We start from the raw sequence: 72,089 nt of genomic DNA, 5'->3' as shown, positions 1-72,089 counted from the left end.
GGACATGTGGGATCCATGCATGCTTTTGACATTTTGGGCACCCTTTGGAAAATTATATTTAGTCTTTCAAGATGGTGGGCAAGTATACCCCCTTTGTCGAAATAACAACCATTTAATTTTGTGGCTTGTCTGATGGACGCCACATGATCCATTATGCACACTAAATATTGCCAGGCAGGCTTCATTTTTGCTAAGGCACTTAAGTAAAACTCTTTCAGGGGGCTTTTTGAACAACTTGTTGCTAATGATGACATAGCTTAATGAAGGAAAATTGCAATCCAAAATGCAACGGAAACTAAAATTTTTCCATTAGTGATCCTTACGAATGAGCATGATCAGTGATAGAAACTGTTACCTCTTGTGACGATTGAAACCTTTGGTGCAGATTTAAGGAGTGATTACAAGCGTTGAATGATGACAACGCTTCTACTCGGTCCATACAAATGGATTCCTTTGGTCTCAGTGCTAGCTGCTACGAATGAAGGCTTTGAGTGTGTGTGTATGTGTGTGTGTATGTGTGTGTGTGTGTGTGTGTGTGTGTGTGTGTGTGTGAGAGAGAGAGAGAGAGAGAGAGAGAGAGAGAGAGAGAGAGAGAGAGACAAAGAGAGAGAGAGAAACAAAATTTCAACAAGTCAAATGCTTCTGCACAAGGATTCTATTTATAGAACCACTTGTGTGGGCTTCAAGCTAAAAATACCACTTAAGTGTATGTGACCCATATCTTATGGTATACCAAAAATCACTTAAGCGTGTGGTACCTTACCACATTTCGTATTCTACTTAAGTGCACCGTACCTTACGATGTTCTATAATTCACTTAAGTGCACTGTACCTTACGATGTTCTTTATTTACTCTGTCTCTCATCAATCCGTTCTTTTGTGTGTGACCCTCTAGGTTTTCACAACATTGACAATTATATTAAATCACGTATTTAACATAATAAACAGTGATTGGTATCTAGAAACACATCACTGCTACCTAAGACACAAAAATGTCATGTGATATGACAAATCCCTTTTTATGATAATACTTGTGTGTACAATTACCCTTTTTCCCTTATGTCTATATTGAACATAAGGCATAGACTGTGTCATCCTTGTCCAGTTCAATATTGGGCCCTTAGACATTTATCCTATTATGCAGGACGGGAAAATTCCATCTAGGTCACTCATGTCCCTCAGCATGCTTCGTGGAGTACACATCAACTATCTTTATGGTCATCCAGTTACGGACAATGTTTGATCAACAATAAAGCAATCAACTATACATCTAGGATACATAGTGGTTTCAGGTCGAAGGATGGTATACACCACTATCACCATGAGAATAACTTATGACACTTTGCATAACATTCTATGTAGTATTCTCATAGCGGGTCAATCCAGTATAAATATTACTCTTAATATTCATACCTATGTTTAAGACTTGATAACTCCTTATCCCTGATCCATGAGATGTGATCATCAGTCTATATACATAATAATATTAGTGCTTTAATGTTATCCCACTTAACAACAAAGTTCAACTACAGATACTTTAAGAATATTGTCTTTATGTTTAATGGGATCTCATGATCAAGTCACACTTGATACATTAAACGGACTAGCTATTCTATGGACTTTATTAAACAAACATAATAAAGAAAAACCCTTTTATTATTAATAAATAATTCTATACAAGTACCAAAAGTATTGGCCTCTAGGGCTTACACCAACAATCTCCCACTAGCACTAGAGCCAATCAGGCATACCCCTAATACCCATAGATCTAGTATGGCCGACATACTTCTACTATGCAAAAGGCTTTGTCAGTGGGTCAACAATATTGTCAAGTGTAGGTACTCTCCATATTTTCACATCTCCTCTATCTATTATCTCTCAAATAAGGTGATAATCCCTAAGTATTTGTTTGGATCGTTGGTGAGATCTAGGCTCCTTAGCTTGTGCGACAACACCATTGTTATCACAATAGAGATCAATGTGATCCACAATGCTAGGAACTATGCCAAGTTCACTAATGAACCTTTTGATCCAAACAACTTCCTTTATTGCATTTGAGGCAGCAATATACTCAGCCTTAGTTGTAGAATCAACAATTATATCTTGCTTTGAACTTTTCTAGCTCACAGCGCCACAGTTTAAGCAGAACACATAACCAGATTACGGTCTAAAGTCATCCTTATCTGTCTGGAAGCTAACATCAGTGTATCCAATTAGAACAATCTCTTTCTGACCTCCATATATCAAGAATGAGTCCTTAGTCCTTCTCAAATACTTAAGTATATTCTTGACAACTACCCAATGAGCATCACCGAGATCAAATTGGTACTTACTTGTTGCACTTAAAGCATACGAGACATCTGGTCGAGTACATAACATGGCATACATAATATATCCTATTGCAGATGCATATGGAATCTTATTCATGTGATCCCTTTCTTCCTTAGTTGAAGGGGATTGTGTTTTTGATAGACACATGCCATGTTGCATAGGTATGAATCCTTTCTTGGAATCATGCATATTAAAGCATCTTAGCACTTTGCCTATGTATGTACTCTGACTTAGGCCAAGCAGTTTTTGTGATCTATATCTATAGATCCTGATTCCTAGTATATAGGCTGATTCACCTAGGTCCTTCATAGAAAAGCATTTCCCCAACCAAGTATTTACTTATTGCAGGGTAGAGACATCGTTTCCAATGAGTAATATGTCATATACATATAATACCAGGAGGACGATCATGCTACCACTAACCTTCTTGTAAACACAAGGCTCATCTTCATTCTCGATGAATCCATATTGTTTTACTATTTCACTAAAATAAAGATTCCAACTTCTAGAAGCTTACTTCAATCCATAGGTTTATCTCTGTAACTTATATATCTTTTGAGCTTCTTCTGGTATGCCGAATCCTTTAGGTTGTGTCATGTACACATCCTTAAGAAGATTCCCATTAAGAAAAGCAGTTTTGACATCCATCTGCCATATTTCATAATCATGATATGAAACGATAGCAAGTAATCCGACAGATTTAAGCATTGCAACGGGTGAAAAGGTTTCATCATAGTCAAACCCATGAATTTGTTTATATCATTTTGCAATCAGTCTTGCCTTATAGGTATGTACCTTACCATGCATGTCAGTCTTCTTTTTGAAGACCCACTTGCGTCCTATGGGGTTAACTCCTACAGGAGGTTATATCAAGGTCCAAACCTGGTTTGTGTACATTGAATCCATTTCAGATTTCATGGCTTATAGCCATTTCTCAGACTCAGGACCAGTTATGGCCTCTTGGTAGGTCATATGCCCATATTGATCCATGAGTAATACATCAACTTGATCAGTTATGAGATATTTGTATCTCTCAGGTAGGTGACGTATCCTATTTGACCTATGTTGGTCTTGTTCTACTTGAGCAGGTTACTCTTCCACAACTACTTGTGTTTCCCGCTCTAATTCCTCCATAGGTGTATAAATGCTTTGTGATTATTGAATTTATTCAAGCTCTACTTTCCTCCCAATGATTCCTATGGAAATAAATCTGTTACTATGAAGACTCCAGTTTGAGCGACAAACATTTTGCCCTCAGAAGGATTGTAGAAGTAATACCCTCTTATTTCTTTAGGATACCCCACAAATAAACATTTGTCAGATTTTGGCTCAAGCTTAGTTGAAGTTTTTCATTTCACATAAACTTCTCAACCCCAAATCTTCATGTAAGACATATGTGGTTTCTTACCACTCTATATCTCAAACGGTGTCTTTTCAACCTTTTTGAATGGAATGTGGTTAAGTGTATAAGCTGCTATTAATAGTGCATGTCCCCAAAAGGAGTTTGGAAGATCGACGTGACTCATCATGGATCGGACCATGTCTAACAAGGTTCAATTTCTTCTTTCAGATACACCGTTCCATTGGGGTGTTCCAGGAGGAATAATTTGGGATAAAATTCCACACTCTTTCAGATGGTCATCAAACTCTAGGCTTAAATATTCATCACCTCGATCTGATCGAAGAGTTTTAATATTCTTACCTAGTTGGTTTTGTACTTCATTCTTGAATTCCTTGAATTTTCAAAGTACTATAATTTATGTTTCATTAAATACACATAACCATATCTACTAAAATCATTAGTAAATGTGATGAATTACTGAAAACCTCCTCTGGTTGGTATGTTCAGTGGTCCACATGCATCAGTATGTATGAGGGCCAAAAGATCATTAACTATTTCACCTTTTCCTGTGAATGGAGACTTTGTCATCTTTCCAATTAAACAATATCTGCATATCTTATATGATTCATAATCAAAAGAGTCCAAGAGTTCATCTCTATGGAGTTTGGAAATGCGTTTCTCATTTATGTGGCCTAATCGACAATGTCAAAGGTAAGTTGGATTTAACTCATTAAGTTTCATCATTTTAGTATTAGTGTTATAAATAGGCATTTCAAGATCAAGGATATATAATCCATTGTTCATTTGTGCAGTAGCATAGAATATATCATTCAAATAAATGGAGCAACAATTGTTCTTTATTATGAATGAAAAACCAAAGTTGTCCAAACAAGAAACATAAATAATATTCCTGCTAATTACAGGTACATAATAACAGTTCTCTAACTCAATTATTAAACTACTAGGTAAAGTCAATACATAAGTTCCTACGGCTAAAGCAACAACCTTTGATCCATTGCCAACTCGTAGGTCAACTTCATCTTTTGCCAAATCTCCATTCCTTTTTAGCCCCTGCACATTGGTACAAATGTGAGAACCGCATCGGGCATCTAATACCCATGATGCAGAAGTAGATATATTAATTTCAATAACAAAAATACCTGAAGTTGAAGTCTCTACTCCATTCTTCTTATCTTCCAGGTACTTTGGCCAGTTTCTCTTCTAGTGTCTGGTCTTACCGCAATGGAAGCAGGTGTCATCCTTTGTTATGCCTTCACTAAGCTTCAAAGTAGAAGCATTGGGTTTGGGTTTGGTAACTTCATTGCCTTTCCCTTTACCACCCTACTTGGTGGGCCTTTTGTTTTGTTTCTTTCCATTTCTGATCATCATAATGGACTTCCCTTTTGACTTCAGATTTTGCTCAGCAGTTCTTAACATGCCTAGCAATTCAGGAAGAGTTTTGTCCATATCATTCATGTTAAAATTAAGGACAAATTGATCGAAGCTCTCTGGCAACGGCTGCAAGATCAAATGAGTCGCAAGTTCCTTTCCGAGGGGAAAACTCAACCTCTAAAGATTCTCCACATACCCAATCATCTTGAGCACATGGGGAACTCCAGGGGCTCCCCCAGCTAACTTGTCTTGAAAAAAGTCTTTTGAAACTTCAAACCTTGCATGCCTTTCCTGCTCTTGATAGAGCATCTTCAGGTGTCCGATCATATTGAAAGCTCTCATGTTCTCATGTTGCTTTTGTAACTCCGAGTTCATGGTAGCCAGCATGAGGTAAGCAGCTTCATTGGCATCATCAACATGCTTCTTATAAGCATCTATTTCTGCCTTAGGTGCAGAACTAGGAGGTTCCTCTTTAGGAACAAGTTCCTCCAAGACATACAACCATTTATCATGCTTGAGGATAATCCTCAAACTTCAGTACCAATCCAGAAAGTTTGTCCCAGACAATTTTTCTTTATCAAGGATTGATCGTAAAATGTTGTTAGAGGTGTTTGTTGTCATGTTAATCTACATGAAAAATATGAAAATATAAGTATCATTAAAATAACATATTTAATTAGGCATTTAATTAAATATGCTCCCACTATTTTACTCAAAATAAATGACCTTCACCATTTGATTCGGAAAATCCCGTTGGAAGATTTTCTAGTGGGCCGAGATCCACATTTCACATTGTTTTAAGTCCGCATAGGCGGATTACACAAAACTAGGTTATTTAGGTAGGAACTCCTTCCAATTGTATCTAATACAACTCTCGATTATTTTAGTTGGGTGAATAACTCCTTATTCCAATCCATCATATAGATCATTTCCAACTCTTACTTCTAAACATATATAATCTTATTATAATTTGTTTAGTTAAGTTTGACCCATTGTTTTGGCAATTGGATACTACAATTATCCCATTGCACCTTACTAATAGAGAACATGCACCTCACGTAGGCGAAACCTACATTATTCAATACTAGTCTTGATGAGTGTTAAAACTTGGAAAGCATAAACTTAATATTTAATTTGAGGGAATTTGCAATTATTTTGATCTCACCGACTTATTTATCATATAAATCGTCTCTCACATGCATCAGCATACATTCACATGCATCAACATACATACAAAATGAAACAATTATGGCCCCTAGCGCAATTGTTCTCCCAAGCCAATGAGAGAACCTAAGCTAACCTAATAACGATATAAGCTTCTTCAAGCAAGATCTTTAAGGTTGTCCTCCTTTGATATTGTATTCTTCTCTTTATTCATAACATCACATTACATAAAAGAAACTCGTTTTGCATATGAGGGAGTGAGATGAGAAAAGAAGTTACATTAAGAGATTAAAAGAGAGGGACGACACGCAGGTTGTATTTTAAAATCCCAAAAACAAAATAAAGGAAAACTAAGGCCATAACTAATCACCACAAGACAATAATAATAAACACATTATTATTATTAATTTAAATTCGATTAATTAAATAAACCAAATTAAATTTCAGGGATTAATCACACTATGCAGGGTTAGTCAGACGGTGGTTTTACTGACCGTTCAGAGGACGAAGGTCAAGGGGGAAGCGCCTCGAGGCAAAATTTTAATGAACAATTCATTTGAAATCAACATCGTTTTTCGCATCAACACTTGATACTTTAAAGCACAAGTCTTATGCAGTCACAACCCTAATCACATAAGTCTTTGACAGCACAACCATTGTACTGTCATGAACCATAAAAGCAGCAATTTCGTACCGTCAAACACACCTCCATTGATGATTCAGTATGATTGATTAACATGTCATTGTTTCACCATACTAATGTTGGATTCCGAAGCAAATGACCATTGATCGCTCAAAGGAATGACAATCATTAAGTGTTTGAATGAACCAAATAGAAACAATATATCATATATACCATATTTTGCATCAGAATTACTTATGTCATATATATAAATTGATCGATCTCATTTGTGTAACCTATGGACGACCGATGTATCGCTGCTTTACCATACTAACATCGGGTTTCGAAGCATAATCAACATCAATCATCCAAATCATACACACATGATGCCAAATTTAATTACTCGTTTATTATTTAATTCATTTTGTCATTTAATCGCATTAATACAGAAAATACAGAAAATAACCAGTTATCAGATGCATGGTTTCGTAAGTGGCTCTGATACCACTGAAGGAAAATTGCGATGCAAAACACATCAGAAATTAAAAAATTTTCTTTGGTGATCCTTACGAATGGGCACGATCAGTTATAGAAACTGTTACCTCTTGTGGCGATTGAAATCTTTGATGCAGATCTAAGGAGTGATCACGAGCGTTGAATGGTGACAACGCCTCTACTCATACCACACGAACGAATTCTTTCAGTCTCAGTGCTAGCTGCTACGAATGAAGGCTTTGAGTGAGAGAGAAAAAGAGAAATGCAATTTCATCAAGTCAAATGCTTTTGCACAATGGTTCTATTTATAGAACCACTTTTGTGGGTTGCAAGCTAAAAAGCCCACTTAAGTGTATGTGGCCCATATCTTATGGTATACCGAAAATCACTTAAGCGCGTGGTACCTTACCACATTTCGTAGTCTACTTAAGTTCACTATATCTTACGATGTTCTACAATTCACTTAAGTGCAACATACCTTACGATGTTCCTTATTTACTTTGTCTCTCGTCAATCTGTTTGTTTGTGTGTGACCCTCTAGGTTTTCGCGACATTGACAATTATATTAAATCACGTATTTAACATAATAAACAGTGAGTGGTATCTAGCAACACATCACTGCTACCCAAGACACGGAAATGTCATGTGATATGACAAATCCCTTTTTGTGATAATACTTGTATGTATAATTACTATTTTACCCTTATGTCTATATTGAACACAAGGCATAGACCTTGTCATCCTTGTCCAGTTCAATATTGGGCCCTTATACATTTATCCTATTACGCAGGATGTGCAAATTCTATCTAGGTCACTCATGTCCCTCATCATGCTTCGTGGAGTATCCATCAATTGTCTTTATGGCCATCCAGTTACGGACAATGTTTGATCAACAATAAAGCATTCGACTTTACATCTAGGATACATAGTGGTTTCAGGTCGAAGGATGGTATACACAACTATCACCATGAGAATAACTTATGACACTTTGCTTAACATTCTATGTAGTATTCTCATAGCGGGTCAATCCAGTATAAATATTACTCTTAATATTCATACCTATGTTTAAGACTTGATAACTCATTATCCATGATCCATGAGATGTGATCATCAGTCTATATATATAATAATCTTAATGCTTTAATATTATCTCACTTCATAATAAAGCTCGACTACAGATACTTTGAGAATAATGTCCTTATGTTTAATGGGATCTCATGATCAAGTCACACTTGATACATTAAACGGACTAGGTATTCTAGGGACTTTATTAAACAAACATAATAAAGAAAAAGAATTTTATTATTAATAAATAATTTGATACAAGTACCAAAAGTATTGGCCTATAGGGCTTACACCAATACTTAATGCCTTATACCAGATCTTTCGATATGTTGTTCCTGTTGGGTTCTTCATGAAATCTATGATTGCTTTCCTCCAATCATCTTTTGACAAATTGTCAATGGTGAAATTTTTGAAATTTTTGGGATTTAGGTCTCCCAATTCTTCTACTCTCACCAGCTTCGTCTTTGACAAATCTAGAGCTAGTACATTGGTCGAGAAAAATTTATATTTGACCTCAATCAGTTCTTCCAATTTTTGTTTAGAGACTCGATACCCTAAGGCAATCTGGGTTAAATCATTGACCTTTTGATTCTCAATCCATGGCACGTGTTTAATGTCAACCATGTAGAACTTCCTCAATAGTGAATTTTCTTTGACAAAATACATTACTAAATTATCGTTAATGCATTTGTATTCTTTTGTTAATTTTCCTACCACTAATTTTGAGTTTCCCTTAATCTCGACTCTTATTTTCCCCCAGGTCTAATAAGACAAAAATATACAGTTTCATACTCTTATTTCTCATAGGAGGTAATAACACAAGAGTCCTCGACAAATATTCTTTGATATCATCAAATGCCTTTTGATGTTTTGGTTCCCATCTGAAACCTCCCCCTTCTTTAAATGTAGAGACAATTAAAATATCTTTGTCTTGCCACTTAAATTCAAAATAAACCTTCTCAAGTAGTTTATTTTCCCAAGTAAAGACTAAAGCTTCTTCTTGTTTGTCAGAGGCTATGTATTGAGTATAACCTTTATTTTGTTCTTATTTATCTCGATACCCTTCTTATGGACCATGAGTCCTAAGAAATCAGTTGTACTGACACAAAAAGCACATTTTAATGGATTCATCTTCAATCCATATTTCCTAATCCTTTCGAAAGACTATCGAAGGTGATCTAAATGACCAATTTATGATTAGGATTTGATGATTATGTCATATATGTAAACTTGCATAAATGTCTCTATGAATTCATGGAACATAGAATTCATTACCCTTTGATAGGTTGCACCAACATTTTTTAGTCCAAAAGGCATCAGTACCCCACTCTTATGTGCCCAAGGTTACAGGGCATCTAAAATCCTTCTTAGCCATGTCTTCCTCTACAATAAAATTTTGGTTATAACCCGAATAACCATCTAAAAGACTTAAATACTCAAAACCAGCTGCCGAATTGACTATCATTTATGCCACTGGCATTGGATATTCGTCTTTTGGAGTGGCAACATTTAAATCTCTAAAGTCGATACAAACCCTGAGAGTGCCATTCTTTTTAATTACTAAAAAGATATTGGCTAACCACTCGATGTTTCACATCAGTCTTTCGATTTCTGCCTTGATTTTTAACATGACCTCTGGCATAAATCTCCTTGGGGTTTGCTTTACATGCCTCTTGTCAGGCTTGATTGGAAGTTTCAACTCTACCAAATTTCGATTAAGACTTGCCATCTCATGGTAATCTCATGCGAAGAAGTTCTTGAACTCCCTAAGCATCTCAATTACTCTTGCTTTTAAAGTTAGGTCAAGTTTGGCACTTATGTAAGTTGGACTTTTAGTCAACTCATCCCCCATATATACTTCTTCCAAAGGATCTTGAGCTTGCATCTTTTTAGTTGAGGTGGACAAGTCTTTCTCAAACCCCAAAGACTTTTCATCATAGATACAGTCGGTCCTACAATTTTCTAAAGTTGTTTCTTGGCTATTCTGACCAATTTCTTTATTAACTTTAAACTCAATGGCTTTGGCAACCATCATTTCTTGTGATTCATCTTATAAGGCCGTTATTAATTTGTTTTCGGCCATCCCATATTCCTCTTCAATTACCTCAGTAATTGTATCATACACAAATGGCAACACTAATATCATATTGCATATGATATCTAACTCGTCCTCCGACCCATAATCAATGTTGTTGCTTGCCATCTCCTTGTCTAATCTGATGGAAACCTTAGGTTCATTTTCCACCACTGGTAGTAGTTGAGAAAACAACCTTTATTTGATGGGTTTCTTCGCCTTCTGTCCATCATCCATAACTTGAACAATATTATTCTTGCTCTGGAGGCAACCTTTTTGTTTCTTTGGTGCCCTCTCCACTGAGTGTGCATCATGGGGTTCTTCCCCATGTAGCTTTTTGAAACATAAGAATATTTCTTGGAAGTTTAGGAATTGTGAAGGTAGGAAGATCCTCCACCTATTTTGATCCGCTTCCATTTTCCTTTTTCATCGACTGACCTCCCTATAGGTCCAGACCACTCCTTAATAGGAACACCAGCAGGCGGGATGTAAGTCATAGGAATGTGAGTCCTTTGAGGGACTCCCCTCTTGTTAAAAAACAATTCTCTGTGTTGGTCTTGACGACCAACTTTCTTTGATTGACCAGGGTAGGTCTTTTCCAACTCTTTTGCCTCTTCCTTGTCGAATACGGCGTTGCAATATGGACATACCATAACCTCAACATCCCTAAGTTTACATCTAGTAAAAAAATCTATGAGTTCTTACTCAACCTTGGGAAAAACCACTTTCATATGCTCTTCATAGTCAGGTTCAACCCCTTTTGTGCTCTTAGTTATGTCGAGCATGAACACATCTACAAGCTCGATAAATATAGGCTCCTCAACTTTAGGATCAGACTCACCCTTTAGTAGAGCTTTTTGCTTCTCAGCAAACTTGAGTCTTCCGTCCTTCAACGCATTCTGAACCAGGTCCTTGAAAAGTACATATTGTGAGGTTTTATGCCCAATAAAATTGTAAAATTGACAAAAACCTTTTTTCTTTCTCCGCTTTAACGTTGGTGTTTTTAACCCTTTAAGGATTACTATTTGGCCATCAGAAACTAGAAGGTCAAAAATTTCGTCACATTTAGTTACATCGAACATATAAGTTTTTGTAACAAAATTATCATTTTTAGGTTTAATGGGATTTTCCCATATGAAGGTTTCATTAATTTACACACACAAGGAGGTCCTCGCTTCAGTTCTGCCATATTGACCTTATTTTCTTCGACAAAGTCCTTGTATGTGTCACATAAGTTATTTATTTCGTCTATCTCGACATAAGCTACTTTTTACTTTTTATGGTACTTACTCGACCTGGACTTTTCGGCCTTCAAGCGTTCGACCTGTCGAACCCTATCTTCCAATTGGGCCATATCCCTTAGATACCGAGTGTCTAACTTTTTACTAATGGAATAGTCTAAACCACCAGCGACCATTCAACCAACTTATGTTCAAGGACTTGTGTAAAACACCTTGCCTTAAGAAGTCTAAACTTGTCCAAGTAGTCATCAATCGACTCTGGCATTTTACGCCTAATGCTGGCCAGTTCCTTAAGGCTAATGTTTTACTAACCCGTGTAGAACTATTCATGAAACACTCTCTCTAGTTGACTCCAACTATGTATGGAATGAGGAGGGAGTGTGTTGAATCATGTAAAAACATTTTTTGTCAGAGCATTTGGAAAGTATTTCATCTTCAAATTCTCATTATTAGCTATATCCCTTACCTCAATCTAGTATCTAGCGACATGCTCGACTATGGACTCATTGGTCTCACTGGAAAACTTGGTGAATTTGAGGAATTTCCACCCCATGGGGGAGTTGAGTCTGTAGAACGTATTCCGAAAAAAGGGACACATAATTAGGCCTACGAAGTTCAACATTGAGGCCATTTTGGGCCAAATCTGTTCGACCACGTTAGTTATGTTATTCTGCCTCCAAAGTTGTTATGTTGGACATTCCTAAGTACTTGGTCGGCATCCTGGTCTCTTGGAACCATAATTATACCTGGACCATTATGGGCTTGGTTCCCTTCGACTATCCTCGATGAAGGTTGTTCGACAGGAACTTGGTTAATAGGTAATGGCACAACTGGCGCTGGAGGCGCCCCAGAAAAGTCAGCAATCCTGCCCATCTGATAGGCTAACTACTATAACTTTGGGTGGTGTTATGAATCAGGGGATGAAACACCGTACCTATTTTTTGTGTCAACATATTCACCATTTCATGATTAATTTCATTCATTTGTTGGCTAATGGTCGCTAGGGAATCAGTAGTCAATGTGGCATTGTAGGAGGACCATATTGAAACTCCAATTGTTGTTGCCGCATCCGACCAAGGTTGCATGTGGGAGATCCTGGCGCCAAATATGGATTGAGGGGTGACTATATTATTGTAGCATTATCCGTAAACGTCGAAGCGTGACTTTGTAGCCCCGTCATAATGGTAGTTGACATGCCATATGGGTAATCCCTCGTAACTAAAGGCAAAGTAAAACTTGGGACATATGGGAGACTATGGTCCCCCACAACTGTCGAAGTAGGCTTGGGAGAGGTTGTTACACTTGTTACCGATGGTAAAGTAGCCACCCCTCATGGCATCAATGTAGAAGTTACTATTGAAGATAGGACGGGGCCTGTGACTCTGACAATGTTAGTTGTCCCTATTGTACCAACCGTCGTAGTAACCGTTGGTTCAAAGTCTAAAGCATCATTTCAGATATGAGAAGCGCTCTTTGGGTTAACCACTTATGCTAAGATACTACCACTCCTCAAACTCATATGACCTCGGATATTGAAAATATTTCAATGATAAAATGAAGTCAATAATACGACAATTTATTGAAAAAAAAGTAATTGTTTGCACAAAACACGTACCACTGGGCGTGCCAATTTGTTCGTGTGTTTTTTAGCGAACAATCACAAGTTTGAAAGTCTTTGACATTAACTCGAAAAATACCGGGTATATCTTTGTGCAAAGACGTTTACATGAAAGTATGTGTATGACGTGACTATGAATATTTGTGTGCAGATAGTGTAAAAGTAAACTTTAAAAACAATAAATATTGAATTAAAGTAAAAGAAGTTTAAAGTAAACAACATTAAATAAATATAGTAAATGACAAAAGAAAAGGGTGTTTCAATTAATGAAACATAAGAAAGTACAAAGAAAAAGGACGCAAACTCACATATTACTCATAAACTATTTCATACTTTGGCTTGGGTACTCTAGTTCTATAAACAAAGTATATGAAATTTGCGACATCGATTACAACATATGAGCTTGTTATATATATTAAACTACGAATAACTGTCTCCGACAGTCTGCTCCTAAAAAATTTACACGTATTCAAATGCATGCACCTTATCTTCTAATGTACTACCACATCGCCAGTACTTCGAAACTGCTGAAAACCATTATCCTATGTTCCCTAACCGCTCTTAGTGGCCAGTAGCTTCATGTTTGTCGAAGGTATTTGTTGATAATGCTAAGTCCCTTCTGTCTTTGGTTTTCTTAATTTTCTAAGTCTTTGGAGCCTGTCGAGAGTCTCATCCTCGACCTGGTGTCAAATGGTTACCCATGTCTATTCTTGAGACTCCTCCAAACCAAATCTTAAGATCTGCTCTTGGAGATTATTCCAAGCCACATCTCAAGATATTAGTCTGGAAGCCTTAATCGACGTGTCATTATTGTCGACTCCTACCCCTTCACGAGGCACAAGGTAAAAAGTGTGTCCCTATAAAACAACTCGTCCTTACAAACGTTAGAGAAATAATACTTGTCTGATTATAAATAACGACAACAAAATAAACAAATAATGATAACGTAAAAATGCATCAGAGGGGCCTCCCCACTCAGGCGTCAATCTCATATTCTCGTTCTTCTAGGGGGAGATTCCCTACCTTGGAGAGCTGTTTTTAGAGGCTTGATTCCCAAACTAACTTTTCTGGTACTCACGCCTAAACTTTAGACTCTTTTCATATTAAGACTCTCCACATAACATTTCCTACCAATTTTTTGGTCTCCTTGGATGACTCTACCCCGTTTGTTAGAGGGCGAGTATTCCATGCATAAATGTAAAATAGACAAGGTGGTGCCCAACTGATTAAAAGTTAGTCCTCCTATAATCATATTATAAGAATAGTGGGCATCTATAACAAGATACATGTACATCATGGGAGGATTACCAAAGACGAGACACTCGAGATGATGGTAGACTATTTGAGGACTGACCCATAGGAGGCAAATGAGGAGTTGCATATGACTAGGGGGATCATGCTAGATTTGAATACCTGAAAAAGGTATATACAGAGGAGCTCCAGAGAGCACATCAGGCTACAAGTGATAACCAACAGGTGGCACTCCACAAAGCGAATGTTATGAGAGCATACTTGCTATATTTGGTTGACACTGCAGTTTTTATGGACAAGAGTGCCACTTATACAAATTTCGTCTACCTACGGTACTACCAGGATTTCAAGCGGATCCATGAGTACAACCGGGAGTCGCTTGTTTGATCTAACTGTACTTGAAGTTGAGAGATGGTTGTATGTGGAAGATGAAACAGGCCACATGCAACATCACACTATCGACGATAACAATTATTGGTCTTTTAATGTTTCTTTATAATTTTCATTTCATCTTTGTAAAACCATTACCGATAGTTTGTGTGTTCCAAACTTTTCATTTCAGGCTTGAATCATCCAACACTTCCCGTGCATCTCTGGTTGAACGAATGTTGATACTTACACTAAGGATATCCTGCGTGCTACTGCTTTTTCCTTGCTCAGAGAGAACTAGACGTATGAGCCTTTAAGAGTGTATCTTGACCGTTTGGTTGCCGAGGACATGCACTTCAACAACTATGTCGATCACCATCAGACGCGCCCTTTTGTCGAGATAGTTCTATACTCTGGATGATTGACATGCAAATTGTGTCTCACTGCTCCTCATCTGCCTGAATGCGTCATGCGACAATTTGGCTACACTTAGACCATTCCCAAACACCGGGTTGTCTCTGCTCCTTATGCTTTAACACATAAACATATATATGACATGTTTGATGGTTATGAGAGTCATCTGGTATCGGAAGAGACACAAAGTATCATAGTCGTGAGTGATTGGAGCTACGTCAAAAAGGGTATATCAGATGGTTCTTCAGGGTGTCATATCCATACATGGTGCATGTTGCTCAAAGAGATCCGTCGAGACTATCTCATCAGGAGATATTAGAGGAAGAGCAAGCACAATTATATCATGCTGAAGATGTCTTGCCTATATGTTGTCGCATTGTGGAGATTGCGCAGGCATGCCGACATTGACAGAGGTATCTCCCCTGATGGGTCTGATGTGAGGCATATAATAGATGTCATCATAACGAAGGCACGTGGGACATTGATGTATCAGAGACAATGCTAGAGGATAAGGGAGATTGATGGTAGAGGAGGCAAAACAATTAGTTCGACATGCACAATAGTATATTAATATATAGTAGTATTATGTATTATATTATATTTTGACATCATACTACTTTATTATTGTTCTCGACTTTTGCCATCTATTGGTTATATATATATATATATATATATATATATATATATATATATATATATATATATATATATATATATACACGACATTTTTCCATAATATTCTAATATTCCATCAAAATTAGATGCTTCGGAAAATCTTTGAAGTTAGGATATTTTAAAATTTTAAGAGGATATATAAGATGCATTAAGAAATTTCTCCTGATGTTTGATAAATACTAAAAGACCCAACAAGTCACGCGCCCGAATTCATCGTCGCACTAAACTCGCTCGGTTAGCCCCCATTCGTGTAGCTCTGGTGCCACCAAAAACGGTAGACATGGCCGCGGAAAATGCCATTTCTAATCTCGGCGCCATCTCCGGTGCCACCAAGAAATCACGGGAAAGCGAGCGCCGTCGCCGTCGCCGAAAGCAAAAGAAGATCAATAAGAGTTCTAAGGAACCAGATGCAAAGGCCTCCGAAGACGTTGACGACACGAATGAAACCACTGAAGCACATCAGGTTATCATCTTTCTTCTTGTTCTCCGCCAGCATTTTGGTTAGGTTAGGTTTATAATCGAAAATTGCCCTATCACTATTAATTATATTGTTCACATTTTTATAGTAAAATTGTTGGTGTTTGAACTTGAACTGAGCCCGTAATTTAGCATATCATAGTTTTAGTATTGGTTGAAGGATAAGTGAATGCGAAGTAGGGGAACACCAAATTTTTGTTTGATGAATGATAATTGAAAAAGAAAAGAAATGAGAGTGATATGTTACTAAGCATACACGGGAAGGCAAACACACACGACACTTATACTTCGACACCGGTAATAATTTGAAAAAATGAATAAGTTAAATATAATCACAAATGTCGGTCATAGACACTTTTTCTCAGAGGTTGGGAATTGGCATTACAAAGTGATGAAAATATTTCTATGATTATTAGTTATTAGTTTAAGACATCTTCACCTGTCAACATTGCCCATTCTCTTTGATTTCAGCGGTTAAATTTATCCATTTTTGTAACCATTCCATCCAAATTTCAGTCAATGATTTCGTCGATTCTCGATATAGAGGCAACACCATTAAAACTCAAATTGGAAATGATGCCTATTTAATGCTGTCTTCTGTCTTAAATTTTAGGTTGTCCAACAAGTTGAAATTGAGTATATCCCGGAAAAGGTAGATGAAGGCTTGGATGAGGAATATAAAAAAATCTTTGAGAAATTTAGTTTAAACGAGGTTACTGGTACAGAGGTAAGTAGTTTGTGTGAATTGTTTATTTTTAAATGTGTCTTCATTTATTGTTTGATAAATTGTTTACATGAATGGATCTAGGATAATGATAAGAAGGATGAGTCAGCAGAAAATTCAATTACTAATAAAAAGGCAAACTCTGATTCTGATTCTGAAGAGGAAGAAAATGATAACGAGAACAAAGAGAAAGGTGTCTCAAACAAGAAGAAAAAGGTTTACCATTTTATAACATTTATTTATTTTTTGCTTATTCAATTTAGCTATTTGTGTTTGCTTCCCTAATTATGCTAAAAGTTTTATCTTGTGTTCAGCTTCAACGCAGGATGAAGATTGCCGAGCTAAAGCAGATAAGCTCAAGGCCAGATGTTGTTGAGGTTGGTATACGTTATGTTGTGGTATCCCCAATTATAAACTTTGAGTTCTCATTCTTAATTTAGTCTGGTTTAACATGGCCATCATGCAATTTTAATGCGACCGTATTTTTTCTTCTCTTTTTCATTTTAAGGTGTGGGATGCTACTTCAGCAGATCCAAAGTTGTTGGTGTTCTTGAAGTCTCATAGAAATACTGTACCTGTACCTAGGCACTGGTGTCAAAAGAGAAAATTTCTGCAGGTTAAGCAGCATTCTTAATTGATAGTTATGGTTTAGAGATGCAAATATTTATGAGGGTTATGGTCTACTTATATGTGGGGTGTATGGATAGAGTTAGGAAGATGACATCGATACAGTTTCTCTTATATGTATGTATGTGGTACTTGCAGGGGAGCAGTTGTGGCAATCACCAAACCTGGAATTGTAGGTGTTTGGCACTGAGTAGCCTGAATCATTTATCTTTTACTTCTTTGTTAAGATTGCTTGGGAATATGGGTGTTGTATAACATGGGCTTATAATCATTTATCCTTTTTTTTTTTGTAATTCCATTGAACATTTATTTATAAATAAAGTGCTAATAGTTATGCTTTGAATTTTCAGATACCTTTCACCGTTCTTAATGCTCGGGCTGAATTCCTCTTGTCCACATAATTTCATAGTCATGTACACGTGAATTATTTGCATCTCATAATTTTTATTCATTTTGCAGGGTAAAAGAGGTATTGAGAAACAGCCCTTTCAGCTTCCTGATTTTATTGCTGCCACAGGAATTGAGAAAATCAGACAGGTAATGCAATCTCATTTGTTTGCATATGTTATGATTCTTTGTCTGGGTTATTACCCGCAAAAAAGGGTAATATTCCAAGAAAACATGGTTTGTGTAATTTACTTACAAAATTAATATGATGTGTGTATTGGAATGTCACACTTATATACTCTTCTGACCTGGCTTTCTACACTCTTCTGAACTGGCTTTCATGGTTACACATTGTTTATTAGTTTGACAACCAGATGTTACTACCGTATCATCAAAATCTCGCAGTCATAAGACAGATGGTGGTCTTCTGATTTTTAATTGTTATATGGGGGGAAATTTGTTTACGTTGAAGAAATATTGCACATAATTTGAGTTTTAGATGTTTCAAATAAGCTACAGTAATGGAACACACTTTTTGTTTATATTGGGAATGATGATGTGTTTTGTCTTCCAACTGGTGTTTTATATACTTGTCGGCTGTCGATCTACATCAGTTGTTCATTTTCTTGTTTTTTCAACTTAATACGAAACTTTCTCTTTGCGATACATATGTTCATGTCTTTTTATTTATATTCATTACATTGCTGTTGTAGCTACTTGCCAGGTTATCTTACACTTTCTCACGCAGGCTTATATTGAAAAAGAGGACAGCAAAAAGTTGAAACAGAAGCAACGGGAACGCATGCAACCAAAAATGGGGAAAATGGATATTGATTATCAGGTTTCTTTTTTCTAATTTTGCACCATTTTCCTAGCTTGCATGCTTTTATGTTGTGATCAGAAGTCAAATATTTCAACCCTTTCTCAAGTGGCTTTGTTTCTTGGTTGCCAGGTTCTTCATGATGCATTCTTTAAATATCAGACAAAGCCAAAGCTGTCATCTCTTGGGGACCTGTATCATGAAGGAAAAGAGTTTGAGGTATAATTCATTTTAAAATGTTAATGCTAGATTTAAAATGTTGCATACATTCATACATGCTTCATAGGGTTTTCTAAAACCCAAGATCTTAAAGGCTATATTTAGCTTAAAAAATGCTTATGTTTTCACATCCTGTATTCACTTTTAATTACAAAATACCAACTTTTTTCAAATATTTGTATAGGAAATAGTGGAAAGCGAATACAATAAGTTACTTTCTCTTTTTCCATACAAATATTTGAAAACATTAAGTAAAATGAAAACTGTATCAATTTTTTAGTTAAAAACCAAAATAATATGAAAACGAACACAGTTTCTCAAACTAATTAAGCCCTCAGCTTTTCTTATCTCATCTCCTTCTTGAGTAGTGATAGTTCATGTGAAACTCTTCACCTTTGTCAAATGCAAAAAAATATTTGTGAGGCTTGGTTTTAGATTTCATTATGTTAACTCTTCACCTTCTGGTATGATTTATTCATTGATCTGTGTAAGTGTCAAGATTATATGACATTGTTATACTGCTTGCTGTGCAGGTAAAGTTGAGGGAGATGAAACCTGGCATGTTATCACACGAGTTGAAAGAATCTCTTGGCATGCCTGAGGGTTCTCCTCCTCCATGGCTTATCAACATGCAGGTAAAATCAGTATCTTGGAATGTATATGTGATATTATTCTGTTCACGGCTCTTTATGACATGAAACTTTATCTTTTTTTCTTTTCCAGCGATATGGTCCTCCACCATCATACCCTCATCTAAAGATCCCTGGCTTGAATGCTCCGATTCCCCCAGGAGCTAGTTTTGGTTATCATCCTGGTGGCTGGGGCAAGCCTCCTGTTGACGAAGTACAGTTTTTATATTCACTCATCTCTGTTTAAAATAATAATGATGGGTTTCTGAATTTTCGTTTCCATTAAAGGGATTTCAACACCCCTTCATCCCCTTTTTCACTTCACTGACTTCATTACTTGACTGTGTCTGAGCAGTTTGGGCGCCCACTTTATGGAGATGTTTTTGGTGTTCATCAGCAAGATCAGCCTAATTATGAGGTTGGTTTACATAAAAGAAACGCTTTGCAATTAGAGGGGTAACTACTGCCCATAATCGTCCATTGTTTCCCTTTTATGATTTTCGATATCAAAATCAAGTACCCTTTAAGATTGATATTTGAAACTAAATTATGTTTTCATAATGCATTTGAAAGTTTAAAAGAATATAAAGTTCTAAGAAATTTGATTACTTCAATTAAATTTCCTTCAAGTTTATATCTTGTTCTGGTAAAGTATTTAAATTTTTTTCATTTGCAAAATTTTTTGTTTCGTCTAAGTGATCAGATTTCTTTTATTGGGAAATTTCTTTATTTAGATGATGAAAGTATGAAGTGTTATTATCATCTAAAATAAAATAAAATCAAATACCCTCACTCAATTATAAAATTAGGAAAAAGAAAAAAAAGGTCTTGTTCCTATATTTCAATAATGGAAACCTCACAATTGTGATTCGGTGTGAGTACTTGTTGTCGATGCTGTCGACTTTGAGATATTACTGGCAGTATCAATAAGCAAGAGTTATAATCATCATAGCAGTTGTTGCTTTTGTTGATGGCATTTTATATGGCTGTTAATATTCCAACATCGATGGTACTTGGATCAAGAAGTATTCTATTGCCTCACATGACACGTCTCCAGTGAAAAGAGGTGAATTTGAGAAGTCCCTAAAGCCTGTTTGACAGTACTGATGTCCCTCCCCATGCTGGCCATCATTGCTGTCAACGGCTTATTGAGATATTGCTGGAAATCAGTGATGGCAACTATTGTAGTGAACCTCGCCCTGCTGCTTCCGGCGCTACTTTGTTGCTGTGATGAGGGTAAAGAGATCAGGACAGATCTTCAGTGGCACTGTGTTGCTAGGCGGTGTGAAGGTCACTAAAGTAGAGAAGATGAAGATAGGCATCATATGAGCAAATGATGGGAAGTGAGACCCAGGGAGTGGATTTTTGTAATTCCACCTATTTTGCTAGGGTTTAATTTCCTTGGTTTTGGGTGTTAAAAGTACCCAATCTAATTGCTTCAAAAGCTGTTTTGATGTGAAGTATTTTAAATGCCTCCAAAATCACATTCACTTTAAATATTTTATCAAGACACATTTATAAATGTTGAAAGAAATTAGGATACTTAGATTTAAAGCCCGACAATATCCTAATGCTCTATGTTTTGGATATCAAGAGGATGGGTGGCACTGGAGGGGGATCATCGTTTTTTGAAGTTTGGGTGTGGCCGTTGCCCCTGGGCAAAGGAATCTGCTTATTGGTTGTATTTTTCTTTCTGTCAATAATTCTTGTTATCAGACTCTGTTTTCTGAATTTTGGGTTTATTAACACATACCATGTGAAAGCTTCAGTTTCTATCATATTCCTAGTTACATTTTACATAAATGTTCTCTCAATGCAGGAAGAGCCGATTGATAAAACCAAACACTGGGGTGACTTGGAAGAGGAGGAGGAAGAAGAAGAGGAAGAAGAGGAGGAGGAAGAGGAAGAAGAAATGGAGGAGGAAGAACTTGAAGACGGTATTCAATCTGTTGATAGCCTGTCAAGGTATTGTTATCTTTTTTGGATTAGCATAGTAAATGATCAATTGAGGTGAAATAAAGAAACCCATCATGTGGCTAATTTAGTTAAGGAGTGGTTAATAGTTAATAGTTTATAGTTCTCTTCATATTGGTGGTTAGTTTGTGTATATTTTGTTTGTGGAGCTCATTTTTTTTTGCATTTTTGTCTTCAGCACACCCACTGGGGTGGAGACACCTGATGTTATTGACCTTCGTAAGCAGCAGAGAAAGGAACCTGAAAGGCCTCTTTATCAAGTGAGTCTGTTTACTTCTGTTCTTCCATCAGCTTTAGCTTCTGTTGACCAGTTAGTTGATGTCATTAATCATGTTTTCTGTTAAGGTCCTTGAAGAAAAGGAGGAAAAACTTGCTCCTGGAACTTTGCTTGGAACTACGCACACGTATGCTAAATTTGTTTTATTTTTTATATATTTTTTTCCTTTTCTCCCATCACAATTGTTTGTATCATAATAAATCCGGATATCCATTTCTCTCCAGTTATGTGGTTGGCACTGGCACTCAGGACAAGTCAGGGGCTAAAAGGGTAAGAATGCATAGTTTTCTCACTCTTTTTTTGGGTGTGTGTGTGCCATATTTTCTTGTGGCATAACATGTTTTATGGTTCCAGGTTGATTTGCTTAAAGGTCAAAAGACAGATAAAGTGGATGTCACTTTACTGCCAGAGGAGTTGGATGCCATGGAGAACGTTTTACCTGCAAAGTATGACTTATGTTTTATAGGTTTTGTTACCCGTTAGTGATTTTACACCGTCTATCTAGTTTATTACATCTTCTGGAACTATTCCAGGTATGAAGAAGCAAGGGAGGAAGAGAAATTGCGGAGTCAGCGTGAGGATTTCAGTGACATGGTTGCCGAGGTATGTTGTATTCAATTCTCAAATCATACAGATCTATACCTTTTTTCTCAAAAAAGATTGGTCTCAGATTTGTATGTTTAACTATCTCTTCACCTGGTGCAGAATGAGAAGAAGAGGAAGAGAAAGATGCAAGAAAAAGATGGCAAGTCCAAGAAGAAAGACTTCAAGTTTTAAGGTTGTTTGGCTCCTCTTTATTTTGCAGGTAAATGGAAGACCTGGAAGTTATCTACTCATCAAATTGTCATTTTCCATTAGCAACAGAGGATTTGAATTTAGCGGTGTTTTATCGCATCTGTATAATGCTATTGTCTGCAAGTTGTTGTTTTGGATAGGAATATTCTACTCATGTAATATTACGATGAAAACCTTATACAGAATTTGGAATTTGTTAATAAGACAGATACTTAAGTGATTCACATCTCATTTGGGATTTTTTGCTGAAAGGGATGCATGTAGGGTTCTCTATCATATTCTTGTCACATTGCCAACCTCAAATGGAAGTTTCTAATTGGTTTTGGTTTTTGATAGTACAAATTGATATGCATGTAGTTAAATAAATTTATGGTCCTTTGGCGGATAAGCAGTACTTTTCATTTGGCAACAAAATGTTGAATCTGAAATCAGAAATAGGAGTCCATTATCCATGGCTTGTATTTGATAGCTTTTCCCCACCATCTATGGTACTTATCAAATGGAAGATTCGGCTACTAAGATTGTGATGCTTGTGTGGGCACGATTAACATGCAACCTCTCCTCATAGACCCCATTACATTTGAGTGCTACACAGTAAATAAGGTGGACCATTGTTACCGAGTTAGCAATTTCAACAAGAAATATCTTAAGTGGATTTAGATTGAAAAGGACATAAGATTTGTTATTTAATGATTAAAGTTTTGTGAGATTGTAGAGAATTTATAAAAATTGTTTGAACATTGTTTATAAACCTTTTTGTCAGTTTATTTTCATAAATTTTTTAGATGGTTAATAAAACAATTTATAATTTGTGTAAAAATAATCCAATTTAATTGTCTTTTGTTTTAGAAATAGTTTATACTAGTACATAGTTTAAGGATGTTGTTTATAGTAGGCTTACTTAAATTTTTAATCAATTAATTGTTTGTTTTATCTTGGTTTTCTAATTAATAAATGTTATTTTTTAATCAAGTTAATTATCTTTGATAAATTCTAAATAAAAATGTTAAATTTATACATGTGGCATATGACATAAAAATTGATGTCTCACATGACATCAAATAACTCACTGTTGATTTGACATTAAGCATTAATATTTTTTTAAAATTTTGTATTTCTTTTTTTTTCCCTGAGCTTCATCACATCTTCATATTCAAAAAAATCTCACATGAAGAAGACATTGCCTGCCCACGAATTTGATAGAGAATACCCTACTAAAAGTGACTAGTTATCAAGAAAGTCTTTGACAATAGCAAAACAACAACACAATCCGAAGGATTAACATTCGTGAAGGATGGAAGCCACCACCATTGAGGTGGATGAGACTCAATACAGATAGTGTAGTTAACAAGATCAAGAAGGCTAGTTTTGATGGATTGATTAGAGACTCAACAGAAGGGTGACTAGGAGGTTTTTAAAAAAACATAGGCACTTGTGAAGCTACTGTGGCAGAGTTATGGGGAGTCTTCGTAGGCATGAAGCTAGTATGTGAAAAGGGTTATACGAAAGTGGAACTCTAAGTTGATGGTCAATAAGTCAACAATACTCTAAAAGGAGGGAACTCGAAATTAGGATCTGGATGGGAAATGCTTCAGAGGATTAAATCCCTGCTCGGACAGGACTAGGAGATTTGTATTAGCCACATCTATCGAGAGGCAAATGTTTGCACAAATATCATGGTTAAATTATGATTAAATCTAGGGGAAATATCATTTTTGGTCCTTTAACTATAGTTCGGTCAGTTAGAAAATCAAATCCTTTATATTTGCCCCGTTAGTCAAAGTCAAAATAGGATACTACTTGGCATTAGGCATGACAACATAACCCGTATCCGCAGGTATCCATCTGAACCCGCCCCGAAGTTGACGGGGAAAACCCGCTTTGATTGGGTTTGGATTTTTCCCGACTAAAAAATATGGGGACGAGTCGGGTAATGGGGACACTAGTACCCACCTCGAGCTCGTCCCGTTTATTTCATTATGTACGTTACTATTATTTAACTTTGATAATTTGAAATATTAAATATATTTGTATTAATTATTTAAAATATTTGAAATGTATGTATGGAACTTTTTGAGATTGTTTTATTTTATTATTTGTAATGTAATTTAATTTTAAATAAATAAATATTTTTATTAAAAAAATTGATTTTACTAAATGGTTGGTGGCTGAACCCAACCCAAACCCATTTGGGCCGAGTTTGGGTTTTAATTCTCCATTTTCGTATGGGTTTGGGACGAGGAACGAGGATTGTTTGGGGATTCGGTTTGGATTTTAATTCTCCATCCTCGTTTGGATTTGGGGCGGGGAACGAGGATTGTTTAGGGATTCGGGTTTGAGTTTTAATTCTCCATCCTCGTTTGGGTTTGGGGCGGGGAACGATGATTGTTTAGGGATTCAGGTTTGAGTTTAGGAGAGGTAAAAACCGTCCCCGACCCGTCCGTTGCCATGCCTACTTGGCATACACCTGACGCTGATGTGGCATATGCTATCCACCAAAATAATCAAAATTCAACAAAAAAATTGCTTTTTCGAACCATACACGCATTGTTTACCATACACACATTTGGTTAGCAAATAATAGTAGCCATCAAAATTCATGGGATTGATTAATATCAAGATTCATAAAACAAGCGTAACCGAAGGAAGTCGATTTGCTACTTTGGTTAGGAGTGCCTTTGCTGTTGGGAGAGTGTCGTTACTTAGTTTTGACTCATTCAAGTTTAGAGTTATTTGTTTGTTTATGAATAAACCTATTCTTTAGGAATATGATTCTTTGTTGATTTGTTCTTCTTAGAAATAATCATGATATAGTCATGTAAAACATGAGCCCTTATTTTACTCGTTTTAGTTTTTGTATTGGCTATATATAAATCCGTTCATTTTCATTTAATAAATTAAGCTTAAGAGCTACAATCTAGTTTCAACAGAGGTATCAGAGCTCACACAAGGTCTTTAGAAAGAACAGAGAGAGAAATTGAGTGAAACACAAAAAGAGAGGAAACAACAACAAGCCATGTCTGACGATAATAACCTTCTCAGTATTCTGAAGTTTGACGAAGACTATGATCACTGGTCCATGCTAATGAAAAACTTGCTGAGATCAAAGGAGTACTGGAGCTTGGTGGAGCAAGGCTATGAAAAGCCTAAAACACTAGAGTCACTCACAGGAGCGACACATCGAACATTGGAGGAGAAAAATCTAAAGGACTTGAAGGCAAAGAATTATTTATTTCAATATATTGACAAGAATATTTTGAAAACAATCACCAACAAAGCCACCTCCAAAGCACTATGGGATTCAATGAAGCAAAAATATCAGGGGAATGCTCGAGTTCAACAAGCTCAACTCCAAAGGCTACGCCAGGATTTCGAAATTATGGAAATGAAAAATGGTGAGTGCTTGAATGATTATATTTCTAGAGTCCTGTTAACTGCAAATGACATGAGAGGAGCAGGAGAGACCATGGAGGATAGACATATTGTTGAGAAGATTTTGCGCATAGTGTCAGATAAATACAATTATATTGTATGCTCAATCAAAGAATCCAAGGATATCAATAAGATGGCAGTAGATGAACTGCACAATTCATTGCTTGTACATGAATACAAGATAAAACAGAAGGATGTGACGAAACAAGCATTGAAGGTTACAGAAGACAATTCTAATTTACGATTTGAGGAACGATTCAGAGGCAGAGGGTGTGGAGGACTCAGAGGTAGAGGCAGAGGAAGATCATTCAATAAATCCACAGTTGAGTGTTATCGATGTCACAAGATGGGACATTTCCAGTACGAATGTCCCACTTATGCCAATTATGCAGAAAACATAGAGCTGGATGAAAGAGAAGATATGCTTCTTATGTCATATGTGGAAATGCAAGGAGCCACACAAGATGAAGTATGGTTTATGGACTCCGGATGCAGTAATCACAAGTGGAAATAGAAAATGGTTCACTGAACTTGATCAATCATTCAGACACAGTGTTAAGTTGAGAAACGACTCCAAATTAGTTGTCATGGGAAAAGGCAAAGTTCGGATGAAAATAGATGGACGAGTTATGGTCATCACAAAGGTATTTTACATTCCTGATCTCAAATCAAATCTCCTTAGCATTGATCAGCTTCAAGAGTGAAATTTATCCATATTGATTAAGAATGGTTGATGTAGAATCTATCATGATGTTAGAGGTCTGATCATACGAATTGTGGTATCCGCAAATCGTATGTTTGTGCTTTTGGCATCTATTCCCTCTATCTCTAATAATGTATCAAAAGAAGCCTATTTCAATGTAACCTCTAAAAAATGTCACAAATTTGTGGCATCAAAGGTTCATACATCTTAACATGAAAGGAATGCGAACTCTTGCCTATAGGAAGATGGTACAAGGACTATCAATATTGAAGAATCAATACAAGGTGTGCACCATATGTATGAAAGGAAAGCAACAACGTGATGCTTTTCCAAAAGTAAGCACTTGGAGAGCATCCAGACCTCTATAACTAATTCACTCAGACATATGAGGAGCAATTACTCCTGAATCTCACAGTCATAGAAAGTATATTATTACTTTTATAGATAATTATAGCCGAAAAGTATGGTCCTACTTGAAGGAGAATTGCCATCCAAGGCGCAGCGGAATTTAAAAATTTCTCCTTTAATGATCCTTACGAATGGGCATGATCAGTGATAGAATCGTTACCTCTTGTGGCGATTCAAACCTTTGGTGCAGATCTCTGATAATGATCAAAACCGTTGATACAGATCCACAAAGTGATCACGAACGTTGAATGATGACAACGTCTCTACTCAGTCCACGCGAACGGATTCCTTCAATTGCAGTGCTAGCTGTTATGAATGAAGGCTTTGAGTGAGAGAGAGAGGGAAACCAAACTCCAAGTGTTCACTTGAGTTTGAGTTTGAGTGGAGTGACAATGCTTCTACCCAAGGGGTTCTATTTATAGAACCACTTGTGTGGGCTTCAAGCTAAAAAACCCACTTAAGTGTATTTTGGCCCATATCTCATAATATGCCAAAATCACTTAAGTATTTGGTACCTTACCATATTTCGTCTCCCACTTAAGTGCACCGTACCTTACAGTGTTCCTTAGTTACTCTATTTCTCATCAATCCGTCCTTTGTGTGTGACCCTGTAGGTTTTCGCGACGTTGACAATTATATTAAATCACGCATTTAACATAAGAAACAGTGAGCGGTATCTAGCAACACATCACTGCTACCCAAGACACGAAAATGTCATGTGATCTGACAAAACCTCATGTGATAATAATTATGTGTATAATTACCCCTTTGCCCTTATGTCTATATTGAACACAAGGTATAGACAGTGTCACCCTTGTCCAGTTCAATATTGGGCCCATAGACATTTATCCTGTTACGCAGGATGGGCAAATTCCATCTAGGACACTCATGTCCCTCAGCATGCTTTGTGGAGTACCCATCAACTGTCTTTATGGTTATCCAGTTACGGACAATGTTGGATCAGCAATAAAGCACTCGACTCTACATCTAGGATCCATAATGGTTTCAGGTCGAAGAGTGGTATACACTATTATCACCATGAGAATAACTAATGAACTTTTGCATAACTTTCTATATAGTATTCTCATAGCGGGTCAATCCAGTATAAATATTACTCCTAATATTCATACCTATGTTTAAGACTTGATAACTCTTTATCCATGATCCATGAGATGTGATCATCAGTCTATAAACATAATAGTCTTAATGCTTTAATGTTATCCCACTTCACACTAAAGCTCGACTATGGATACTTTAAGAATAGTGTGCTTATGTTTAATGTGTTCTCATGATTAAGTCACACTTAATACATTAAACGGACTATCTATTTCGGGGACTTTATTAATCAACCATAATAAAGAAAAAGCCTTTTATTATTTATTAATAGATAATTCGATACAAGTACCAAAAGTATTGGCCTCTAGGGCTTACACCAACAATCTCCCACTAGAACTAGAGCCAATCAGGCATTACCCCTAATGCCCATTGATCTAGTATGGCCATCATGCTTCTGCTGTGCAAGAGGCTTTGTTAGTGGGTCAGCAATATTGTCAAGTGTTGGTACTTTACATATTTTCATATCTCCTCTATCTATTACCTCTCGAATGAGGTGATAGCGCCTGAGTATGTGTTTGGATCGTTGGTGAGATCTAGGCTCCTTAGCTTGTGCGATAGCACCATTGTTATCATAATAGAGACCAATGGGATCCACAATGCTAGGGACTATGCCAAGTTCACTAATGAACTTTTTGATCCAAACAGCTTCCTTTGCTGCACTTGAGGCAGCAATATACTCGACCTCGATTGTAGAATCAATAACTGTATCTTGCTTTGAACTTTTCAAGCTCACAGTGCCACCATTTAAGCAAAACACATAACCATTGGAACCATTCATATTAAAGCGTCTCAGCACTTTGTCTATGTACTCTGACTTAGGCCAAGCATTTTGTGATCTATCTCTATAGATTATGATTCCTAATATATAGGCTGCTTCTCCTAGGTCCTTCATAGAAAAGCATTTCCCCAACCAAGACTTTACTTGTTGCAGGGTAGGGACATCGTTTCCAATGAGTAATATGTCATCTACATATAATATAAGGAAAACGATCATGCTCCCACTAACCTTCTTGTAGACACAAGGGTAATCTTCGTTCCTGATGAATCCATATTGTTTTACTGTTTCATCCAAACGAAGATTCCATGAGTAGGTCACAGGCTCATCTTGATCCATGAGTAATACATCACCTTGATCTGTTATGAGATATCCATATCTCTCAGGTAGGTGACGTATCCTGCTTGACCTACGCTGGTCTTGTTCTACTTGAGCAGGTTGCTCTTACACAACTACTTGTGTTTCCTGCTCCAATTCCTCCATAGGTGTATATATGCTTTGTGATTCTTGAATTTCTTCAAGCTCTACTTTCCTTCCCACTGATTCCTTTGGAAATAAAATCCTTTTCTAGGAATACTCCAGTTCGAGCGACAAACACTTTGCCCTCAGAAGGATTGTAGAAGTAATACCCTCTTGTTTCTTTAGGATACCCCACAAATAAGCATTTGTCAGATTTGGGCTCAAGCTTGGTTGAAATTTGTCGTTTCACATAAACTTCGCAACCCCAAATCTTCATGTAAGACATATGTGGTTTCTTACCACTCCATATCTCATATGGTGTCTTTTCAACCTTTTGGATGGAACACTGTTAAGTGTATAAGCTGATGTCAATAGTGCATGTCCTCAAAAGGAGTTTGGAAGATCGGTGTGACTCATCATGGATCGGACCATGTCTAACAGGGTTCGATTTCTTCTCTCAGATACACCATTCCATTGGGGTGTTCTAGGAGGAGTGAGTTGGGATAGGATCCCACACTCTTTCAGATGGTCATTAAACTCTAGGCTTAAATACTCACCACCTCGATCTGATAGAAGAGTTTTAATATTCTTACCTAGTTGGTTTTGTACTTCATTCTTGAATTCCTTGAACTCTTCAAAGGACTATGATTTGTGTTTCATTAAATACACATAACCATATCTACTGAAATCATAAGTAAATGTGATGAAGTACTAAAAACCTCCTCTGGCTGGCATGTTCAGTGGTCCACATACATCAATATGTATGAGGGTCAAAAGATCACTATCTCTTTCACCTTTTCCTATGAATAGAGACTTTGTCATCTTTCCAATTAAACAAGATCTGCATGTCTCATATGATTCATAATCAAAAGAGTCCAACAATCCATCTTTATGGAGTTTGGAAATGCGCTTCTCATTTATGTGGCCTAATCGACAATGCCAAAGGTAAGTTGGATTTAACTAATTAGATTTCATCCTTTTAGTATTAATGTTATAAATAGGCATTTCAAGATCAAGGACATATAGTCCATTGTTCATTTGTGCAGTAGCATAGAATATATCATTCAAATAAATTGAACAACAATTGTTCTTTATTATGAATGAAAAACCAAACTTGTCCAAACAAGAAACGGAAATAATATTCGTGCTAATTGCAGGTACATAATAACAGTTCTCTAACTGAATTATTAAACCACTAGGTAAAGTCAATACATAATTCCCTACGGCTAAAGCAGCAACCTTTGCTCCATTGCCAACTCGTAGGTCAACTTTACCTTTTGCCAATTTTCTACTCCTTTTTAGTCCCTGCACATTTGTATCAATGTGAGAACCGCATCCAGTATCTAATACCCATGATGCAAAAGTAGATAAATTTATAACAAAAATACCTGAAGTTGAAGTCTCTACTCCATTCTTCTTATCTTCCAGGTATTTTGGGCAGTTTCTCTTCCAGTGTCCGGTCTTACCGCAATGGAAGAAGGTGCCTTCTTTTGCTATGCCTCCACTAGGCCTTAAAGCAGCAACGGTGGGTTTGGGTTTGGCAACTTCCTTGCCTTTCCCTTTATCACCCTGCTTAGTGGGCCTTTTGTTCTGTCTCTTTCCATTTCCGATCATCAGAATGGACTTCCCTTTTGACTTCAGATTCTGCTCGGCAGTTCTTAACATGGCGAGCAGTTCAGGGAGCGATTTGTCCATATCAATCATATTGAAATTTAGGACAAATTGACTGAAACTATCTGACAACGATTGCAAGATCAAATCAGTCGCAAGTTCCTTTTCGAGGGGAAAACCCAATCTCTCAAGGTTTCCACATACCCAATCATCTTGAGCACATGGGGACCTACAGGGGCTCCCTCAGCTAACTTTCCTTGAAAAAGGACTTTTGAAACTTCAAACCTCTCATGCCTTGCTTGCTCTTGATAAAGCATTTTCAGGTGTTCGATCATATCGAACGCTGTCATGTTCTCATGTTGCTTTTGCAATTCTGAGTTCATGGTAGCTAGCATGAGACAAGCAGTTTCATTGGCATCATCGACATGCTTCTTATAAGCATCTCTTTCTGCCTTAGGCGCAGAACTAGAAGGTTCCTCTTCAGGAACAGGTGTCTCCAAGACTTACAGCTTTTTATCATGTTTGAGGACAATCCTTAGATTTCGGTGCCAATCCAGAAAATTTGTCCCAGACAATTTTTCTTTATCAAGGATTGATCGCAGGATGTTGTTAGAGGTGTTTGCTGTCATGGTAATCTACATAAGGATTAATGAAAATATAAGTATCATTGACATATTTAATTAGGCCTTTAATTAAATATGCTCCCACTATTTTATTCAAAACAAATGACCCTCATCATTTGATTCGTAAAATCCCGTTGGAAGATTTTCTAGTGGGTCGAGATCCATATTTCACTTAGTTCTAAGTCCGCGTAGGTGGATTACACAAAACTAGGTTATTTAGGTAGGAACTCCTTCCAATTGTATCTCATACAACTCTCGAAAATTTCAGTTGGGTGAATAACTCCTTATTCCAATCCATCATATGGATCATTCCCAACTCTTGCTTCTAAACATATATATAATCTTATTATAATTTGTTTAGTTAAGTTTGACCCATTGTTTTAACAGTTGGATATTACAATTATCCCATCGCACCTTACTAATATAGAACATGCACCTCGCGTAGGCGAAACCTACATTATTCGATACTAGTCTTGATGAGTGTTAAAACTTGAAAAGCATAAACTTAATATTTAATTTGAGGGAATTGCAATTTTTCTGATTTCACCGGCTTGTTTATCATATAAACCGTCTCTCACATGCATCAACATACATTCACATGCATCAACATACATATAATTAAAATGAAACAGTTATGGCCCCTAGCGCAATTGTTCTCCCAAGCCAATGAGAGAACCTAAGCTAACCTACAACGATCTAAGCTTCTCCAAGCAAGATCTTCAAGGTTGTCCTCCTTTGGCACTGACTTCTTTGCTTTCTTCATATCATTACATTACAAAAAAAACTTGTTTTACATACGAGGGAGTGAGATGAGAAAAGAAGTTACATTTGGGAGATTAAGAGAGAGGCACGACACGCAGGTCGTATTTTAAAACCCAAAACAAAATAAAGAAAGACTAAGGCCATAACCGATCACCACAAGACAATAATAAACACTTTATTATTTTAATTAATTAAAATCAAATTAAATCTCGACGACCGATCACCACATTTTAATGAACAATTCATTTAAAAACAATGTCGCTTTTCGCATCAACACTTGATACTTTTAAAGCACTGAGCTAGCCGAACGGGTGAATTTTGCCTTGCGTTAACCGGTTAACCATATGCGTTAACCGGTTAACACTGTTTGAAATCTGTTCAAAAAATTCTTTTCTGCCTTGTGTTAACCGGTTAACCAAATGCGTTAACCGGTTAACACTGTTTGAAAATGTCTTGGAAAACTGTTTTCTGCCTCGCGTTAACCGGTTAACCAAAAGCTTTAACCGGTTAACACTGTTTGAAAAACTCAAAAATTTTATTTCGGATTGCGTTAACCGGTTAACCATATGTGTTAACCGGTTAACACTGTTCCAAAAAATGTTTAGAAAGCACAACTCTTGTGCAGTCAAACCCCAATCGCATAACTCTCTGACAACACAACCCTTGTGCCGTCACTAACCCTGATGCATCAATTTCATACCGTCAAACACATCTCGATTGTTAATTCAGTATGATTGATCAACACGTCATTGCTTCACCATACTAATGTCGGATCAAGAAGCAAACGACCATTGATCGCTCAAAGGAAAACAATCATTGAGTGTTTGAATGAACGAAACGAGAACACTATATCATATATAATGTATTTTGCATCAGGATTACATATATCATATATATGTAACTTGATTGATCTCAATTTAATTTTTGATTCATTCTGTCTTTAATCATATTAATACAGAACAAAATAGTTATCAAATTCATGGTTTCGTAAGTGGCTCTGATACCACTGAAGGAGAATTACCATCCAAGGCGCAACGGAATTTAAAAACTTCTCCTTTAATGATCCTTACAAATGGGCATGATCAGTGATAGAATCGTTACCTCTTGTGGCGATTCAAACCTTTGGTGCAGATCTCTGATAATGATCAAAACCTTTGATACAGATCCACAGAGTGATCACGAACGTTGAACGATGACAACGTCTCTACTCAGTCCACACGAACGGATTCCTTCAATCACAGTGCTAGCTGTTATGAATGAAGGCTTTGAGTGAGAGAGAGGGAAACCAAACTCCAAGTCTTTACTTGAGTTTGAGTTTGAGTGGAGTGACAATGCTTCTACCCAAGGGGTTCTATTTATAGAACCACTTGTGTGAGCTTCAAGCTAAAAAGCCCACTTAAGTGTATTTTGGCCCATATCTCATAATATGCCAAAATCACTTAAGTATTTGGTACCTTACCATATTTCGTCTCCCACTTAAGTGCACCTTACCTTACGGTGTTCCTTAGTTACTCTATTTCTCATCAATCCGTCCTTTGTGTGTGACCCTGTAGGTTTTCGCGACGTTGGCAATTATATTAAATCACGCATTTAACATAATAAACAGTGAGCGGTATCTAGCAACACATCACTGCTACCCAAGACACGAAAATGTCATGTGATATGACAAAACCTCCTGTGATAATAATTATGTGTATAATTACCCCTTTGCCCTTATGTCTATATTGAACACAAGGTATAGACAGTGTCACCCTTGTCCAATTCAATATTGGGCCCATAGACATTTATCCTGTTACGCAGGATGGGCAAATTCCATCTAGGACACTCATGTCCCTCAGCATGCTTTGTGGAGTACCCATCAACTGTCTTTATGGTTATCCAGTTACGGACAATGTTGGATCAACAATAAAGCACTCGACTCTACATCTAGGATCCATAGTGGTTTCAGGTCGAAGAGTGGTATACATTATTATCACCATGAGAATAACTTATGACACTTTGCATAACTTTCTATATATTATTCTCATAGCGGGTCAATTCGGTATAAATAGTACTCCTAATATTCATACCTATGTTTAAGACTTGATAACTCTTTATCCATGATCCATGAGATGTGATCATCAGTCTACAAACATAATAGTCTTAATGCTTTAATGTTATCCCACTTCACACTAAAGCTCGACTACGGATACTTTAAGAATAATGTCCTTATGTTTAATGTGTTCTTATGATTAAGTCACACTTAATACATTAAACGGACTATCTATTCCAGGGACTTTATTAATCAACCATAATAAAGAAAAAGCCTTTTATTATTTATTAATAGATAATTCGATACAAGTACCAAAAGTATTGGCCTCTAGGGCTTACACCAACACTACTTTCTACATGCCAAGTTTGAAGCTTTTGGTACATTCAAAAGGTTCAAATAATCAGGTGAGAAGACAACATGATACAACATAATTTGTTTACGCATCGACAGAGATGGAGAATTCACTTCATCAGAGTTCAATGACTATTGTAACACGAATGGGATCATAAGACAACTCACTGCTGCCTACTCACCACAACAGAACAAAGTTGCAGAAAGAAGAAACCAAACCTTGATAAATATGGTGCGATGTATGCTTGCAGCACGAGATCTTCCAAAGGAGTATTGGTCAGAAGCAGCAAACCTGGCCACTCATGTTTTGAATAGATGTCCAACCTAGGCCTTGCCAAACATGACACCTGAAAAAGCTTGGAAAGAAAAGAAACCATCAGTGGTACACCTCAAGGTGTTTGGATGCATAAGACATGTTCATATTCCTGATGTCACAAGGAAGAAGCTGGATGAGAAGAGCATTAAGTGCATGTATATGAGAGTTAGTGACGAGTCCACAGATTTTTGAATGTATGATCCAGAAACAAAGAAGATCATCATTAACCGAGATATAGTTTTTGATGAAATGGAAAAGTGGGATTGGAAGAAGACAGGAAAAACTAACTCTTTTGATCTTATGTGCGAAGAAAATGAAGAGAATAAGGAGAATGAAGATTCAAAAGATGAATATGAAGATGAAGATAATAAGGAGAATAAAGATTCAGAAGATGAAAGAATCAATGCTCCTGAAAAAAGAGAAAGAAGAGAGCCAATATGGATGAGAGACTATGCGTCTGGAGCTGGATTGTCAGAAGAGGAAAATGAATGAGTGGAACATCTTACCCATGAGATGCAACAACTTGCTATGTTTATTTCAAATGATCCCGCCACCTTTGAAGTAGCAGCCAAAAGTCAGGTATTGAGGGATGCAATGGAGTATGAGATTGCAACAATTAAGAAGAATGGAACATGTGAATTAACAGACCCGTCAACAAGAGCAAATAAAATTGGTGTTAAGTGGGTGTTTAAGACCAAAATAAATGAGAAAGGAGAAGTAGAAAAATGCAAAGCGCATCTTGTTGCAAAAGGATATGTCCAACAAGTTGGATTCGATTACACTGAGGTATTTGCACCTGTGACAAGATGGGATACATTTTGAATAACTTTGTCCATTGTCGCTAGTCGAGGATGGAAAATTTATCAACTCGATGTCAAAAGTGAATTCCTACATGGAGAGATATCAGAGGAAGTATATGTGGAACAACCGAAGGGATATGAGGTGATATGTGAAAAAGAAAAAGTGTATAAACTAAAGAAAATTCTCTATGGACTTAAACAAGCCTCTCGAGTATGATTCAACAAAATAGAATCATACTTTGTCAAGGAAGGCTTTGAACGAAGCACGAGCAATCAAAATTTGTTTATAAATAAGGAAGGAGGATGACACATTCTCATTGTGAATTTCTATGTGGATGACCCCATCTTTACAGGAAGTAGTGAGAAAATGTTCAAAGAATTCAAAAGCTCAATGAAAAAGAAATTTTAGATGACTGATATGAGATGCATGAGATATTTTCTTGGCGTGGAAGTCACACAAACTTCAAATGACATTTTTATCTGTCAAAGGAAGTATGATAATGAAGTACTTGAAAGGTTTCGTTTACGAAATTGCTCATTTGTCAATAATCCAATTTTTCCAGGGTGCAAACTCACAAAGGATGTTAGAGGGTTGAAGGTTGATGCTACCATATACAAGCAAATGGTGGAAAGTCTTATGTATTTAACTGCCACTAGGTCGTATCTGATATATGTTGTAAGTCTGGTGACTCGTTTCATGGAAGCTCCAACGACTATGCATCAACAAGTTGTGAAAAGGATTCAGCGCTACTCAAGAGGAACCACTGAATTGGGGTTGCTTTACAAAAGAGAAGAAGAAGAGAATTTGTTAGCTTCCTGGGACAATTACTATGCCAGAGATCTTGAAGACCGAAAGAGCACCTCAGAGTATGTTTTTAAGATGTCGAATGGATTAGTTGTTTGGAGTTCTAAGAAGCAGTATGTGGTCTCGTTGTCCACCACTGAGGCCGAATTTATTTCTGCAGCAGCCTGTGCTGCTCAACGCATTTGGATGATGCATGTACTTGAGAGGTTGGGGATTAAGCAAAGTAAGTGCATTATCTTATGTGATAATAGTTCAACGATTAAACTTTCGAAGAATCCTGTTATGCATGGTAAGAGTAAGCATATTCATGTTCGATTTCACTTTCTTCGTGAGTTGACAAATCAATGAGAAGTTAAACTAGTGCACTGTGGAACTAAAGATCAGTTAGCCGACATCCTGGCCAAAGCCTTGAACCGTGAAGTATTCGTGAAGATGAGAGAAAGACTTGGAATGTGCAGCATTAAAGAGATAAACTGAATGTATTTCTTAAATAACAATTCAGTTTATGGGAGGGTATGTTGGGAGAGAGTTGTTACTTAGTTTTCACTCATTCAAATTTAGGATTATTTGTTTGTTTATGAATAAACCTATTCTTTAGGAATAAGATTCTTTATTGATTTGTTCTCCTTAAAAATAGCCATGATATTGTCATATAAATCATGCATCCTTATTTTACTCATTTCAATTTCTGAATTGGCTATATATAAAACCATTCATTTTCATTCAATAAATTAATCTTAAGAGCTACAATCTACATTTGCTACCTTTAGTGTATTTAAAAGACAAATAAATAATTATAATAATATATTTTGTTGAGAGAAAAAATGATTAAAAAGAGATAGAGAGAAAGGCACAAAGGCATCAATAGAACTTGTTCAAAAGTGAAACTTTACTTTTTTATTACAAATGTAATATCTTTTAATTTTTTATTGTTATAAAATTCATTCTTTTACTAAATATCATAAAAAAAAACTTTAAACCTTTATGGATGCCCAATATTAAACAAACCCGTCAATGGGAACTAAACCATGGACAATGGCGTGGGCCAGTGCCAAAACTGACGGCGAACAGGAAATGCTTAACTTAAATTTGAAAGTAAAGCTCGTAGAAGCTAGTTTTTCTTTATTTCCAATTCAATTCTAGAAACAGCCAAACACACGCTAAGTACAACTTCATAGATGTCGGGACATGACATACCCTTTGCAGTTTGCTTGCACATTATAATCATGCTATTTCAAACTCATAGGGTAAGAGCCCAACCAAGAATAGGCCACATAATGCAGACAATACATGTCCTAATGAAAGATGTAACGATGATACAGATAAGCTACACACTCTTGGTAGTTGAATTAACTTTGCAAAATATAAAATTCAACAATCTAGATTATTTCACGAAGCAATATTAAATCAGAATGCCAATTAACCAGCTCAGTTTGTGCCAGGCTCCAAATTCATCTCCTGAAGATTCAGCAAAAGATCATCTGAATTCAGGTAAACCTTGTTTGCTGCATTTGCTATGATGTGTCCAATCTCTCTTGCAGCTTCAATCTTCCTCAGTGCGATGAAAGCTGGATTGTTGGCAATGGCTTGTCCGATCAGTTCGGCACTTTTAGCCTCACCCTGTTGTCAGAGGCAACTAATATTTAGGAAACAAAATAGGTCTCACATGCAATGAAGATCAATAATGGTCTGAAAGATTTTTATGAACAAAGACACTTGTTAGTCATTACCAAAGTCGAATCCAATATCATGCTCAAGAGAACAAATAAGACAGTATGAACTTTGGGGCTAGATAGAATAATAAGCAACACATTCTAATTGTAATATGCATTGAAAATGCAAAATAGCAAAAACTTCACGCATCACAGCAGCAACTGTATATGTATTAATAGTTTCATCTTACCTGTGCTCTGATGATAGCACTTCTCTTGTCTTGCTCAGCTTTTTCCACAACAAATTTGGCCCTCTCAGCTTCTTGTGCAGCCACCTGCTTGGCTTCAATTGCAGCAGTAAACTCCTTGCCAAAGGTCAGACTAGTAATTGACACATCATCAAGAGCAATATTAAAGTTGGCTGCCCTCTCAGTCAGGATCTTTCGGATTTCACGACTAACAGCCTACAAAGAATAGGTCAGTTAAAAGTAAAACAGATACTTCTTTTTTGACAATTGAAATTTACGGAGATGTAAATAAAACAAACAAAATAATAGTACTTCCCCACTTCACATGAGATTTGATTTTAATTTTATAAAACTAACTGCATTATCCTTACCTCTCGTTGGGTAATAAGCTGGCTGGCATTGTATTGGGCAACCACAGCTTTCAAACTTTCATGTATGATTGAAGGTAAAACCCTTTCATTATAATTCTCGCCAAGGGTTCGATAAACTGTAGGTAACTGGTTTGGCAAAGGACGGGTAAGAACTCGAAGCCCAATTTTCACCTGTAAAGTGAATATGAAATTTAAAGTAAATATCAATATTTCACATGTTTAAATTTACAAAACATCTACAGTGTACTAGTCTATAAACATGAAGTCCTGGGAATTGGTTTCATGAAACCAAACATCTTTTCAATCTATAAAGTACTATTAATTAAAACTTCTAACATTGTCATCCAAATAAATTATAAGAGATATAAATAAGGCATCAAACAACCCTGGGAAAGTGGGAGAAAGTACAGTTAGCAGATATTATGTGAGAAAGTATGGATGCCAATACAGAGGCTAAACATGAAAAGCAAACCAGTTGTTCAGAATATGAGATTTTGATGAGGCATTTAAGTTCCGATGCCTAGAGCACAGGATTGAAATTTCTACAATCGATGAGAAAAATCAAAATAACACAGGATTCAATTATATCATTAATCATTAAAATCTTACCATTTGAATTCGGTATATCCAAAATGGCCATTTAATGCAAAAACTCCCCTAGCAGTTGACCGAAAACTTTAACAAAGCTTTTGCAAATAGGAATCAGCTAAGCAAGTATAAACATTCCTAAATATAAAGGGATGCAGCGATAGAAACTCTACTAAATGTTTATTCAATAAACAGTTGTCATAATTAGGAGTTTATGTAAAAACTATTTCTACAACTAGTAAACCATCACAAAATAAGGAGGGAAAAAGGGGAAAAGCAAATGTTAAAAATTCCTCCTAAGAAAACTTATTCTGTCAATCAAGATGAATTAAACAATAAATATAAAGAGTCAATGATATGAAATTTCAATTCCAAGAGTGTTTCTAAGAATTCAATATCAAAACCAAATCCACATTACAACATGCAAGTATAAGTAAAACTAGATTAATTATTTACCATCTGGAGATCACGACTCCCGGAAGTACTCTCGACTAAATGGGGATGCGCACGGACATCATAGATTACCGGCCTCTCAAACCATGGAACTACAAAATGTGTTCCTTCAGGATAAACCTGCATATCAAACAAGATACAAATTTAATTTCCAGCAAGAAACCCTAATTTGGAGTAACAAAATCAGTCCAACCATTCTTTGAATTAATCATCTAAGCTAAAAAAAACAATCATATAGCAAAAAAAAGAAGACCTTGTCTTTGACACCAACAAGCCGGTTGAAAACAATAGCTCGGTGACCTCCTTCAACATTGTAAAGACTATTACCAGCAACATACAAGCCAATTCCACCAATAACTCCCAATTTCCTCAGTGCAGAGGCAGCACGACGGCGGGGAACGTTCGGAACTTTCATGTTTATCTTTCTTCACTGAACACAAATTAGAAATCAAACGATTACATTATCTCAGCAAAAGATCGCAACAGCAAACAGCATCGATTACAGTATCAGTTTTCGCGCGCAAACACGCACACTATCAAGAATCAAAGAGCTTAAAACAAGAAAGAAATTGACTATGGGAAGTTTCACACAAACAAAATATGAGTTGAGCTAGTTTGATTGAAACCCTAGAATATTGTAGAAGTGGAAATTGAAGAAATGAAGAGAATGTACCTTGGGAAATTTCGATCAATCGCTGATGAGAGGAAAGAAATGCAGTTACCGGGGGTTTAAGGTTTAAACTTTTCCAACAAGAAATGCAGCATTTATTTTATATATGAAAAATTACTAAGATATTCCTACTTTAGAAAGAAAAGAAAAATTTAAAATAAAAAAAGCGGGTTGGTAAATAAATATGAAAAATGAAATAAGTGAGCCAGTTACTTTTTAATTTAATATAAAGATATGTTTATAAAAAAGAAAAAAATAGTAGAATTTTTGTTAAAAAGTGGATAAGTTATTTGGCTATATAATAGTTTTACATCATCATCTATAAAAATGTGTCATTCAATTATATTATATTATTATTTTAAAAATAAAAGATATACGTCTCTTATTATTAGTGTGTATTTTATATCTCATAAAAATTAAAAAAAATTAAAATTAGAAACAAAATATTCTTAAAAATGATTAATTAATGGGAAAAAGTTAGCGTTAGTAAGAGAATTTTTTATTTTTTTAAAAGATATAATATTTTACTAAACAAACTTATTTAAGGGAACTTTTACAAAAATAACCCTGATTTTCAAGAAAATTCTCAAAATAACCATGTTTTCAAAAAAATTCTCAAAGTACCCCACTTTTAGGAGGAGACGCCAATCCAATTGGCGACTCCTCTTAAAAATTCAATGGAAGCGCCAATTGGATTGGCTAGGGCAGATGGTGCAGTCAATCCAATTGGCGCCCATGTGTATCACTTGAGAGGAGGCGCCAATTGGATTGACACCTCAGTGTAAAATGCAATTTTTTTTGTTAAACAATCTACGTGATACATACTTTTGAAATAAGACCAATTGATATTAATAAAAATTCTCGTTTACACAAAAAAGCCTAATGGTGATGACCGAGATCGCCTAATTGACCTCCGGTCCCACATCCCCTAGCTACCATAACCCGTTACCCTAACCCATGTTGATGATTCACCACTGGTGTTTGAGCATCTGAGGGGCTAGAAGCGTCACCACCAACTACAGGAGATGGCCTATTGAGGTAGTCAGACAAATTGGCATAGTCTTCAATATGCATCGAGGGTGTACCGCCGTAGCTAAGTTCATGAACCATGCCATAATAGATGGGCCGTGTTTGACTCATTGATGGGCGACCGAGACGGTTGAAGGGAGACATGGGTGTGAATGATGCGTTGAGGAAAGGTTGGAAAAATTGTTGGGGTGTTTGGTAGAGATAGGGTTGTTCGAGGTTTTTGTTTTGTGAGGTTTGGGCTTCTTGGCTATGTTAGGAGGATGGGCGGTTGGTGTTGAATGATCGTTGGGTGTTCTGGCTAAGGCGACTTTGATAGGGTGATGTGTTGGGTGCGAAGCGATGTTGGGTCTCAGGTTGATGATCAATTTGTTGGTGGTGGTATGGGGTATGCTCTTGGTATTGGGGTTGGGTGTATGACATATTTTGGTTGTATGTTTGTGTGTTGGTGGAATGGAAAGTTTGACGGATAGGGGGTTGTGTGTATCCGGTCTGACAATGTTGTTGGGGGTTAGATGTTGAGGTGTATGGTGTGTAAGTTTGTTGGCATGGGTCGTACAAGTACATATCCTCGGCGATGAACTGAAAACCAACCGATCTGTACCAAGCCATATAAGTACGACTTGGTTTTTCTTCATTTGGCATGACTGTGTCAATTAAGACATGGTCATGGCGGTGCTTTCATTTGCGACACTCAGATCTTGCGAAGCTTTGCCATGGATTGAAGTTCCATTGGTCGTTAACTTTACACAGATTCCATTTCCCTAGGCTTGCTGGGGGATCTGGGATGTTTTGGGGCATACCGAACTGCAACTTCACACGATCACTGTTGTGCATCTCCACAATTGTGAATCTTATTATCGGTGTGCATGCAGTCCATACGGCCGCGTCTACAACGTTGACCTCATGGTTGTTATCCAAATTTAGGTAGGGACGCCAAATAAACTGAAATGTGAAAGTAACTTGGATTATAATCTTGGTAGAAGAAGTTAATAAATTATAACTAAATAATGAGGTTATTATCCTTACGTCTGTCGGTCGAAGGTGATCCAACAGATTGCGATACTGAGTAATACAATGTCTAGGACATCTATTATAACTCATACCACATGCCGACCATCTACACCAAAAAGGTAAAAATATTAGTTAGAGATAATAATCGTTAAAGAAGTAAGTAAATATATAGCAATTTAAACAACTTAATTTTATGCATACGGGAATGTGAAAGGGTTGTTGTTGACGGGTGTTAGGGACGGTAGTCTTGACCAACCCCATGGTTGGAGAAAAATAACGCATCTAGAAAAGGTAGATGTGTCTTTGTGTGAGTTTTTACAGAAAGAGCTATAGAGATATGTCAGACAAGCAGATCCCCAACTATAACTTCCTATTCTATCTACATGTCTTAGTAAAGGTAAATACATAATATGCATACTAGAACCACTACCTTCGGGAAATAAAAAAGAACCAATTAAAAGCATAATGTAACACCTAGTTTTTATTATTCAAGCATCCTCGGTAGAATACTCATCTAAGTATAAACTGTTATAGTATAACTTAAGGCGTGAAAGGAGTATACCTTGACCTCTTGAGTTATCATCTAACAAATCAGTCTCCAAGAGGTCCATGTAAATTGAATTTGAATAGTTGGTTTTACCATTTACAACCTTACCTTTAATGGGCAGTCCCAAAATCATGTAGACGTCTTCTAACGTCATGATACACTCACCGGTTGGGAACCAAAATGTGTGTGTGTCGGGACGCCATCTTTCGCATAAAGCAAGAATGAATTTGTTATCCATCGACCAAGACATAATTTTGCTTATATGTCCAAAACCGGTGAGTTCAACATAAGGTTGAATCATCGGGTCCATGTGGACATATTCGTGGACCCGAGTACGGAACCTTGAAACATCCTATAAAAGAAAGAATAATTTTTTTTACTAAGTTGATATGTTATAAAAAGGTACTCTATTAAAACAAATAGCAAAACAATAAAACGCTAACATAAGTTGCTATATTTGCAACCATTCCTCTGTGCGATTCGTCCATTGTGAGGATATACATTTTGTCGGAGATGAAAGTGGTTGGTGCAGATGAAACTATAAGAAGTTATTGCAGATGAAATTCTAGAAGAAGTAGTGAGTGATGGTGTGGAATAAGTGTTGATGGTGTGGATGAATTTATAGGCAAATGAATTGGAGCATGGAAAATTATGTTTGCATGTGGTAGCCAAATGAACTGGCGCCCATGTGCATTTTGTACATGGTGTCGCCATTCAAATTGGCGCCTCCATAGGGACATGCGTGACACACCTAGGTCTGATTGCTTGGACATGTCACTTCTGACTAGCTTGCATGGTTGACACATTATTTCGGACTAGCTTGCATGTGTGACACATCACTTCGAACTAGCTTGCGTGTGCGACAAATCACTCACCTATTTAAGTGTCTTACTACCAACACCCAAGACTCAACCCATATTCATCTGCAACAAGAAAATAGTTTTCATCTGCACAATGTCATCTTCATCGAAATATAGTGTCAACATTCACTGCAATGGTGAAACATGCGAGTCTGAGTTATACGGTTTTTGTTTGTGAAACACCGATACCATTCGACTTACGATCAAGAGAAATGCAACCTTCTTGCATTTGAAAAAAAGAATACAATCCTGTATAGGATCGGGTATTGTGTCAAAGATGACGTATCAAAATCCAATATTTTTTTAGAACAGTCAATGCAAGTTTTTACCGCTTAAGGTACGGGGTGATGAAGATGTTAAATACATGTTTGTTAGTCATGAACATTCAGGCTGCAATTGTATTGAGTTGTATATTACTATTCAACCATGTATACCATCTCAACAGTCTCAAATAACCAGTTAGGATGAATCTGGTGAATTTGATCCACAATGCTCAGATGACGTCAACCCAGAAGCAGATGCAGAAGTGAACATCGTTGATGAAGAAGAAGAGGAGACCGAGATACAGGTCGATCACATGCTGAACAACGACATTGAAGATGATGATCAACCACCGCCAATACCTCCTAGTCATGTCTATAATCCTCCTCAACATATGACAAACATGCATCTGCATGACGATGAAACATCCAACAGTGTTTTCTATAACCCGTATCCACGATCAGAAGGAGAATTAAAGGTGGGAGACATGTTTCGTACCAAAGAAGAATGTGTGCAAGCTATCAAAAAATTCCACATGAACAACTCTGCTGATTTTACAGTGAAACACACTGATTCGAGAAGGTATGTCATCGAATGTCGTAACATCCTTTATAAGTTTTGGTTGGCTGCGTCTTACAGAAAGAAAAACGACTCTTGGGAGATAACTTCAATAGACCCATCTCACAATTGCATTGCAACTAACGTTGAACAAGATCACCGTACATTAAGTGATGCATTGATATGTCAAGACATTCTGCCGTTGGTTAATAAAGACCCATCAGTGAAGGTGAGTATAATTATATCCCATATTAGAACAAGATATAATTATACTCCATCTTACAAGAAAGCATGGATTGCAAGGACAAAGGATGTTGAACAACTATTCGGCAACCAGGAGGATTCATACAAAGAATTGTCACGGTTTTTATGGGGACTAAAAACATATGTCCCAGGAATTGTGGAAATTATGGAGACATTGCCAGCAATGATGCCAGACGGAACCTGTGTTATAGGTAATAGAATCTTTCACTGTCTCTTTTGGGCGTTTGACCCATGCACCAAAGGTTTCGCATTCTGCAAACCTATTATTCAAATTGATCGCACTTGGTTATATGGCAAATACAAGGGTACTTTGCTTATGGCGGTTGCACAAGACGGCAACAACAATGTCTTTTCCATTGCCTTTGCTCTAGTTGAAGGTGAAACGACAGGTGGATGTGGTTTCTTTCTTCGACATCTAAGAACGCACGTGGCTCTATAAGCCAATCTCTGTTTGATTTTTGATAGACATGCTGCCATTGAGAGTGCATACAACAACCATGACAACGGATGGCATGATCCTACTTCTACCCATGTCTATTGCATTAGACATATTGCACAAAACTTCATGCGTGCAATAAAGGATAAGAATCTTCACAAGAAGGTGGTGAATGCTGGGTATGCTCTAACTCAACCGTCATTTCAATATTATCGTGATGAAATTAGACTGTGTAATGAAGACGCTGGAAGATGGCTGAATAATATACCAGTAGAGCAGTGGACAAGGGCATTTGGCGGATGTTGTCGATGGGGCCACATGACAACAAACCTTGTGGAATGCATGAACAGGGTATTCAAAGGAATTAGAAATTTGCCAATAACCGCCTTGGTAAGGTCGACCTATTATATGTTGGCTTCTACGTTCGCAACCAGAGGTGAAAGATGGAGTGCAATGTTAATGTCTGGGAAAGTATTTAGTGAGTGTTGCATGAAAGTCATGAAAGAGGAGAGCATCAAAGCTAGCACACACGCTGTAACATTCTTTGACCATCATAGGCAAAATTTCAGCGTCTAGGAAACAACGGACCACAATGAGGGGAGGAGACCAAATTTAGCCTATGCTGTTAGACTAAACAGAAGTTGGTGCGACTGTGGAAAATTCCAAGCCTTCCGCATTCCTTGCTGCCATATCATTGCAGCATGCGCATATACTCGTCAAGACGCTTACAGCCATTTACCTGATGTGTACAAGGCCGTCACCGTTATGAATGTATATAATAAAAGCTTCTCGGTGCTACCAATGAAGGAATACTGGTCTTCATACGAAGGTGATATAGTTTGGCACAATGACGAGATGCGTAGAAAGAAAAAAAGGAAGACCAAATAGCACACGTATCGGGACAGAAATGGATTTGACAGATAAAATGATAAGATTATGTAGTATTTATCGTCAACCAGGACACAACAAGAACAACTGTCCCAATCGAGGAGTATCATCTAGGTCATAAGCTTTTTATAACATTGTATTTCTGTAACATTCAATCATTATATATCATAAATTTTTTGTTACAATGAGGTTCACAACAAACATTAGTACAAAATAAACTAACTAAAAACATAAATATTTCTAATTGATTACAACAATCAAATTGATGTCATCTCGATCGAACATCATTTCCCTAGCATCCTTATCAGTTTTCATTCGAAAAAGTTATTTAACTGACTTAATAATTTGTATATATAAAATTATATTATTTATTTTATAAATTTTTTATTTTATATTATCATATTATACTAAATTATAATTTTAAAGTATCTTAATTTTTTTAAATAAGTTAATAATTTGGATGTATACAAAATAATTAATAATTTTTTAAATTATATTCTATCTTAAAGTTGGCATATTTTATTCTCAAGAAAATTTAAAAATAAAAATAATAAAGTTTTCAAAAATTTTATTTTTGTTTGTTTACTAAATTTTTAGAATTTTCAAAGTTTTTAGAAAGTGCCAATTATTTTTAAAATAAAAATGCCCAAAATTTATAAATAACATTTTTTAGGGATTAAAACTTTAATTTTAAACTTCTTTTTATATTCAATTAAAGATTTAAAATTATATTTAAAATCCTACAAATTTTAGAGTTGGAATTAGGCATGCAACATAACCCGTACCCGCAGGTACCCACTCGAACCCGCTCCGAAGTTGACGGAGAAAACCCACTTTGACTGGATTTGGGCTCGGGTTTGGGTTTTCCTTGATTATAAAATATGGGGACGGATCGGATAATGGGGACACTAGTACCCACCCCGAACCCGCTCCGTTTATTTCATTACGTACATTATTATTTATTTTTGATCATTTAGAATATTAAATATGTGGTCAATGTTTTTATATTTTAATTTTAATTTATTATTTAAAATATTTGAAATATATGTATGGAATTTTTTTAGATTGTTTAATTTTATTATTTGTAATGTAATTTTACTTTGCAAAAAAATAAATATTTCTATTAAAAATATTGATTTCACTAAATGAATGGTGGATGGGAGAGGATACCCGAACCCAACCCGAACCCATTTGGGATGAGTTTGGGTTTTGATTCTCCATCTCCGTTTGAGTTTGGGGCGGGGAACGAATACTGTTTGGGGATTTGGGTTTGGGTTTGGGGGAGGTAAAAACCGTCCCAGACCCACCCTATTGCCATGCCTAGTTGGAATATCTTTGATCGAATTTTTCGAGTATGTGTTTGGTCCAATGAACTCAATAATCGATTAGTTTCCCTATGAGAACTTCCTTTTAATAGAATGGGTTACGAGAATAAAAGTGTGACTATTTAGATTCTCTATTACACAATTACATTGTTTCCTTATAAAGTATGTGTGGTTGTTTATAATTCAATTTCTCGTATTGGAATTTCTAAGTATGTGTTTAACCCGAGGAATACAATTATATTGATGGTCATGCTTCTGAAAAGCATAATATAATGGATCACACGATAATGTATTGTGTGAAACCGCTTTATTTGCCGATATCTCTAAAAGTTAACCGATCCCCTTCCAACCCTAGGGGTCTGGATATTTATTGCGATCCATGAGCCAGAGTGTGGGCGAAGAACCATTCCAAATCTAACTACTTGGAGATGGCGAAGGAATATGAAGACCCGCTCTCCACCAAAACAGGATGAGCAATTTTCTTAGAATCTTTGACCAAATTCCTCCCTTTCAAGAACAACTCACTAACCACACATTGAGGCGGTTGGCTTGTGATGGACATAGGCTTGGGTCAGGAAACTCGAGTTCCATTTGGGCGACCCATTACCCGCCTTATCATGCCCACTTTTTCATCTTTTGGCCATCTCGTAACACCTTTGATCTTATTGAGTTATATATCACTAACTTTTAAGGCCCAATCAAGATTTTTCAATCCATAGTCCCTCAAGCACGAGGCCTGAGAAAGGTGAAGTGATTAAACAAAGTAGATGGTAATCTTTTTTGAGCAAAATTTAGGAAATCGAGTCCCTCCGGTGAGACTTACCAATTTGAGTCCCTCAAGCGAAACTTAGATAGTTAAGCCCCTTAGGTGAGATTTGAAAAGGCGAATCCTCCAGGAAATTCTTAGATAGTCGGGTCCCTTAATTGAGACTTAAAAAGGCGAGTACCTAGAGCGAGACTTAGATAGTCGAATCCCTTATGCGAGATATGAAAAGGAGAGTCCATCGGACAATACATAGATAGTCGAGTCCCTTAAGTAAGATTTGAAAAGACGAGTCCCTCGACGAGACTTAGATAGTTGAATCCATCATGTGAGACTTAACAAGATGGGTCCCTCGAGCGAGACTTAGATAGTCGAGTCCCTCATGCGAGACTTGAAAAGAAAAGTCTCTCGGGAGAGGCTTAGATAGTCAAGTCCCTAAGACGAGACTTGAAAATTTGAGCCCCTTAACAAATCTTAGGTCGTTGCACAAACAAGGCGACAAGGATCCCTTTGTAAGGGTCCAACAATATTTCTTGATAAGGTGACAAGGATCCATTTGTAAGGGTCCAAAAATATTTTTTGATAAGGAAGAAAGGATCACTTTGTAAGAGTCTACCAGTATATTTCCTGATATGGAGGCAACCCTACATAAGTTATGAAGAATAGTTCATGGCCGAAGAAGGATAGACATGTCAAGGATATGTGAACAACAGACACAACCAGGCACTAGAAAGAGAAAAGCAGTCGTCATAAAGAAGAAATGCATCTCAGACCCCGATCAAGTTCAACGCTTACATTCCCTTGGACACTTCAAGGGAAAAATATAAAAAGAATGTGTGGACTTTGAGTTCAAGGAAGTCGGGATCAGAAATCCCTGCCCAGTCAAAGAATCATTCAGAGCAGATAAGTCCAAATACTTTTGTTTCCACAAGAGTCACGTTCACAACTAAAATGAGGGGGACACTTTGATAGGGAAACTAGAAAGACCTACCATAGGATTTTGTGATAGTGAAAAGATAGCAGGTGTAACAACCCAATTTTTTTGAGTATTTTATTTAATTATTGGTGTGTTCTATTTGTTATACTTGATTTTTTGGTGTTTTTCGGTGCGTAGGGATATTTTGGTAATTTAATAATTACCGGGGTTATAAGATTGGAGAGCAAAAAAATAAAATAGAATTATTGAGGTTATTATGAATAATTTGATAAATTTAATTATTTTGGAATAAGTTGAGAGAGGAGAAAATTAAGGAGTTTTGATTAAATATTTATTTGAATTAAATATTTATTTAAATCTAATAATAATTTATGAAAAAATGACAGTAGAGGGAGAAATTAGAGTTTTTAATAAAATTAGAGGTTTAAGGTGTAATAATGAAATGTTGAGGGGAAAGTTGAAAATTTTCCAAAACCTATTAGGTTATTTAAATAGAAAAGTTGGAATTAAGAGAAATTGGGAAAAATAGATAAATGACTAGGAAACCCTAAGGAGAGCTATAACAAAGTTGAAACAACAATATAATCCAGAAACTCTGCAATTCCAAGGTAAGGGAAAATTTCTTTATTGATGGGTGAATTGGGCAGCCAGGATGTTGAGAGTTCCTTACGCTCCCATCAGCGCTTTAGGGTAATGTATTTTCCCTCTTATTTTCTATGATCATGTAATTTTGGCCAAACAAGACTCCATATGAACTCTTTAAAGGAAGAAATCCAAACATTTCTCACTTTCATATCTTTGGATGCAAGTGCTTTGTCCTCAATAATGACAAAGACAATCTCGGTAAGTTTGACAAGAAGTATGACAAATGTATATTTCTTGTTTACTCCCTTACTAGCCAAGCTTATAGGATTTATAATAAAAGAACTTTAACTATAGAAGAATCAATGCAGGTTTCTTTTGATGAATCTATCCCCTCTAAGGAGGATATAGTTGTTTGTGATGATGATAATGATATTTTAGAAGTTCATATGAAAGATGTTACCAAAGTCAACAATGATGATCAATCAAAACACAAAGAGGAATCCATCCAATAAGAGTCAAATCAAAGTGATCTTCCTTAAAATGGAGAACCCATCGTGATCACCCAATTGACAATGTTATTGGTGATATAAGTGAAGGAGGTACAACAAGACTAAATCTCAAGGATGCTTGCTTGAATATGACATTTGTTTCTCAAATAGATTTTTTAAAAATAGGTGAATCCTTAGAAGACGACTAATGGATACTTGCCATGTAAGAAGAATTAAATCAATTCGAAAGGAATCAAGTTTGGGAACTTGTTCCTAAGTCAAGTTAAAAACACATTATTGGTACCAAATGGGTGTTTAAGAAAAAACTTGACAAAAATGTTATAATTATTCGAAACAAAGCAAGGTTGGTGGCTCAAGGTTACAATCAAGAATAAGGAATCAACTTTGAAGAAACATTTGCTCTAGTTGCAAGGTTAGAAGCTATTCATTTTTTACTTGCTTATGCTTGTTCATTAAATTTTAAGTTATTCTAAATGGACGTCAAAAGCATCATCTTGAATGGATACATCAATGAGGAAGTCTATGTCAAACAACCTCCCGGTTTTGAAGACTTCAAGAATCCTTCACATGTCTTCAAGTTGAAAAAGGCTCTTTATGGATTAAAGCAAGCATCAAGAGCATGATATGATAGACTTAGCAACTTTCTATGTGAAAGATGATTTGAAAAAGGTAAAGTTGATAATAATTTGTCTATTAAGATAATTAAAAATCATACTTTATTGGTTCAAGTCTATGTTGACGACATCATATTCGGTTCAATAAACAAAGAACTATGTGAAGAGTTTTCATTGATGATGAAAGGAGAGTTCAATATGTCTATGATGGGTAAGATGAACTGCTTTCTTGGACTTTAAATTAAGCAACTAAAGAATGACATCTTCATTAACCAATCCATGTATTGCAAAGAGTTGCTGAAAAAAAAATTGATATGGACAATTGCAAAGAAATTATCACTCCAGTGGGTTCCAGAACGTACGTAGATCAAGATGAATCCCATGTTTCAATTGATATCACTAAATGTCGAGATATGATTGGTTCATTATTATATTTGATGGTAAGTTGTTCAGACATAATGTTTAATATTTGTCTTTGTGCGTGGTTTCAAGCAAATCCGAAGGAATCACATCTTGCCTATGTGAAGAGAATCATGGAGTACCTCAAAGGAATAACAAACGTTGGCTTATGGTATCCTAAAGGTAGTGTATGTGATTTAATTGGTTATTCTGACTCAGATTATACAGATTGTAAAACAGACCGGAAAAGCACAAGCGACATATGTCATATCCTAGGAAACACTCTCGTATCGTGGTCCTCCAAAAAGAAAGCATGTGTGGCTTTTAGTACAACTGATGCAGAATATACTGCTGCAAGAAGTTATTGTGAACAAATCCTTTGGTTAAAACAACAACTTTGTGACTATGGCGTGAACCTTGGATGCATTTGGTTGAAATGTGATAATACAAGTGCAATCAACATAACAAAAATCTAGCCATGCACTCAAGGACCAAACATATAGACATTCGACATCATTTCTGACGAGATCATGTGCTTAAGGGTGATATTGAAGCGACATTCATGGATACGTATAAGCAATTGGCAGATATTTTCATAAAGATCATGTGCACTTTCAAGAATGAGAAAACATTTCATGTTCAAAGTTCTATGGTAACAAGAGTTATGTCTCAATCAACAATGTCAAAATATCCTTGGAGCTTGGAAGATTGATCACTTCATTGAGGTGCAAGTTGCAATTTGTTCATGTGTTTACCATAATGCTCAGTAACATCTTTAACAAATAATCATGATGCATAAAATAATTTTTGATATCAAATGGTTTTGCATCTCAATTATTTTAAAGGAATTTTTCACTTCTGCATCAGGTGTAACCGGTTACACTATGTTGTTAACCGGTTACACAAATGAAATTTTAACTATTTTTCAAAATGAAATTAGGTGTAACCAATTAACCATTACCTATAACCGGTTACACCTTCGAAAAAACTCAATTTTCATAAAACACTTCAGTTGTAACCAATTAGGATTATGTGTTAACTGTTTACCACTGAAGCAATGACACTTTTTGACACAAAATCTGATTCTAACATATTCAAAATTTTATCTGTCAATCAAGGCATTGATTCATGGTATTATACTCATTCCTACAGATATGATTCATGTATAAATACCTAAGGTTTCATATTTTGAAAACTCACCTCTTTCATTACAATTCAAACTCAATCTTTCACCTATTTAAAAAAGCAAGTGTCTTGTGTCATAAGTTTTTGAGTGAAACTTCCTGTATTCATTTTCATTGCATAAAATAAAAAAGTTCCATCATTTCTGTTATAAATACTTGTAAACATACTTGTGAATTGTATATTTGAAATGGAAGATAAATTCAAGTTTTTGATATACATCTTACAACTTCAAACGTCTTGTAAAAACTTAGATTTATGTGTATACCTTATTGTCCAGGATTGTTGGAAATAAAAGAGTGAAAAAGAGAGGATTATTTTCTTTTTCTACTTTGTAAAATCATAAGGGAATGTTCCTTATTGATTAAGTTAGTAACTTGTGTGTATAGACTAGGATTAGGCTTGTACAAAGTTATAACAAATAATGAAATCTCTTACATGTGATAAGGGTACTATACTACTCTCGGATTGTGAGAGGAACTAGTATAATCCCTAAGTGTTCTTTATTTTTTTGCAATTATCGCTTTCATTTACTCTATCAAACTAGAAAGTAAAAGTAAAATTTCACTAAAATCAAAAATCGATCAAAGTACCTAATTCACCCATCACCACTCTTACGCGCACTCCACACTTACAGCTACACCGCTCCCCAACACATTATTAGAAGCAGAAACCTAAAGATTCATCTTCCTTCACCCATCAAAACACAATACCCGCCTCCCTCTCATTTTCTTCCCCTCACTCCATATCACTCATCATCCATTTTTGCAAAGCTTCTCCATTTTATCTAGTTTCTTTCCTCACATCATCCATTTCAACAAGCTGATATATTTTTCTTGATCAAGATCCATTTCTATATGAACATGCTGAGTATATTCTGATGGGTTCAAATCCGATTGATTCAAGTGTGAACCTTTATATTTGAGGTTTAACAATTGGCGAGAAGTGAGTTAATGTATGCTTTTATGGTGTTGGACCTTTGATCGACAACTGTAAAAAAGGGGATAGAAATTTATTTACGATAATTGCAGATGGGGAAGGATAGTCACGTCCACCAGAATTGACACATGAAATGATGGAAACAATGAGACCATTAGCTCTAACAAAGGCGAGACGCGAGGCAACGCCAAAGGCCAAATTTGAAGAAATGAAGAAAAGGTAATTGAGTTGGAGGAGTAAATGCGATAATATACGTTCTCACAAAGGAACCAAACATATGGTACAATGCATAAAAATCAATGATTTTATAGAAATGACAAATTTAGAATAGTTGATGGTCAAGGAGCGGTAAATGAGAAGGATGAAGAAGAAGAAGATGAGATTGATGTCGATGATTGATTTTCTTATATTTGTTGAGTATTTATATTGTTATTCCACTTTTTAATTTTTGTATTTTGTTAATAATTTTTAATTGAATTTTTATAAAATTTTCATATTTAGAATTATTTTTTGAAATAAAAATATAATTTTATTTTATTAATTACTTTTTGAAATATAATTATTAATTATTTTATAAAAATATTTTTTTATTAAAAAAATCAAAATTGTGAAATAAAAATCACATGGCAAAATTATGACATGTATTCAACTTTGCGACACGTTATTCACATCGCAAGTCACTCCATACCGCATCCCTACTTCCTGCACATATCTCTGCACTCTGACACGTAGTTGGACAATGTTGCACCCTATGTAAAAATTAATGACGTGATTATCACATGATAAAGTTTTGCGACGTGAATACCACATGACAAAGTTGCGACATATTTTTCATGTGGCAAATGAGTTGCCACTAGCGTTCCTGAGACATATTCGTTCACGTCGCTAATTTGAATGTTGCAATGTAATATATTGTGTTGTGACGTGTTTTTCATGTGGCAAATCAGAGTTTTTTTGTATAGTGATTATACTTTCTTTCAACTCTTTTTAGTTTAGGCTTAAATATAATTTTAATCATCGTATTTTGATTTTTATAAGTTTCAAGTCCCGTTTAAAAACAACCAACTTTTTGATCCATTTTTTTTATATTTTTTGATATTTTGATACCCCTCCACTTTTGTATAGCTGACACTTTCCACTTTTGTATAGTTGACACTTGAATTTGTGATGTAGATTTTATGTGGCACCATGTCATACAACTTTGCCATGTTATATATTAAAAAGTAAAAATTAATTTTATAATATTATTTAATAATAATATAAATTATTAAATTTTAAAAAATAAAAATCTATGATTAATTTTAAAATTATTTATGTTTTCAAATAATAATTAAATTATTTTGAATTATATTTTTTAACAAATGTTAAGTAATAAATTAATTATTGAAAGTTTAGAGGAGTTACTAATATTAATTAGTAAAACAAAAGTTTGGAATTAAAGGGGTTCGAACCCTCCCTTGGAAAATAACATTGTTAATCTAACCTACAGGGTTGCACTTTATTTTGTATACCTAATTTTATATTAATTAGTCCTTTCTAATAGGAATGAAAAAAATTCCACAATTTGATTGGTTTTTCTTTAAGAATCATTGGAGTTGATCACAGTGGTCAAGCGTTGCATTCTGAAGCAACCTTGTTTAAGTTAACACAAGTAATAAATTAATATTAAAACTAACAATATTATGCTGCTTTTTTTCAATGTTTTTCTTTAACAATTTATTTCCTTATAAATGATTTACATATTTATTTTATTTTATATTAATAATTTTATAAATGATTTATTTTTTTTATAAATGTTAATTTTACTTTAACAATTTAATAATGATCTTTTACTTTAGTTATTATTATAGTTTAAATATAATTAGATTTGTTTAACTATTTTATTTCGCATTAATATTGATTTAAATAATTTAAATTAATATTTTAAGTTAAAATAAAATTTAGTATAAATTAAATTTTAATATATGAGATAAAATTGTGGGATCCAATATGAGTTTTTTAAAGTCGCACCATTAGAAGGAAAATTAGATGAGTTACTTCGAGATGATGTGGTTTAATGAATCCCACAAAGAACTCGAAAATAATTTGAATCCATTAGAGATGCTCTAACTTTCATTGCCCCTTCGGATTGAATTTCACTTTATTTTTTGATTTTTTTTATTAAAGAAAAACTTCTAGCTCCTTCAATATATCACAATCATAAAAATCTCATTCTCTTGTCACTCCTCTTTCTCTTTTAGTTTGATTATTGAGTCAGGAAATAAATAAGGGTCATTTGTGTCAGCAAGGGGTTTCTTGTTTTCATATGAATCTCGAATCTAGAAATTTATATGTCAGCAAGATGAATCTCTTTGAGGCTCGTTCTTATAATCTCTTTAAATCTAATGGTAATTGTTTTAGTAACATTTACCCATGTTCATTCAGATTCATCACAAGCACTCACAATTTGTCACTAGGTTTTGGTATTTAAAAGGTGAGATCAAGGAGGTTTAGGATTCTTGGTTGAGGAAGAATGCATATGGTTTCTGAATTTCTGGTATTGTGTTACTGGGTGAATAATGTTGGTGCACAAGATGAAGAAGATGAAGATGAAAGAAAAGAGAGAAGAGAGAATAACAAACTTCCACTACTCTGCTAAAACGGTTACAGCAAAATGGTTGCACACATACTACACTACAATACTCAGCGGATACAATTGTTGACAGCTATAGTACTATATACACACAAATAATAATGCCACATAAACAACATGCTAACCTACACTAGCTAGGTTAAGCTTAACAAAACAAATACTAATAATGCTGAAGATGAATTACTTCTAACACCATCCCTTAATTCATATTCAGCTAATCAAAATTAACAACAACAATTCCATTCCTCAAGTGGAAAAACTGATCAGTCTTGATCGCTTTCGTCAGAACATCTGTCAGCTGCTTCTGGGTGCTATAATGCATAATTTCTAGCACTCCTTTATGAACTTGACTTCTCAGAAAATGATACTTAGTCTCAAAATGCTTGCTTCTTCCATGCAACACTGGTTTCTTAGAAAGATTGATTGCAGACTTGTTATCAATCATCAACTTCAGAGGCTTGTTTACCTTGATCTTCATATCCTGCAGTAAATTCAAAAGCCAAATAGCTTGACATGCAATCACAACACCTGAAATATCTTATGCTTCATAGGTTGACAAAGCAACAACTGACTGCTTCTTGGAATACCAAGCAATAGAAATTCCCAGATACTTAAACAAATATCCAGAAGTAATTCTTCTGTCAACTCCGTCTCCACATCAATCAGAGTCCGAGTAATACATCGGTTTTGACTTAACTTTTTCACCAGAAGAGAACAAAACTTCATACTTCAGAGTCCCCTTAATATACCTCAAAATCCTGACAACAACTTGGTAATGAGACCACTTCGGTTTACACATAAACCTACTAACCATTCCAACTATATAGTAAATGTTAGGTTTGGCGTTGCACAAATACCTTAGAGAGTCAACCAACTGCTTAAAAGTTGTGGCATCTACATCATCACCTTTAGAATCCGAATCCAATTTGTAATTTTTTTTTACGGTGTGACAACAACCTTACAATTTAGCAGGTCAAATCATTTTAGAAGCTCAAGTTCATTTTTCATGGCCTTCAACCACACTTTCTTATTGAGCACTTCTTCAACACTGAGTGGTTCAAAGTGTACTAACATGGCACACTGGATGACTTCTCCTTCAGAGTCTATTTCAGTATCTTGCAGCATATCAAACTCTACAAACTTTCTTGGGATGTTTATGATTCTTTATGATCTCTAAACTTGTTTAGAATCCCCTTCTGATTCTAGAACATTATCGGATGCTTGACCACCCTCAGAAGTTGGACCACCTTCAAAGGCTCCACCTTCAAAGATTTGATTACCTCCAGATTCTGGATCATCATCAGAATCTGGATCAGAATCAGATTCACCTTCAGAATCAGACTTGCCTTCAGAGTCTTCTTCATCTTCCTAGTCACTTTCAGAGTCTGACTCATCTTTATCTTTAGAGTCATCTTCTAACTCTGACTCATCTTTAGAACCCTCATATTCTGACTCTTCTTCAGAACCTTCAGATTCTTACTCATATTCAAAATTAGACTCGACTTCAGATTCAGAGTCATCTTCTGACTCTGACTCATATTCAGAGTCTCCTTCAAAATCAGAAAACGTCAATCGCACAGGTTCATCATCATCAGATTTATAAGCCATTAATAACACAGGTTCATCATCATAATCTCCTCTAGCTATGTTTTCTTCTTCTGACTCCCTTTCCTTGTTTGGCTAACAGTCATTCGCAAAGACTACCATGTATTTTCTTGGCCTCTAACAAAGACTAATTCTGGTCCTTCTTGACAAAAGAAGCTTTTAGAGCATGCCCTACCTCTCTCTCAGAGGTTCTTTTAGTCAGATGCAACTCTTGCACCTCTAGACTGATTTGCAGCTCTTCTATTCTCATGATGCTCAGATCCTTAGAATGTTCAATTGCTACAATAATGTAATCAAACCGAGGAGTAAGATATCTAAGTACCTTCTCAATGATACTATCTTCAGAGAATGTTTCTCCACGCGATTTCATCCCATTTGTGATCATAATCACTTTAGAGATGTAGTTAGGTATCTTCTCATTGTTCTTAATACTGGATTCTCCATACTGCTTATCTTGATTACTAAAATCTTCTTCCTCCTCTTCAATTGATGTTATGGCAGAAAGACGCACATTCAACTCTAATATATCACGATTTTCATAGTTGTGTGCAACTATTTGTCTAGCAATTCTTCAAGATTTGGTAGAACCGTATATAATAAATCATCTGGCACAAAAGAAAATTCGGCGTATAAAACACCATTATGATCTCCTTCCAAACCATTACATAGAATTTCAATAGGAATCGCTACAACTCTTTTGATTGTAGTGGTAAAATCGGGCATAAAGGTTGTGGCATCGGATTGAGAAGGTACAATTGTGTGGCTGAACTCAAAATCAATGCAAAAGCATTTTCTAAAAACATGAATGTTATGTGAAGATTCAATTCTTTCGCTAGGTAAATACGCTTCAAAGTTGAAGAAGGTTTCCATGACAAACTAGTGATGAAGATGAAGTGTTTTTGGACAAACTATTTAAAAGAAAGTAGAATATAAACTACAAGTTCTTTTGGGTTTAAGATTTTGGTTCAATCTATTTGATATGAATTGTTTCTATATATAAGGCTAGAGCTTGAGTTTTTATATCTATAACATTGATTTGATTTAACGATCTAATCATTTAAATTTTTATATCTTACTTAGATTTATTGTTTAAGAAAATCTTGTTTTGATTTACTTGGTAAAAACCGTACTTATATATATATGGCAAAAGTTAGGTTTCATTATTTAAATTCTTATATTGTTTCGATACTAATAGAATAAATATTTTTCTATTTAATTAAGTATTAAATATTAGATATGTATCTAAAGAGATTGGATAAGGGAAAAAACAAACTAATAATTCAGTCAGAATTTTGTCTTTTAAATTTAAATCTTTATTAAAAACTCTCTTTGTTTGCTAAAGATCCTCCCAAACAATTTTATGAAATTATAGAAAAAAAACCAATTGCAATTTTTTCACCATAAAAAAATCCTTTAGAAATATTTACTCAAAAGAAGAAAAAATTAATTACGAAATTTGTTCTTACTTTTTGAAGATGTTCCTTATTTTATGGAAAACATGTTCCTAATTTCAGTTATTTTTATATTACCTTCAACAACAAAAAGTCTAATTCACACTATTATATTATATGACACCTTTATTGCCTTAAAAAAATAAAACAGTTATATTTTCAATTTTTTTGTTTAGATGTATATTTTTAACTTTAATCTCAAACTTTAATTTATCAATCAAATAATATTTAGATAACTATTAACATTTATACATTACTATTGTTTTATTTATAATTAAATATTTTATTTATAATTTAGAAATAAATATTAAACCAAAGGATAATACTATAACATTATTATTATTTTATTAAAACCAAATTAATAACCTATAATAATTTTCATTGAAATTTAAAATATAAATAGTGCAGAAACTCTGCATTATTGGAATTATATATATATATATATTATATATATATATATATATATATATATAATATATATATATATATATATATTATATATATATATATATATATATATATATATAATATATATATATATATATATATATATATATATATATAGTTTTGAAAATTTAATTTATTTCTCTCTTATATTAAATAAGTGTGTGCATGAGCACATATGTAAGTATATTTGAAATTAGGTGAACGGAATAGCTCAAATGATATGATAATAGATAGTTGAATTAAATAAGTGTTAATGGTTGATTGAAGTTCAATTCTTGACGATAACGTTTATATATATTTACGTATTAATGTAAGGAAGTCGTTGATATTTATAAATCAACAATTTTAAAAAAATATATATTTGAAACGAATCAAATTAAATTAAAAAAAAGTTAATTTTTAAATAAAAATTATATATGATAACAAATTTATGAATAAAAAATATTTTTTCTTTAATTTTTAAAGATCATTTATTTTTTAATATATTTACATTAGTACAATTCAAATGGACACTAGATTACGAGCTTTGAAGCTCGTCTCACCAAATTCCATGACTGGAGAGATGTTATTCAAATACCTTGTAGTCTTAGTATAAAAGTAAGTGTTGTCCTTGTGAGAGAGGTAGACAACGACCATAATAAAGTAAAACCTCACCTATATAGATATAGTGCAAAAGCCCAATAGAAACTTATTGGATGAATAAATCCTAGTGTTTTTTGTTTTTAAAAAATGTTTTGGGCCGATCAGAAGAAGCCTAGAAAATCCAAGACAGTCACGACGGTGTGACATGCAATTTAGTAAAGGTCTCAGACCCTAAAGAACCTTCCAGATAGCAGCCATTCGATTATTCGAGGAGCAAGAAAGTGTAAACCTCCCATTCCCTTTTCGTCCAATTTTAATTGAGAAAATTATTATTAGCGGAAGACAAATAATCGAACAATATGACATAAGCCAATCATTTGATTATTCAAGGAGCAGGAAAGTGTAAACCTCTCATTCCCTTTTCATTCAAGTTTGATTAAAATATTTTATTCGGATGACGAGAGATCGAGCAATATATCGTAAGCCAATCATTCAATCATTTGAGGAGCAGGAAAGTGTAAAAGTCTCATTTCCTTTTCAACTGGTTTTTATCAAGAACAAGTTTTACACACTTCAGATAAACAGAGAAGAAAAACTCGATGTTGATCGAGGGTTTGTCGTGTTACTATAAAAAATGATTTGTGAAATGGTTAATATTGTTTTGACTTGGTTTTGAAAATGGTTTGAATATATTTGAATAGATGGTAAAAGATGATTGAAGAATAAATGAAAGTGAAAATAGTGACAAAAGGTTGCAAATTGCATCACAATTGGTGCAAATTCTAGCATGATGATGTGAACTCTAGTACAAGGTGTAACTTAAAGGCACAAAGTAAATCGAATCGAAAATGTACAAAGCATGCAAAATGATACAAGCGCATACATAATATTTACAACACACATTCATTGTATTTAAATCAAAAGAGTAAAGTAAAATGAAATGTGCACATATCAAAATCATGACGCGAAGACGTGAATCAATATCGTGTAATGCAAAGATGTATAAAGCTACCAAAAGTAGGATTTAAGTTCGATTTAAATGTAACGAAGTTGGATCGTTATATCTCAACACAAATTGAATTACAAATTTCTAACACACAATGCGCTCATCGCAAATAAAATCAAAATATAACATTGTGAAAGAACAAGTTGCATGTCGAAGCACTAATTGGTAAAAAGTTCGGATTACCGCTATGCTAAACCAACAGAAGCGTATATGAAATTGAATCGAAATATAACGACAACCAACTTGAAAATACCGCACGCAAACCAAGAAAGCTCCAATAAAATTCTAACCCTTAACGATGATCATCACAATCGAAATAAAAATACAGTTTAAAATAAACATAAAAAACAATATAATCCACCATGCAATGTAATAAGAAAGAGCTACATGGGCTTAAACCAAGTGTTAGAGACAAGCCCAAAAACAACAATATTTTTTTACTTACATCAATAAACAAAATTCAGATAATAAAAATATCTTACTAGTTAAAGTAAATAATAAAAATAATAATAGTAAAATAGAACAAAAGAAAGTCTTAAGGCACATATACATCAATGCAAATGCAAGCACAAACTAATTCAAACTTCAGGAAGAAAAACGCGTGCTCCAACATGAACAAGAGCACTGTTCGTCATTTCTAAACGTGCTATAACACGAACAAGAGCATTGTTCATCATTTATCATAAAACGCAAATGCAAAACAAAAGCAATAAATATATCAAAGCATCAGAGCACAATAAATTGGAAGCGAAAATCTTCCACCCAAACAAAAAAACACTGCTCGTCCTCTTCCATGAAAAAGAAACGACCAAACAATCAATGGACGATTCGAAATACACAAGATGAGAATCGATACCTCAAGTTTGTGTGGTTCTACTTACATGCGAAATGTCGTGTTGCTCGTGTGGTGACCGATGGTGAGTATCGTGGAGGGTTGTTAACGGTGATGGAGTTCGGTATGATAGGTGTGAGTGGTGAGATTTGTTGGTGTTTTTCGGTCGTATAAGTGAGGTACAACTCGAAAGTTGTCTTGGCTGTGTGGTTTAGTTTGAAGTGGTAGTGGTTAGAAAGTTGTTTGGTGATAGAGTTTTGTTCATGAAGGTTTTGAGTTGTGTTTCATGAGGTTCGGTGGTGGTTTTTATGAAGAGGTAAAGGCGATGTGAGGCGGAGATTTGGGTTATGGCGTTTAGGACAGAGGTTTACACATGGGTAGGGAGGTGGAGGTGATGATGCAAGTTGTAGAGGGTAAAAAGATTCTTGAAGAAGAAGAGAACAAAAATGAAAAAAACAAAGTTTCTCTGCTCTTCCTCTTTCTGAAAAACCCCCAATTCTTATTTCAATTTCAAAAAAAAATGAAATAACCAATGTCTTGGGAAAATTTTACAAAAATAACCCATTTTTTCAAGGAAATTCCCAAAATACCCCTGGTTTCAAAAAAAATCCCAAACTACCCCACTTTTAGGAGGAGTCGCAAATTGAATTGGAGACTCCTCTTAAAACTTGAATGGAGGCGCCAATTCAATTGGAGACTCCTCATAAAATGCAATTTTTGTGTTATAAATAGATGCGTTGTATGAGTAATTGTTCCACATCTCATATAATCATTTGGTAATCATGTTTGGTGTTCGTCGCCGATACGAAAAGGTGATTTATGCGAGAGACAAACCTCAGATGCTGATGCTGTTCTGGAACATCACTATGTTCTATCAACTGAAGAGGGAGCTGGTTCGTTGGTTAGATGGGAAAATACCAGAAGGGAAAAAAATTAGAAGTATTGAGAGACTTGATAGTATCTTTGGTTGGGTGCGAATGAAGCCTGATAAGGATGCTAGGGAAATGATGTTCGGTCGAGACGGCATCAATTTGATTGTTGTAATCAGTTAGATATATTTTTGTTTTCAGATAGCTTATTTTGTACTGATGTTTGTTATGAACCTCGTTATAACAAAAACTTAATGATATATAATGATTGAAGGTTACAGAAATACAATGTTACAAAAAGCTTAAGACCTAGATGATGCTCCTCGATTGGGACAGTTGTTCTTGTTGTGTCCTGGTTAACGATAGATACTACATAATCTTATCATTTTATTTGTGGAATCCATCTCTATTCTGATACGTGTGTTTTTTGGCCTTCCTTTTTTCTTTCTACGTGTCTCGTCATTGTGCCAAACAATATCACCTTCATATGGAGGCCAGTAATCCTCCATTGGTAGTACTGAGAAGCTTTGATTATATACATTCATGACAGTGTCAACCTTGTACACATCAGATAAATGGCTGTAAGCATCTTGATGAGTATAAGCGCATGTTGCAATGACATGGGAGAAAGGTATGCGGAAGGCCTGAAATTTTCCACAACCGCACCAACTTTTGTTTAGTCTAACAGCGTAGGCTAAATTTGGTCTCCCCTCGTTGTGGTCCATTGTTTCTTGGACGCTAAATTTTTGCCTATGACGGTCAAACACTGTTACAGCGTGTGTGCTATCTTTGATGCTCTCCTCTTTCATGACCTTCATGCAACACTCACTGAATACTTGCCCGAATATTAACACCGCACTCCATCTTTCACCTCTAGTTGCGAACGTAGAAGCCAACCTATAATAGGTTGATCTTACCAAGGTGGTTATCGGCAAATTTCGAATTCCTTTGAATACCCCGTTCATGCATTCCACAAGGTTTGTTGTCATATGCCCCAATCGACAACCTCTATCAAATACCCTTGTCCACTGCTCTACTGGTATGTTACTTAGCCATCTCCCTGCGTCTTCATTAGACAGTCTAATTTCATCACGATAATATTGAAATGACGACTGAGTTAGAGTATACCCAACATTCACCACCTTCTTGCGAAGATTCTTATCTTTTATAGCATGCATGAAGTTTTGTGCAATGCGTCTAATGCAATAGACATGGGTAGAAGGAGGATCATGCCATCCGTTGTCATGGTTGTTGTAGGCACTCTCAATGGCAGCATGTCTATCAGAAATCAAACAGAGATTGGCTTGTGGAGCCACATGCGTTCTGAGATGTCGAAGAAAGAAACCCCATCCACCAGCCATTTCACCTTCAACAAGAGCAAAGGCAATGGAAAATACATTGTTGTTGCCGTCTTGTGAAACCACCATGAGCAAAGTACCATTGTATTTTCCGTATAACCAAGTGCCATCAATTTGAATAATAGATTTGCAGAATGGGAAACCTTTGATGCACGGGTCAAATGCCCAAAAGAGACGGTGAAAGATTCTATTACCTGTAGCACAGGTTCCGTCTGGCATCATCGCTGGAAATGTCTCCATAATTGCCACAGTTCTTGGGACATATGTTTTTAGTGCCCACAAAAACCGTGGCAATTCCTTGTATGAATCCTCCCAGTTGCCGAAAACTTGTTCAACAACCTTTATCCTCGCAATCCAGGCTTTCTTGTAAGATGGAGTATAACTATATGTTGATCTGATATGGGATATAATTATACTCACCTTCACTGATGGGTCTTTATTAACCAACGACAGAATGTCTTGACATATCAACGTTGCACTTAGTTTACGGTGATCTTGTTCAACGTTAGTTGCAATGCAACTGTGAGGTGGGTCTATTGAAGCGATCTCCCAAGAGTCGTTTTTCTTCTTGTAAGACGCAGCCAAACGAAACTTACAAAGCATGTTACAACATTCGATAACATACCTTCTAGAATCAGTGCGTTTTACTGTAAAATCAGCAGAGTTGTTCATGTGGAATTTTTTGATAGCCAGAACACATTCTTCTTTGGTACGAAACATGTCTCCCACCTTTAATTCGCCTTCTGATCTCGGATACGGATTATAGAAAACACTGTTGGATGTTTCATCATCGTGAAGATCCATATTTGTCATATGTTGAGGCGGATTATAGACATGACTAGGAGGTATTGGTGGTGGTTGATCATCATCTTCATCGTCGTTGTTCAGCATGTGATCAACCTGTATCTCGGTCTCCTCTTCTTCTTCATCAACGACGTCCACTTCTGCTTCTACTTCTGGGTTGACGTCATTTGACCATTGTGGATCATCTTCACCAGATTCATCCTGACTGGTTAGTTGAGACTGTTGAGGTGGTATACATGGTTGAAGAGTAACAAACATGTATTCAACATCTTCATCGTCTCGTGCCTTAAGGGGGAAATACTTGCATTGACTATTCTAAAAAAATATTGGATTTTGATATGTGATCTTTGACACAATACCCGATCCTATACATGATTGTATTCTTTTTTTCAAATGCAAGAAGGTTGCATTTCTCTTGATTGTGAGTCTAATGGCATCGGTGTTTCAAAAACAAAAACCATATAGCTCAGACTCGTATGTTTCACCGTTGCAGTGAACGTTGACACTGTATAATGATGAAGATGACATTGTGCAGATGAAAACTATTTTCTTACTGCAGATGAATGTGAGTGAAGTGTCTTGGATGTTGATAGTAAGACACTTAAATAGACACTACGCCAAAAACTGGAATAGACAGCGCACCTTAGAGGGCGCTTTATTACAAAGGCGCTCTCTAAAGTGAAGCGAAAAAATAAGGAGCAATAGACAGCGCACTTTAGAGGGCGCTTTTGTAATAAAGCGCCCTCTAAGGTGAAGCGAAAAAATAAGGAGGAGATAGAGGGACAACAATACATGGCGCTTTTTAGAAAGCGCCATCTAAGGTTACCCTTAGAGGGCGCTTTAAAAAAAGCGCTTTTATAAGTCCATGTGCATTTCCAGTTTATAAAGCGCTTCTGGAAAGCCTTAGAGAGCGCTTTCATAAGCGCCCTCTTAGGCCCCCTTTTAAGGGCGCTTTTTTTCCACAAGCGCCCTCTAAGGTCCCCTTTTGTAAACATTAAAATTATAACATACTGCGCGTTTTGTTATTTCACTCTCTGTTATTTTTGTTCTTTTTCACGTTAGGGTTCTCACTGCTACGATTTTCCCTACTTCTAAGGCGTTCTCCTTCCACCTCTATTAGATCTACGACGTTTCCTCCTTCTACCAATCAAAGGTACACGATGCAGCTTATGAGTGTATTTATTCTAGCATACATTATTACTTGCACTATTGCTTTGTTTTAGCTTTGCCCCATTTCAGTTTTATGTTATTGTTGTCTATGCTACGTTTGTTTCGACCTGTAAAGTTTCAATATTCATAGTCATTTAAATAGTTTGGGTTTATTAGGCAATTGACGGTTGGTTTTTAAATTGCTGAATTTGATATCGCTATGAATCACATTCAAAGACTGTTGTTAGGGTTCAGTTATGGTTGCATTATAGAGACATTAGAAACCTTAGATTTCGCGGCTGAATTTGATATCTCTTCTGAATTTTTTTTTGTATATTCTAATTAGTAATGGATAATACATGGATGTCTTCCAATCGATTGTCGAGAGAGTACGAGAATGGGGTATCAGAATTCGTTAAGTTTGCCATTGCGCACGCCGAAGACCTCAGTAGAATGATATGTCCTTGCTTGGGTTGTTGTTATGGGAAACGGGTTGACGCAGTTCAGTTGACATCGCATCTAATGAGGCATGGAATTGATTGAAGTTATACATGTTGGAATTTGCATGGTGAGAAAAGTAACGAGAATGTTGAACCGGGGGATAGAATCAAAACAGATGAAACAATAACCACCTTAGCACTACGAACGCCACTGGAAGAAACCATTCCAATGAAAGAAAAATAAAACTAAAAGGCCATCAACCCAAAGAGAAGTAGAAAGCACAACCAACCTGCTCTGCTTTATTAAAATTGGAAACACGACAAGAGGAAACAGTCGTATTTATTAAAATTGGGTTTCTATAGTCCATTAGATTCTCACGCCTGCTCTGCTTTAACAGGTCCAGAGTCTTTACTGCTACTCTGCAAATCATAGGGCTAGCTATCCCATGCCTACTGCTACTTTGTGATCGGTATTAACTTGTACGAGTAGTATGGTAAAACTATTTGCGTTCGGCAGAGTAGGCATGGGACAGCTAGCCCTATGATTTGCAGAGTAGCAGTAAAGACTCTGGACCTGTTAAAGCAGAGCAGGCGTGAGAATCTAATGGACTATAGAAACCCAATTTTAATAAATACGACTGTTTCCTCTTGTCGTGTTTCCAATTTTAATAAAGCAGAGCAGGTTGGTTGTGCTTTCTGCTTCTCTTTGGGTTGATGGCCTTTTAGTTTTATTTTTCTTTCATTGGAATGGTTTCTTCCAGTGGCGTTCATAGTGCTAAGGTGGTTATTGTTTCATCTGTTTTGATTCTATGTTGCCATTCCTTATGCCTAGTCTTTTTTCCAACAAAGTAATTGATGAAAACACTGGAGATCAATGTGATATTGATGTTGAGATTGAATCGTTTACCAGAAATGATCAAGATGAGAATATTATATCAAATGATTCATATATTAGAAATGATCATAATGAGGGTATTTGGATCAATCCAACCGTCCGTGTTGTTAAGAGACATGTAGAACATATTCCAACCAAGAAAAGAAAGAGAACTTAGTGAAAAAGGTACAGGTCAAATGATTTTAATTGTTTTCTTTATTACAGGTAAAATGGCTTTTATGATTTTAATTGTTTTTATATTTGTCATCTGATTTTAATTGTTTTCTTTATTACAGGTAAAATGGCTATTATGAAGTCAATCATTCGTGCAAGGGGCAAGGGATTGAAAGTATCAATTGATATTTGTGTAGATGGAGATGTTCCATTGTCGTCAAGCCTCATTCGCGTAGATGATGATGCTGGATATTTGAAAGTATCCCTCTACGACAATGGAACATGTCCATCTAAACAAATATCAATTCTATCTTCAAAAGATAAGGGACCAAAAATATAAGGGGATTACGCAGCAAATCGAGTCAGTTGCATCAAAAAAAAAGGTATAAACACAATTATATGATATTTATGCATATAAAATGTTAATTCTTGATCTTATACTTCACCTAACTAATTTTATGATATTTTAGGTTCATGCTATTGATATTGAACAAAAAGAGGTTGTTGCTAAGAAGACTGCGGCTAGCAAAAAAAACATACATCTCAGAGATGCTTTTGCTACTTAGTTTTATTTCTTTTTAAGTTATGAATTGGTTGTATATTTAGAATCTTTAGAAGTTAAACGATTATATATCAGTGGATTGTTGTATATGTATGGATTGTTGTATATAAGGCTTGTTGAATGCAATGTGTGAAAAAGGGCTTCAAATTATACAGTTTTGGGTGTACCGCTTCAATATACAGGTTGTCTAAAATAAATAAAAAAATATAGCGTTTTTTAAGCGCCCTCTAAACCCTTTAAATTTCCACTTTAGACCCTCTAAACCCTTTAAATTTCCACTTTAGAGGGCGCTTTCCAGTAAAAGCGCCCTCTAAACCCTTAAAAGTTTCCACTTTAGAGGGCGCTTTCTTTAAAAAGCACCCTCTAAAGTGGCCCTTAAAGGGCTTAAAGAGCCACTTTAGAGAGCGCTTTCACCAGGAAAAAAAGCGCTGTCTTTACCTATGCCAGCGCCAGATTAGAGGGCACTTTAAAGCGCTGTTATAGGCCAAAAAAAGCGCCCTCTTTTCCCTTATTTGGCGTAGTGAGAGGAGTGAAGTGTCTCACATGCTATCTAGTTCGAAGTGACGTGTCGCACATGTAAGCTACTCCGAAATGACATGTCGCACATGCAAGCTACTCCGAAATGATGTCTCAACCATGCAAGCTACTAAGAAGTGACATGTTCAGCATGCAAGAGAGAGGACAACCACGTGTCATACATGCAGACACACACTCCAAATGAATTGGTGCCCCCACTCATTCCTTGCACATGGGCGCCAATTCAAGTGGAAACACCTTGTCAAAGCATGCATTCAGACCTCGAAACCAAGCAATCAGACCTAGGTCTTACATGCATGTCCCTATGGATTTGCCAATTTGAATGGCGACCCCTCTTAAAGGTTGTACATGGTCACCAATTCAAGTGGAGACACCATGCAAACACAACTTTTCATGCTCCCATCCATTTTCCTATAAATACATCCACTCCATCAACACTTCTTCCACACCATCACTCTCACTACTTCTTCTACAATACTTCTTCTATAATTTCATCTACAACAACTTCTTGTAGTTTCATCTACACCAACCCCCCGACAAAATGTCTACCCTCACAATGGGCGAATCACATAGAGGAACGGTTGCAAACATCGCAACATATGTAAGTTTTTTCTTTTGTTAACTTTTTATCTTTCATCTTCACCAACCCCTTTTTATTTTAACATACCAACTTATTCAAGTTTTTTGTTCTTTCTTTTATAGGATGTATCAAGGCTCCGAACTCGGGTCCACAAATATGTCCATATGGACCCGATGATTCAACCTTATGTTGAACTCGCCGATTTTGGTCATATAAGCAAGATTTTGTCTTGGTCCATATATAACAAATTCATTCTAGCTTTATACGAAAGATGGAGACCAGAGACACACACATTTTGGTTCCCAACCGGTGAGTGTACCGTGACGTTAGAAGATGTCTACATGCTTTTGGGACTACCCATTGAAGGTAAGGCTGTTAATGGTAAAACCAACTATGCAAATTCAATTTGCATGGATCTCTTGGAGACTGATTTGTTAGATGATAACGCAAGAGGTCAAGGTATAATACTCTCACGCCTTAATTCGTAATATAATAGTTTATACTTAGATGAGCATTCTATCGAAGATGCTCGAATAAGAAAAACTAGGTGATACATTATGCTGTTAATTGGCTCGGTTTTATTTCCCGAAGGTAGTGGTTCTAGAATGCATATTATGCATTTACCTCTACTTAGACATGTAGATAGAATAGGAAGTTACAGTTGGGGATCTGCTTGTCTAGCCTATCTCTATAGCTCCTTGTGCAAAAACTCACAAAAAGACACATCTACATTTTCTGGATGTGCTGTTTTGCTACAAGCATAGGGTTGGTCAAGACTACCGTCTCTAGCACCCGTCAATAACAACCCTTTCACATTTCCGTATGCACAAAAGTAAGTTGTTTAAATTGCTATATCTTTACTTACTTCTTTAAAGATTATTACCTCTAACTAATATTTTTTGACTTTTTGGTGTAGATGGTCTGCACGTGGTATGAGTTACAACAGATGTCCAAGACACTGTATTACTTAGTATCGCAAGTTGTTGGATCACCTTCGATCGACATACGTAAGGAAAATAACTTAATTATTTCGTTTTATTTTGTTAACTTCTTCTACCTTGACTATAATCCAATCTTCTTTTATATTTCAGTTTATTTGGCGTCCATGCCTTAATTTGGATCATGACCATCAAGTCAAAGCTGAAGACGCGGCCGTATGGACTGCGTGCACACCGATAATACCGTTCACAACTGTGGAGATGCACAACAGTGATCGTGTGAAGCTGCAGTTCGGTATGCCCTAAAATATCCCAAATCCCCCAGCTAGCCTAGGAGAATGGCATCTGCGCAAAGTTAACGACCAATGGAACTTCAATCCATGGTAAAGATTCGCAAGATCGGAGTGTCGCAAATGGAACCACCGTCATGACCATGTGTTAACTGACGCAGTCATGCCAACTGAAGAAAGACCAAGTCGTACTTATATGGCTTGGTACAGAGCGGTTGGTTTTCAGTTCATCGCCGAGGATATGTACTTATACGACCCACACCAGATGACTTACACACACGACACCTCAACATCAAACCCCTAACAACAGTGTCAGACCAGATACACACAACCCCCTGTCTATCAAACGTTCCGTTCAACCAACACACAAATATACAACCAAAACATTCCATACACCCAACCCCAATACCAAGAGCATACCCCATACCACCACCAACAAATTGACCATCAACCTGAGACTTAACATCACTTCGCACCCACCCCATCACCCTACCAAAGTCACCTAAGCCAGAACACCCAACAATCATTCAACACCAATCGCCCCTCCTCCTACCGTAGCCAAGAAGCCCAAACCTCACAAAACCAAAATATCCAACAACCCTATCTCTACCAAAGACGCCAACAACCTTTCCAACCTTTCCTCGACGCATCGTTCACACCCATGTCTCCCTTCAACCGTCTCGGTCGCCCATCAA

General features: G+C 35.9%; 4 protein-coding genes and 1 long non-coding RNA gene across 6 annotated transcripts; 3 read left to right on the top strand and 2 right to left on the bottom strand.

Annotated features, from left to right (window-relative positions):
• Positions 1-16,186: 16,186 nt before the first annotated feature.
• On the top strand, positions 16,187-23,202 carry LOC127100411 (uncharacterized). Of its 2 annotated transcripts, none has more exons than XM_051037562.1 (18): positions 16,187-16,516; positions 17,144-17,257; positions 17,339-17,470; positions 17,569-17,631; positions 17,763-17,870; positions 18,341-18,418; positions 19,017-19,109; positions 19,221-19,307; positions 19,841-19,942; positions 20,031-20,150; positions 20,292-20,354; positions 21,756-21,901; positions 22,089-22,170; positions 22,256-22,314; positions 22,412-22,457; positions 22,542-22,633; positions 22,721-22,790; positions 22,893-23,202. In XM_051037562.1, exons 1-18 carry the CDS (start codon positions 16,334-16,336, stop codon positions 22,962-22,964), a joined length of 1,710 nt encoding a protein of 569 aa, XP_050893519.1. In that variant the 5' UTR covers positions 16,187-16,333; the 3' UTR covers positions 22,965-23,202. The 2 variants fall into 2 exon arrangements, with proteins under 2 accessions (XP_050893519.1, XP_050893518.1); XM_051037561.1 differs by having other exon boundaries at positions 21,531-21,901.
• Positions 23,203-36,779: 13,577 nt separating this feature from the next.
• LOC127102854 (secreted RxLR effector protein 161-like) lies at positions 36,780-37,523 on the top strand. Its single transcript, XM_051040180.1, has one exon. The coding sequence runs from the start codon at positions 36,780-36,782 to the stop codon at positions 37,521-37,523; it is 744 nt and encodes a 247-aa protein (XP_050896137.1).
• Positions 37,524-38,277: 754 nt separating this feature from the next.
• On the bottom strand, positions 38,278-41,289 carry LOC127100410 (prohibitin-1, mitochondrial). The gene is made up of 6 exons (XM_051037560.1): positions 41,161-41,289; positions 40,741-40,917; positions 40,491-40,607; positions 39,447-39,617; positions 39,079-39,291; positions 38,278-38,795 (listed from the first exon to the last, which is right to left on the bottom strand). The coding sequence occupies exons 2-6, from the start codon at positions 40,900-40,902 to the stop codon at positions 38,604-38,606; spliced, it is 855 nt and encodes a 284-aa protein (XP_050893517.1). The 5' UTR covers positions 40,903-40,917; positions 41,161-41,289; the 3' UTR covers positions 38,278-38,603.
• Positions 41,290-58,069: 16,780 nt separating this feature from the next.
• On the bottom strand, positions 58,070-59,224 carry LOC127102853 (pheromone-processing carboxypeptidase KEX1-like). Its single transcript, XM_051040179.1, has 4 exons — positions 59,140-59,224; positions 58,677-59,020; positions 58,400-58,576; positions 58,070-58,264 (listed from the first exon to the last, which is right to left on the bottom strand). Exons 1-4 carry the CDS (start codon positions 59,222-59,224, stop codon positions 58,070-58,072), a joined length of 801 nt encoding a protein of 266 aa, XP_050896136.1.
• Positions 59,225-68,320: 9,096 nt separating this feature from the next.
• LOC127100409 (uncharacterized) lies at positions 68,321-69,079 on the top strand. The gene is made up of 3 exons (XR_007794411.1): positions 68,321-68,499; positions 68,610-68,870; positions 68,958-69,079. It is a non-coding gene; the product is annotated as an uncharacterized LOC127100409 (long non-coding RNA).
• Positions 69,080-72,089: the final 3,010 nt, after the last annotated feature.

The sequence above is a fragment of the Lathyrus oleraceus genome, chromosome 7 (genome assembly GCF_024323335.1).
Source record: "Lathyrus oleraceus cultivar Zhongwan6 chromosome 7, CAAS_Psat_ZW6_1.0, whole genome shotgun sequence".
NCBI lineage: Eukaryota > Viridiplantae > Streptophyta > Magnoliopsida > Fabales > Fabaceae > Lathyrus > Lathyrus oleraceus.
The sequence above is the reverse complement of the archived record's forward strand: the minus strand, read 5'-3'. Positions and strand labels throughout refer to the sequence as shown.

What these genes read in the sequence shown, in the direction of transcription:
- LOC127100410 (XM_051037560.1), bottom strand. Translation starts at nt 40,902, where the DNA reads ATGAAAGTTCCGAACGTTCCCCGCCGTCGTGCTGCCTCTGCACTGAGG. An exon ending in GGAGTCGTGATCTCCAGATG is followed by an intron (nt 39,618 to 40,490) that starts GTAAATAATTAA and finishes TTCACTTTACAG; the next exon opens with GTGAAAATTGGGCTTCGAGT. An exon ending in AGCTTATTACCCAACGAGAG is followed by an intron (nt 39,292 to 39,446) that starts GTAAGGATAATG and finishes TATTCTTTGTAG; the next exon opens with GCTGTTAGTCGTGAAATCCG.
- LOC127102854 (XM_051040180.1), top strand. Translation starts at nt 36,780, where the DNA reads ATGACTGATATGAGATGCATGAGATATTTTCTTGGCGTGGAAGTCACA.
- LOC127100411 (XM_051037561.1), top strand. Translation starts at nt 16,334, where the DNA reads ATGGCCGCGGAAAATGCCATTTCTAATCTCGGCGCCATCTCCGGTGCC. An exon ending in TCTCAAACAAGAAGAAAAAG is followed by an intron (nt 17,471 to 17,568) that starts GTTTACCATTTT and finishes TCTTGTGTTCAG; the next exon opens with CTTCAACGCAGGATGAAGAT. An exon ending in GAATTGAGAAAATCAGACAG is followed by an intron (nt 18,419 to 19,016) that starts GTAATGCAATCT and finishes TTTCTCACGCAG; the next exon opens with GCTTATATTGAAAAAGAGGA.
- LOC127102853 (XM_051040179.1), bottom strand. Translation starts at nt 59,224, where the DNA reads ATGCCCGATTTTACCACTACAATCAAAAGAGTTGTAGCGATTCCTATT. An exon ending in TTTGGAAGGAGATCATAATG is followed by an intron (nt 59,021 to 59,139) that starts GTGTTTTATACG and finishes GTGATATATTAG; the next exon opens with AGTTGAATGTGCGTCTTTCT. An exon ending in AAGATGACTCTGAATCTGAA is followed by an intron (nt 58,265 to 58,399) that starts GTCGAGTCTAAT and finishes GAAAGTGACTAG; the next exon opens with GAAGATGAAGAAGACTCTGA.